Source organism: Ambystoma mexicanum, chromosome 10 (assembly GCF_040938575.1).
Source record: "Ambystoma mexicanum isolate Mex_15411 chromosome 10, UKY_AmexF1_1, whole genome shotgun sequence".
NCBI lineage: Eukaryota > Metazoa > Chordata > Amphibia > Caudata > Ambystomatidae > Ambystoma > Ambystoma mexicanum.
The window spans coordinates 1,151,646,727-1,151,718,815 of record NC_090932.1 but is presented as its reverse complement, the minus strand read 5'-3'; positions in this window follow the sequence as shown (position 1 = coordinate 1,151,718,815).

The following is a 72,089-nucleotide window of genomic DNA, read 5'->3' as shown; positions in this document are numbered from 1 at the left end:
GCGGCCACGTTCTGCTGATAGGATAGGTTCCGGGTCTGGCGGGGCCCCCGTTATCTGACAGGATAGGCACGTGCTAACGAGTGTCTCGACCCGCTCCTCGATCTGGGGAAACCATACTCGGTGCCGAATACGGGCTTTTGTCCTTACCAGTCCTTGGTGTCCTTCATGCGCTAGGGCCACTATCCTGTCTTGTATTTTGAGAGGGATTACGATGCGGTTTCCTCGTAGTATCAGTCCACCTTCCGTGATTGACAAGTCTTGCCGTACTGTGAATATGCCGGACAAAAACCCTTTTGCTTCCGCTGTTCTGTTGTGCGTGTGTCTCATGAAGGTCTTCCAGTCACCGGAGAGGATGGCATCCTTCACTAAGTCACAACACGGGTCCTTGAGCGTTTCCACCTCGATTTCCTCGATGCTCACCGCCTTGGGTCTCATTGCGTGCACCACTTGACATATGTGTTCCTCCGTCTCTGCAGCTACTTGGATCTCTTGTTGGGTGGCCTCTCGCGGATGCCTGGAGAGAAAATCCGCCGGGTTTCCGCTGCCCGGTTGGTAGATGAGATCAAAGTCATATTGCTGGAGGTGTAATAACCACTTGGTGATTCGTGCCGGAGGGTGTGCTGACGTCCCCATGAAAATGGGTAGTAGGGGCTTGTGGTCCGTGATCGTCGTGAACCGACGCCCATATAAGTAGAGGTGAAAATGCCGGCACCCCCACAGCACAGCGATGGCCTCCTTTTCGATGTGTGAGTACCTTTGTTCGGTCTCTGTGAGGGCTCTCGATGCATATGCTATCGGTCTCTTTTCCCCTTCCTTCGTGACTTGCATTAGGATGGCTCCGAGCCCCACAGGGCTTGCATCCACGAACAGTTCTGTGGGCAGCTCGGTGCTATAGTAGGCCATCTTGGTGTCGGCGGAGAGGGAGTCCTTGATGCTTTCGAACGAGTCCTGGCATGTCTGCCCCCACTCCCACTTGACGTTGGCCTTGGTGAGTTCCCGCAACGGCTCAGATAGTGTGGCCAGGTTTCGGATGAACCTCCCGCAGTAGGTGGCCATGCCTAAGAAACTGCGCACTTCTGTGGGGGTCATCGGTGGGCTTGCCGCCTGAATGTCTGCGACCTTCTGCGGGTCAGGGGAGATGCCTGTGCTGCCAAACTTGTACCCGAAAAAGGTGATCTCCGATTTGAGGAACTCACACTTCTCCCGGTGTATTGTGAGCCCAGCATCTTGTAGTCTGCCCAGTAAAGCGTGAAGCCTCTTGATATGTGTTTCTTTGTCGGGGGCGTGAATCAGAATATCATCGCTCACGTTGAGGACGCCAGGGATGCCTCGGATGACCTCCTGGATGGTTTGCTGGAATACCTCAGCAGCAGACGATATTCCGAAACTTAGGCGTTTGTATCTCCGCAGCCCCAAGTGCGTTGAGAACGTTGTAATGTAGCGAGAGTCTCTATGGAGTTTGAGTTGATGATACCCCGCCTTGAGATCAATCTTTGAGAATATACACGACCCTGTGAGGTCAGCCACGATCTCGTCGATCGTTGGGGTTATGTGGCGTTCTCTTTTAATGGCAGTGTTAGGGAGACGCATGTCTATGCAGATCCGCACCTTTCCAGGCTGCTTAGGCTTTCGTGTCACCACCATTGGAGAGACCCACGGTGTGGGCCCTGTGACCTCCTCAATGATGCCCGCTTCTTCCAGTGCCTTGAGTTCCTGCTCCACTTGTTCTCTCATGTGGAATGGCGTTCTCCGGTGCCCAACGGCTTTCGGCTGCACTGTTTCATCAATATGAAGTTTGATGGTTTTGCCTTTTAAACAGCCTATTCCCTCTTGCAAGTCAGGGTATTGGTTCAGCATCTGCTCCACCTCCTTCTCTTCGTTGACATGGCAGATGAATTGGACCACTCCCAGGTCCTCCGCTGCGTCCCCACTCAGGAGGCTCTCAACACCTGCCTTCACGACATAGATCTTGGACCATAGTCTGTTTTTTCCGTGTTCCAGCGTAGTGCGGAACCTGCCAATCACCGGCAAGGGCTTTCGACTGCCGTATGCATACAACAGAGTGTCTGTGCTTTTCAGCTCTTGTGGAGGACTTAGAGTCAGGAAGATGCTTTCGGGCATGACGTTCACCGAGGCGCCTGTGTCGATGGTCATGAGAATGCACTGGTTTTGGATGGTGACCATGCATTTGCGCCTTCGGACGGCTTTTCTTCGTGGTCCCCGACCTTGGCACAGTGCAGACACCAGGTATACCTTCCTCCCTTTTCTCTCGATGTCCTTGGTGGGGTCCTGCTGCATCGCCGAGACATCATCCCCTTCATCCTCCGTGGAAGAACTGGCCACTGCGACCCTTCTGGCGCTGGCTTGCTTCTTTTTCTTGGTCGCGTTCTTCTCCGGCGGGTTTTGCGGGGGCTGTATGGGGGTGTCCGCTGATCGGCATACCTTTGCGTAGTGATCCTTCCGGCCACATGCTCCACATGTGGTGCCTTGAGCAGGACAGTTGCGACGGCCATGTCGTGGGCCACCGCACCAGCCGCACTCTGTGGGCCCCGGAATGCGCGGTTGCCACCTGTTTTGGCCGTAACCTCCACCGTTGTCGTCTCTCGAGGATTGTCTGTTGGTGATCCGGGCCACCATAGCTGTGTTGAGAGCAGGTTGCAGCCTGTGTAGCGTGGCCTCCATGTTGGCCGCTCTGGTGTGGGCCAGTTCCCTCTGACGTCCTAGTTCAAGGATCCGCTGTAGGGGAATACCCTTTTCGCTAAGTATCAGGCGCCTTAACTTTTCCGAGTGTATCCCGTTGATGATTTGCCTCCTGATCTCCCTCTCCACGTTCGTGAACTCGCAGGACATGGCTAGCTTTCTCAGACGGGTGTGGTATGCATCAAGGGTTTCCTCCGATGCCTGTAAGGTGGTGCAGAAGAGAAACGTCTCATAGTCTGGGTTTAGTTGAGGGAGAAAATGATCCGTGAGGGCATCTTTCGCGCTTCGGTATGCATCCTGGCCATCATCAACGTTCAGGGAGTTGAACATGCGCAGTACCTCGTCACCCACGCTGAGTAGTAGGTGTGCCTTCAGTTTCCTGGGCGCCGTAATCTCTTTGCACTCCATCGCCATCTCAAATTTCTGAATCCACAGCTGCCATCTGGGTCCGCTTGATGATGGATCCGTGAATGGGTCAAACGGCTGGACCAGTGTCGACGAAACCCCGTGTGTGCGAGGTGGAGGTGACGTCATGGGTAGGTTCGCCGCAATTATGGACGGCGTGGTGGGCCCAGGCGTGGATGTGCCGGCCGCCATGTTGGCGTGGATCTGATTAGTGTTGTCGTGAGTTCTTCCGACGGCTACCAGCGCCGCGACGTCGGGCCTACCTTGGAGGTGCTGCCGTTCCCAGGCGCTGTGTTACAGTTCAGGGCCTGGCGCTCCCGTCACACTGTGTTGCTGCCTTCTGGTGTTGGATGCCAGATGCCACCGGGTTCTCCAGTGCCCAGAGGAAGAGCTTTGGTCATGGTGGATGTGGCGAAAAACGGAGTGGCAGAGAGAAGGAATTGAGGAAGAGAAAAAAAAAAAATTTTTTTTTTTTTTTTTTTGGGGGTGGGGGGTCACGTGTGTGATTCCACCCCCACCGGGTGTCCAAAAATTTCGCCGCGATGGCTGTATGGCGTTAGGGTGCCTTCAAAGCACCGAGCGTGTAGTGGAGTTCATCTCGCCTCGTCGCCATTGTTAAGTTGTCAGCCCTCGGCCTGCGCGCGCGGGGGCTGGCAGAATGCTGGTAGGCCGCACGGCCTGTTGCGCAGCTCCGGCGGGAGCCGAAGGATTACACACCCACACCGGTTGCTGGTCGGCCCCGGAACTGCCTCCCGAACGCGGGGGCGGGGCTGACAACTTAACAATGGCGACGAGGCGAGATGAACTCCACTACACGCTCGGTGCTTTGAAGGCACCCTAACGCCATACAGCCATCGCGGCGAAATTTTTGGACAGCGGGACGCAGGGCGGAACTTAACACCCCCCTAGGTGAGGTTTCAGTACCTGTATCACAAATCAGTAAAAGCCTGTATGTTCATGTCGCATAGTGACAAAGTGCCCGACTAATGGTTTATCTAGGACTTTGTTTTTGATACAGGAGCAATGTTCGCAAATACGTTGGCGTACCTCGCATACAGTCTTCCTTAGATGAAGCAACTTAAAGGGGCATTGAATTCCATATATCGCCCATTTAGGCCCTCATTACAACCCTGGCGTTAAGGGGTTAACGGCGCCGTAAAAGGTGGCGGCGCCGTTAACCCCTTAACGCCTGATTATGAGGTCCCTTTGCGGGTTGGAGATTTTAACAAACCAACCCGCAAAGGGACCTTGGTGCTAAGTACGGTGCCGCAATTTGCGGCACCGTACTTAGCGCCTTCCCCATTCCCATTGAGCCCTATGGGGCAAAAATGGGAAGGGGGAAGGGCCATGGCGGCATGGGGAATTACCGCCCCTCCAACCTCGGAATGGGGCGGTAATTCCCCATTCCGCCATGGGGGAGTCGGTAAGTTACCGGCATGGACCATGGTGCTATTAGCACCATGGTCCAACGCCAGGGTCGTAATGAGGGCCTTAGTCTTACAGTTATTGTGGGCGCAGTTCCCAGTTAAGTCCATACAAGTCTACTGATTTAATGTTCGTCACACACAAAGCAATTACCAAATCTAAAGTGGCCAGTCACCAGAGGAAGACACCATAAGTCGGTGATGGTGGGGGTCTCTGTGGTTCACTCTTTCATATGTATGGACCAGTCGTTGTCTGATGTTTGTAGGCCGATTGATGCCAACCATGTTTTTTAAGGTATGAAATCTGGAGTAAAAAGAGTATGCCAATGTTTTAGAATGGTTTTGCTTAGTTTATCACTCACTGGGCTATAGGTTTTGACACATGTGACTTGATTGCTGGGAGTGCAAGCCTTTTTTAAGAGGAGCTGGGCTCTACTGGAATGGTTAGCTCTTTTTTGGCCTGCCCTTTTTTAGCCATTTGATTGTCTACCAGGGAGGCCTGTCTAGTGCGGGTGGTAGGAGGGGATTCCAGGCACAAGGCATCAGGTTCCGGAGTTGGGGTAGGTGACTGCCAAGGGCGAGGATCAATGGAGTCCGGGTCTACCCTCCAATCCTCAGTGGGGTCTAAATGGACCTCCTCAGAGTCTATAAAGGGATCTTCATTTTGAGCCTCCTCCTCAGTGAGGTCATAAATGTATTCTTCCTCTTCCTCATCTTGAGTAGGGTGTAGACTTCTCAGAGAGTTCCACAAATCCCTTTAGCCTGTCCATATATGCTGAAATGTTTTCTCTGGTCCAAACAGATGAACCAGAGTGGTCCAGGGGTGGAAAGGGCTCATCTAGCGGATCCTCCGTTTGTAAACATCGAGATATTTTCTTCAAAGCCAAAGAAATGCCTATAGGAGCTTCTGAAAAGTCTTTTCGGGGTTCCGACGGTTGATGCGTGTCTTCTTGACTGTCTATAGGCCTTTCCGTAGGTTCTAGTGAATTTTTCGGCCTATCCTTGGGCTTCGACGAATCCTTGTGCTTGTCCTTGGGTTTCGACGAATCCTTGGACCTTTGTTTGTGGGAATCCGCTGAAATGATTCTGGCGATGCTCTCTGTAATTATTTCCTCATCGGGAAGTTCTTAAGTACGGGCCTCTGGTTGCGCGACTACTTTCGGCAGAGTGAGAATGCTCTGCCGAAAGATCAATCGCCTCCGAATCGGAGGCTAGTTCGACACTCAACCCCTCGTCACAATCGCGCGTTGTGGCAACGGCAGAACCAGACCCGGCCTGCGACTTCCGTAGGCCATCCACCGCTTAACACGGCGCTGCTTGAAAGTTTTCGGGTGCAGGAGCTTGCAAGCAGCACAAACCGACTAGTCGTGAGTGAGGGGTAAACACTGGTTACACTTACAGTGCTTATCAGGACAAAACCTAAATGGAGTCCTCTCCATAACTGAGGAAATAAACGGTGACAAATAGACCCAGGGATAAATGATAGTGGAAAGGGAAAGGCATTCTCAGAAAGGGAAATGTCCACCCCCGACTCCACTCTCCCTACTGTGCAGGCTGGCCAGAAGGCCCAGCCACGTGGGATCCGTCCATCGAAGATCTGTGGACCGTCTTCGGCGGGGAACTGGAACAGCCATCGATGGAAGGGACAGTAGGGTAATATCAATATCCTTACATTATATTACGACCAAAGGTCGACGAGGACAAGCAATTTCTCTGGATGAGCTCCACATAAGGCGACCAGTATGCTGGGTGGAAAAAGAAAATCTGAGGGACCTCGACGCGTGAGGGATTTTGGGTACACTACACATCACGTTAGGAATAGTGTTACAGGCACGCCCATGTCGACGTCCCCTTTCGATTCTCGAAATACAAGATGCAATACTCCGCAGTGACCATTGGATGGCGGACTATGTGCACAGCATGTGAATCTAAACAGATACAATCATCAGAAATGCTTTTATGGTAAGTAATGCATGTCATTTTTATCGGTTGGTTTTCTGTACAAAGAAGTGTCAAATGTTTCTATTTTCATTTTTAGGGAGCCGCATATCCAGAAACGGTAATGTCCCTTGGTCAGTGATCATAGTGAAAAATAAATGGTTATCTTGTTCATTTAGCTATATATGGAAATCAACTAAACATTCTCTTGTGCCGGTCCAGATCATGATAACATCATCTATAAACCTATACCAGCATGCAATCAATGAATTAAAAGGGTTGTTTTCAAAGTAGATGGATAAAGTCTTGAAATTGTCCACACATAGATTTGCTATGTTGGGGGCAAAAGTTGCCCTCATACTGGTACCTAGCACTTCTTTATACCAACGATCTTCGAAAATTAAAAAGATGTTCCTTTAGTGCTCTACGGGTACAATCAAGGATGAATTCCATTGGCACTTCTCTGATGGTATTGGAACGTGCGTCCAAATATTGTTGGATGACTGCAAAACTACTTTCTTGAGAAATGCCTGTATAATGAGCTTCCACATCTAAGGTGACCAACCAATCTGTTTCTGCAATTGTAATATTAGATATGCTGCCTCATCACGAGTTTGGCGGTAACCCTTAAATGCAGCGGTTGTAGGGCCGAAAATTCCCCATTGGGCCCAATGGGGAATGGGGAATTCACGAATGGGCTCAATGGGGAATGCGGACTTACTGTTCCGCCAAACCAGTGACCTGGCGCTAATAGCGCTGGGGGGTTTGGCGATAACGCTAATAGCCCCGGCGGTAATACCGCCTGGTAATACTGCCTGGGATACCGTCCAACTCGTGATGAGGCCCATAATGTTAATGATGTCTGGATTGTCGCTGATGTATGACTTCAAGGGTTTGAGAAAAAAGTCAGCTTACATGGATAATGGTGTTGTGAGTATCCAGATTCAGCTCTGTCCAGGGGGGCCACGTACAAGTTACCCATGTGTCATGGTGACGTAAAAGTGACATGGTGGGTGACATCGGGAGTGGTGACGTCATTGAATGCGGTGCAGGTACTATAGATATAGGTTGTGAAAACACAGGGGCTGGCGCAACGCAGGAAGTCACACGGGAAATAGATAGGAGGGTGTGTAACTTGATTAGTAATGGGGTAGCAAGTATAGAACAGGCATAGGGGTGGAGGTGCGAGGTCCCTTATGGGGTATTCTGGTAGGGGGCTTTGAGTAATATGTGAACAGTAGACAAACCATTTTTTGTAAGCCCATGTTAGGAAAGCTTTTTTGTAGACAATTCATAATAAAGGGCTGTAGGCTTTTTGTGACAGCAATGTTCATTTTTGTGAATATTTAGCTGAAACAGTGCTCAGTAATGTTGCAAGACTGAAGTTTCACAGGAGAACGCAGTCCTAGCAGAGTCTGTCCATGAGATACTTTTTAGGCCACAGAGCTTGGCACCTGGGTGTCCAAGAGGAATTGGCAGGGAAAAATAAATTAAATACAGTTAAACTATATTCACAGTGTCGTATACGTTTTGAGAAACATGCCTGGCATCGAGGTGCCTAAGGTGGGGCTTACAGCACATCCATTTTTCTGCTGCCTCAGTAGTCTTGTTCTCGAATGCCAGGATCTCTGGTGACATAGACGATGAGTGTGATAGAAGGTGGACGGGGGCTTAAATCCTATAGTACTTCTTTCCCGTTCCTAAGGTGGTTCTCTAATGAAATATTGTAACTGAGTAATACAGAAAAACATCTTTAGCTCAATTTCAGTTTGCAGTTTATCAGTTTTAGCAGTAGGAACAGAGCTAAGGCCGTTGCGTAAAATGCTTGTCCCTTCCAAAGTTAGTACATAGTCTGTCAGGTTGAAAATAGGGGTCAGAGAGTCTGTTGTGTGCTCTCATGGCGGTTGTTCCAGTGCTGTGTTTGCACACCATACTCCCTCTCCCCGTAGCGTTGTTGCATCCTATCACCAGGCTCCCGAAAAAACTGTTGGGGTTGAAATATCTGAAACAGTATACACACGTTTTAGATCAACGGTGGGCTGTCCTTTTTGACACATGCTATTGGTCTATTTTTCCCTAGTTTATAGATAGATATGGGTCCTGTGACTATTTGCATTTGAGATCAGTACTGGCATACATATTTCTTGGCACGTCACAGCGAGTGTTGTTCCCGCCGGTTGTTATAAACCCCATTTGTTGGGATGTTTTTTTAATGTCCAGTATCAGTGGCTGTTTAAATGGATGGTATAATTGTATGAATCTTAAATATGTATCATGCTAGCATTGTTTGACGACTTTGTATTTACATCAGGTGCCCATACTTCAAGATGGAACATGCAATCGCAGCCACTTCAATTTGAAGACTTACCGTTTACGTTAGTTGCCTATACTTCAAGATGGCGCACGCGATCGTGGCAACATCAACCGCTTCAATCCATGACCGAGCATTCTGGTTGTTGTTAAGAGCACCACAACGTTTATTTACTCCACCAAATGACACACCCACGATACAAATGAATAGCGGCATTATTGAGTTGAGGCAGGTGAATGTGGACACCGTATCGAAAGCTTCTGAGGACTGAGCACTCAGCGAATTGGTATGTAGGCAAGAGTTTTGTGGGCACGCATAGTATGCGAATGGCATTCTGAGAGAGGGCGCCTGCATTTATATGCTCTATGCTAACTTCAATCTTAGGTTAAGGGGCTTTTTTCAGCAACCATATTTGTAAATACCGCATGCCTCTTCTAATTTAGCAGAAGCAAAATGTTTCTGAAATTCTTTTTGGATAGTGCAGCACGAATAACGGCTCGGTATGAGGTTTTGACCGTGCATTTTATTCATAGGTTGCCCCTTGGAAGAGATGATTCGTCCATCTGGGGACTCTGTTACAAATTCATCCATCTGAGGATTTTGCTGCTAAGTTTGTCTGCTGTGTGTGAAAAAAAAATACACACTCATGTTAGTCTGCAATTTGTACACAGGCCAAAGTGCTACCCTTTATGGCTATTTTTAGAGTGGAGCAAATTGGATAACTTGTGTCATGTTTTTGTGCTAGGTGTTAAGTGACCAGCATTCGGCTGATCAAGGATGTACCTGTATATATCATACATTTAAATTGAGCAAATGTATTATTCACAGGCTCAGCTTCGACTTTAATGGCAGCATAGCACTAAAGGACAAGCATGCTGCCTGCTGGGTGAAATGATTAGATCCGTGTCTGTCAAGCATCTATAGCACTCATTCGGGTCAGCCCTATTTTTTGGGATGTTCACATGCGTAGTTCATTTATGGAATGGGTAAAGTAAAACTAGTTTTTGTTTGGTCATAGACTGCTGGTGATTGGAGTCAATAGAAGGGTGCTTAAGACACGTGTTCCTTCAACAATATTCTTCGTCCTGATGAAAACCCTGAAATAGCGCCCTCGAGACATTTAGAGTGGGTGTACCCTTGGCAATTGAGGCTGATACACTGTGTTGATATCTTGTTTGAGATTTACTGTGATTTATTGACAGTTATTAGCATCCAAGAAGGTGACCGGTATGCCTTAGGGGAAAGGTTTTTGCCACAAGTCCAGATGAGATGCTGAGTGGCATTTAATGCAATCACTTACCCCACTAGCTAGCCAAGGAAGGCTATGTGTGTATAATACACAGATGTCAATTCTCTAGTGGGAGTTATTTATTTCTCTTCCCCTTTCTTGGAAATACTGTTGATATGAAGTGTGATTTAAATAAGTTCATTGAACTTTCTGGTTACTAACCCCATCCAAGTGTGGATTTTGAAATGTTTATTAATGCACTGATTTATGTTCATCGTCCACAATATGGTTTTTAATAGTTTGCAATGATTTTGTGTCTTTTGTATATCCATAAATGTATGTATGCTCCTTGAAATACCTTTTTTACTGTGGGGGTAAAGTGTGAATTTAGGATTTACTCCATATGAAATAATTATTTATAGGACATTGTGCTATGGAGTATGTACATGATATGGTTGCCTACATGAGATAGTGCTAGGGAGATGTGATTGAGCCAATCTCTGAGCCACCTAGTGGCTGTAGAAAACCTTAGGGAGCTTTAAGGGCGTATTTCAGAAGATGAGGAATCTGTGGGAGGAATTATTGTATCTATCAGAAAGAACACCACTAAAGGTAAGAGCGTGTTAATTCTTCCATCGGTCTGCATTTGTTTCTATATGTATGCCCCACTGTCTCTCGTCCATTACCTTTATTACATTACCCAAGTGTTTGTGTTCTTCTGCATATTTCTCTGCTACATTGGTGTATGTCTTCTGTAGATGTCGGCCTGACACACTCTGTATTTGCTTGGATCTTCCAATTTGTTGGACTCCCTGGTTTTCTTCTCCGGAATGCCCTTCTCCCTTAGCTCATGTCACTACCTCCTGCATCTGTATCTTTCTATATGAGGTGCTTGGACTGGTGTTTCAGACTTTTAGTCGTTCTTTGCTGAGCTTTCTCCCTCTGTTGGCAACTGCTTTGCTCATTGTCCTTCTTTGCATGCATGGCTACATCTAACGTTCTTCTGGTGTAGCAGACAGTATTTTATTTGCAATGAGCCTCAGATATACATGAGCCATGGACCGAGCATAACCGCAGCCATAACTCAGAGAAAACGTGATGACCGGAGTCATGGCGCAGTGAGGGATTTTATTGTCAAACACAAGAGAGCCACATCTTCACATCTTTCTTTCTATGTTTAGCTGCCTGAGGACTGGAATGAGGGTCACGTGGGCACTTAGTGAATGATTAGGTCTTACTAGGTATAATGGAAATGTCTGTCGGAGGTGGTGGTCTGTGTCACGTGGCACAGCTGAGTGGAATTGTACAAGTCTCAATCGATGTTTTAAAACCATGCCCTCCAAGGTCAGAGGATGTTGTGTTAGAAGATTTATTGTTGATATAACCCACAAAATGAAAAAATGAATCCTACTGACTCATTCTGCTCATTGTGTAAGACACTATAAAAATCCTGAGGTTTCTGTGCTTGGGGACGCATATTTTTGGACTGGGATACTATGCCACTTTCCATGTTGACTGATTCGCAACTGTCCAAAAAATGTATCCTTTCTTCACCTTTGCTGCCTTGGTTGCTTATTGGATTCTAAAGTGATGAATTTGGGCTTTGATAATCCCAACCTCAGTCTTTCTGTGTCTGCTTACGTCTATATGTATGTCTTTCTCAGTCTGTCTGTCTGCATATGTCTGCATGTCTGTATTGTTATTCCTCTTTCTATCTTTCTGTATATGTTTGTGTGCCAGTTGCAGCTTTTACTGCATATTTTGGACCCCTTTGTCTCTGGAAGAAACTCTCATTTGTTTTTGTCAGGGTGGGAATATGGTGTTGGCCTCTCACCGGGAGCTATGCCCAAGTCTTGGTCTGCTGCAGAAAAGACTTATCACACACACCGGCGTCGCCACTGGGTCAGGAAACGCGGCAGGATCAACAGCGAGACAAGCCACGACACCCGAACTACTTCCTTTCTCAACCTGGTAAGTCTATGTGTGTCCTGTTGCTACCATAGGTACTTCCCACAAGACTTTTACTGATGTGCTTGTTGGAAACTCAGAGCGACAGCAAACCCAAGCCTTCTCATAGTAAGTTAAGCATGAATGCAATCCTTTATATCATCTGTTGGGAATCAAGTCTCCTTGAACTTGATAACCTGTGTAGTCTGGGAACATTTTAGGCTTCTGTAAATTCTGATCTTGGCATCCCCGTACATTCTCAAGAAGTTAATGATATTTAGGACTTTTAGTGGGCAGGGACAGGCCTGGGTTCGGTGCCAGCAGTGTTCAAAAAGTGCCCTTGAGCCAAGGTTCCCCGATACGATTTCCTCTGTGCTGAAGTGTCAGTACTGCTCTTGACCACAAACTTTGTTCAGAATCACATCATCAGTTTCAGACTTTAGGAAGTGGATTATGCATTTTGCAATACTCAGAAGGGAAAATAAAGAGAACATTGGGCCACGTTACAATTATCGTGGTGTGCTCAGCCATGCTACGAGTCTGGAGGTGATGTGGAGGAAAAATCTCAAACACTTAGCTTGTGGTATTTCCACCAGATTACATCCACAAAAATGAGGATTTTCCTCAGGCAGAATTAGAGCCTGTTGTAAATGCTCCTAATCCCAGATGGGACTCCAAAATGGGGACTAACACTACCACCCATAATTTGGCAGATTAGCCACCAGTGAATGGTGGTAATGATAATCGAGAAGGAATACTCCCAAACTCGTAATGATGCTCATTGTTTTTAATTCATGCAACATCTTTTTATATTGAAGACTTGTCATTAAACAAATTTGATACAATTTATGCATAAGAAACAAGCATTTTCTCAAAAGGGCTGAGGGATTGGAACCTGCATTGACCTATTTTAATTTATATTGATTTTTATATTTGAATATTTGAAATTCTAGTCTGTTTTGTGACTGCTGATTAATTATATTGTATGTAGCACACATTTTAGATTTTACTCCTTTTCATGTCATGTAGAAAAACCTAACCATGTCCGATAGGTGTGGCAACAAGGATCCCTGTTACTACAACAAAACACCATAAAGTCCATCTTATGTTCTTAATGCAGGAGAATGACTCCCTTCCTGGATGTGAAGCGTCCAAACACCTCTCAGGTTTTTCAAAGCAAAAGTTCCACATAAGGTCTGAGTTCTCCGTAACCCAACAGAAAGTCAATTATTTACATAAAGTTCTTGTGGGGCTAGGAGAATGACTACCTTCACCTAGCTGGTTCCCCAATATCTTTCTCAATTCTTAATACGGTTTGTAGCTCCTTTAGGGAGGTTTTCACAGTCTCTAGGTTTTGTACAATTCTTGATGCACCCCACTAGGATGACAAAGCTCTTCCTGGAGTTCCTCTCGACTCCCCAGTACCACCCTCCTGTGGGACTGGCCAGGAAACTGTATCACAAAAATGGTTTACTATCTTCTCAGTTTCTTTATGTTTCATATACTCAAAGGGTTCTTGATTTTTCTGGTTTTTCAAACACACAGAAAATAGCAACGGTAAGGGTTTTTTTCATATCTTGAAGAAGGAAATGTTACGGCATGAGCTGAAAAAGACAAGACTCTTTGCAGGATCTGGTGTTGACAAATCATCAATGTGTGACAGACTGGCGACAAAAGACGATTGGGGTTAAGCTCTACGGTCCTGCCCTTGACGATTCTGGGGTGTGTACATTGATTCTCTCCTTTGGCAGGGGCTTCCCCAGCTATTCAGTGTTCGAATAGAGAAGGAGAGCGTAAACTATCCCAGGGCCTCCACCCCTTTTAAGCCCCTCTGTTGGACTTTCCAGGGTCAATAAGATAACCTCCTTGCATGGTGTAATAGAGAGTTGGGATTTCGAAGTCACGGACAACCTGTCTTCTCAATCGCTGAGGTAGGTGCTCTCAGTTTATACTATTCACTGTTCTCCCTTGTTGCCTTAAGTTTCATGGAACGTCTAAGGAGTTTCTTAAACCGCTCATCCGCTCCCTTACGGGTGTTCGTTAACTCCCGTTACTTGTATTGAGGTCGGGATGCTTCACCGGGTCAGTAGGATTTCAGAAGATGGTCAATTGCCTTCACCCGCTCTCATCAGGGTTCACTTCTTGGGCCCTGTACAGCTGGCTGTCGGGAAGCAGACCAGGGACTCTGCCTTTCTTCCCTGTATAGAACGTCCAGCCACCAAATCTCTGGATACTGTTGAGGTCTGTGTAGGTAGCTATGTGAACGGATAGGGTTAGCGATTTCAGTGCAATTATTGGACTGCCTGGTCCACCCACTAAAGGTCACACCACCGCAACACAATCTCCGTCCTCTGTAGGGCCGACTCTCGGCCAACTGGTATGATGCTTTCTCTGTATCTTACAAACAATGTACTTCTGGTCAACCGGGATGTTCTGACAACCTTTCTCTTGTTCAGCTTGCTTCTCACCCACCACACACCAGTTTTCAGTTGTATACCATTTGGCATTCTGCCTCCCTGCGCGATGCCTAGTCCCTTCTTCGTTTCAGATTTCTCCATGGCCAACACCTCATCGGTCTGTGAGATGCCCTTGTGCATTCCCCTGAACCACACACTCCACGTATCTTGCATGAGCTTCTCGGGCCTGCCTTCGGGTGTTCTCTCGGCTTCAGTCTCTCTCTGGTTTTTGATTTCTCTCTCCACCTGGACTGCGCTCTCCGTTTCTCTCTCTAGTACCTTCTCTGGTGTCCTTCCCGGTACCCTTCTGCCTTCATTTGTCTCTGATGCACTGATATAGTAGGGTCCGCCCTGACGTAACGTCCATTCCAATGACTATAGCTGTTCTGCCATTTTTCCTGCTCACTTGTAGCATTCTCAGGAGCTACTTTGTCTCAGTACCTAAACCATCAGGGTAGTTTGATGTTTCACAGTAACACATGGTTTCAGACTTGAGTTTAAACCCATGAGGTTCAGGTCCTACCGTTAACCTACCAGGCTGGGGTTTAAAGGCGCTGTGCCTCCCAATCGCGTCCTTATCCCCAGGAGAGGAGTTTCTCTCCATGAGATCCTCCCGCATGTTACCACCTGTAGGGGGACTATTGGTTAGCAGCCTCACCTCCCTAGCCTCATGGAGAGGGTTTCCACCCTGGGGAGAGGTGACGCCATCTAAGCGATCGTCACATAGGCCAGTCCTTAAGTCCTTAGTTACACTGGCCACATGTCTTTTAAGGCTGTCTTAGCTACTTGCGATTCTTAGGCAATGCCAGAATCTTAGGCTGGCCCCCAAAGTTTACTTCACAATACCTCTATTTCTTTTCCCACTTAAAACATTGACTGTTACCCAACATTTCATATTAGATTTGGGGCTGCGCTACCATATGTTGCTAGTGGCCTTTGCATTCTGATATCTAACACAGACAATATGTAACAATTTCAACCAGTAGATAGAGGATGACAGGGTTATCTCACTCAACTTGTTATTAAAACAATTTTATTTATCAAAATACAAAAATATATGTTTAAAAATTTGTATATCATTGCTAATCTCTGATCTATATAAAGCAATGAACTTATCATATGATAACAATTTGAATGTACTGGTTCCCATTGTTACATATTGGGCCTCATCACGACTTGGGCGGTAACGGCAACGCTATTAGCGCGGGTATTAGCCCTACCGCCGAACTCCCTGGCGCTAATAGCGCCGGATCACGAGTTCGGCGGTAATGTAAGTCCCCATTCCCCACTGAGCCCATTCGGGAATGCCCCATTCCCCATTGGGCTCAATGGGGAATCTTCGCGCTAATACCACCGGCGGATTTCCCGCCGGCGGTAATAGCGCGAATTTTCGGCTCAGAGCTGGGGCGAAATCCGCCGAAGCCCTGATTCGGCGGACCCTTAAATCCGGCGGTAATAGCGCTACCGCCAGATTTAAGGGTTACCGCCGAAGTCGTGATGAGACCTTAGGAACCAGGGATTAAATATAGGTAACGCCTATATTTTTGATATTGCTATCTAACACAGGCAGAAAAAAACTGGTTGGACCCAGTGTTGATGATTCCTTAGGTGCTAAATAAAATACCATGCATTTTTACAGCAGAGATGTCACTCCAGTGGTATGCCGCAGGGAAGCCCCTACTCATGTGTCCATAATCAGCACTGCAGCTCAGACACGATTGTAGCATCTCATGGTTGCCCACAAGAGAAATTTCTATAGTTGCCACACCAATTATTCTTGAATCAGTTAATGACTTGTATGAAGCTTGAGGAATCATCTAGAAAGTCTTAGGGTGCGGGGGAGAAAATTGCAGCTCTGGCACAAGAAGCTGCTACAATGACAAATATCGGACACTCCCGTCCCTTGCACACCATAAATAGTGGCCAATGTCAGTCAGTATTTAATGAACTGATCAATATATTATGACTGTTTCATAAAATACATTTAAAGAGCAGATAACCGAGTATCCATGTATGCATGTATTTTAATTGACAACAACAAATAATAATATAATGAGCTCTACGCGTTTCGGGATCAACCCTTCATCAGGGGCAATTATTTTTAAGGAAATATGTGTGTCTTCAAACTTCATGAATCATCTAAAGGATAAAGTTAACAATTTTTTATATATATATATATATATATATATATATATATATATATATATATATATATATATATATATATATAAGATCAGTGATGCACATTATCTCAAAATATCTATTTTAATGAACTATGAGCTAGTCTCTATCATGCTCAAATTGCATTCACCTGGCTGACTTCACAGGGATCAGTGTCCATAAGCTGTCTTCTCTTATGCCATAAATGATTTGTTCCTTAATATTCTTGATGGATCTCACCACCTACTAGAAGGATTCCACAAATGGTAATATGTAGCTCTAAAATCACTTAAACAAAAGTATATCTCCAACTATTCAAGTTTAAAAAAAGACTGTATGGGCTTACCTCTAGAATTGAGGACGACTAAAATCCATTCTGGAGTATTTCACCGGTCACTGAGGATCCAGTGCATAGACATAGAAATGAATGCCGGACCTCCCGAGAGCCAAGCTTATTATCCTGACATGCTATAAACGTTGAAGGGGCAAAGGATTTGTCGGCTCCTTGATTGGCAAGATGGCTGTTCCATTGGAGGTGTCCTCTGCATGCACTCTGCACACGTTTGCCATAAATTCCTCAGGTGTAATAGCATCTACCTCTGACAGCTTGGAAATTTGTGGCTGCCCTTCCTATTGCAATGCTGGAGGGCTCTAAGGGGGACAAGTTCTATGTGGAATGGATGTGAGCTGCATGGTCAGTGGCTCCTAGGAAAGGATAGCCGTGCAGGTTAATCTGTGCCTTCTATGCACATTGCGACTGGGTGGCTGGTACTTGCAGTGTAGGAAAGCGGTATTACACAGTTGGACTGTGGCGTGAGCTCAAAGGCTGGGGGTCCTGATGCGCCTGGGCCTGTGTCCCAGTGGGGGTGCCAATCATGCTACATCTGGGCCCTTGCAAGCGCTCCAAACACAGCGTTGTTGCTCCTGTGGCTTTTATCTATGGCCCGACTCATGCGCAGTGGACCGTGATTTTAACTGAAACATACTTCTAGGCTGTTTCTCAAGCTTCTGACAACCTGAGGTGACGGGGCAGTGGCACCTGCTTTTGTATCTTCCACCACCCCAATTTGTTACAGCGCCTGCGTGAGTTCCAGTGGCAACCTCCCATATTGTATGATTTTGCGTGATAAAGGCTTGTGATCGTCTGGAGGTGGCTGTGGTGTAGGTATGCTGCTGCCCTCTGTGTGCCACATGTGGTGAGTGGGCCACGCCTCACAGTCAGTGGTCCTCCAGGAGCTTTATATAAGAGTGTGAGGACTAGAGCTATCAATAGGGGACGAATCCTGCCAAGGTGCTCCTTCACAAGGTCCACGCTTGGATCCACCTGTCCACGCTGGCCATGATGGCCAAAACATCAAAGCCAGGCAAGCAAGGGGATTTCAATGGATTGCTTTTCTCCTGCAGATTCCTCATCTGCTAGATATCCTCATCCAGCTCTGCTGCTTGGAAAACTTCGACAGGGGTCAAAGTGTACCTCGACTCGGCCATCGATTGTCGATCCGTATTGCTCGGTGCTCGATCGACGGCTCCGGGCGTGACATCAGGCATCATATATATACTGTGTCACTACACCCCATACCTCCGTTCCTTTTTTACATGCTCTCAACACGCTGCTGTGAGGAAAACCAACTGAGCCTTCTTTTCTTGATGAAATTCATTAAATTCTTCTAAAAAACCTCCACCGCAATGTCCGCTATCCGGATTTCAGGCTTCAAAAGGTGCACCGACTACCATTCTAAAATGTCGATAACCGACTCCCACAACATTTGTCTGTGGTGTCTGGGGAAGGATCACGACACAGATGGATGTGCCTGGTGCTCCAAAATGCATTCAAAGTGCTTGCGTGAGTGGGGTGCCAAAATTGCTTTTGGCTGACTGTCTCGGAAATCCCCAGCGCATTGATCGTCCGGTCCTCTGAGGCTTGGACTGAAGAGCCCACCCCCAAAAAAGGAGAAGGAAGAGCATCAACGGAAGGCCAAGAAGCGGTCACACCCGAGGAGCCACTCTTCCTTGTCTTATTTGCATAAGAAGAAGCGCCACCGTCGTCGACACAAGTCTAGCTCATCATCGAAGAAGGGTAAGAGGAGTGGGAAGATTTCAAGAACCAGATGCTGGCTATGTTTTAAAACGCAGGCTGATGCAGGTGCGGGTGCGCCCCCTGAATAGCAAGCCTTGGCAGTGGAAGTGGTGCTCGGTACTCCCGACCCCTCACTCGCCAAAACGTTGACTCTATTGACGTTGGAGAAGTCTTCGGCTTGATGCGGAAAAAGGTACAGAAGTACTCGACACCTGGTCCTTCCCGAGGTCATCGAGATGCTGATGTTCCTGACATCACGGTGATACCCAAGCCATTATTGATGACAGCAACTATGTAGTCAGCGCCGACTCTCAGTGAGCAGTCCTTTGTCCCCCTCTCCAGGTCTGGATTCTTCGAGTCCATGGCGTTGGTCTTTAGCGCCGACCAGGGCAATGATCAACGGGACTCTCAAAGCCGCTTTGATATCCCCTCCCACAACTTGCCGGTTGGTGGACGGTTGGCAGAGCATTGGCCCCAGTGGCAGGAGATTACCTCTGATACCTGGGCTCTACAGCTCGTTCAGTTGGGTTATTGTCTGCCCTTCTTAAGAAAACCTCCGGCCAGACCCTGCCTCTGCCAATCCAACCTAGACAGGAGCTCTAGGAAACTCTGAGAGCCCTATTGTTGAAGGGTGCCGTGGAAGAGGTACCTCCCGAGCAAAGAGGATCGGGTTGGTATTCCTGTTATTTCCTGGTGCCCAAGAAGGGAGGAGGTCTGTGTCCTATTCTGGACTTCAGGGCCTTGAACAAGTTCCTGAGGAAGGACAAATTCAGGATGGTGACACTAAGAGAAATTGCTAGTGTCAATAGATCTGCAGGACGCTTATTTCCATGTGCCGATAACATCAAAAGCATTGGAAGTTCCTGAGGTTCCTCAAAGGGGAAAAGCCAGTGGTCGAAGTTTACGAAATGAAGTTATGGTTCTATGTTCCCTGCTGGCCCTCCCTGTTCTCCACAAACCCCATTGCATTGGCCCTCACACACACAATCCAAAGCCCCAAACAAAAACACCTGCTATTTAAGAGAATGTTCAGTGCAGTGCAATGAAGTGCAAGCTTCAACTCCTTCCTACACTTTTTTTATTTTAAAACGAAACCATTCCAGAACCATTCCAGAACAGTGTCTTTTTAAAATAAAAGTATAGGAACAGTGAAACTTTTTTAAAAAAAGTATAGGAGCACCGTTCCCGACCGCTCCTGCCCACTTCGACCTCTGAGAAAAGCACCATCAGTTCAAGGTGCTTCCCTTTGAGTTGACATCCGCACCAAGGGTCTTCACCAAGCTCATGGTGGTAGTCGCGGCTAACCTTAGGAGATCTGGCATCCATGTATTCCCATACTTGGACGACTAGCTGATCTGAGGGAAGTCGGCGGGACAGGTCTTGTCTCATCTAGCTCCTGCACAAGCTGGGCTTCTCCCTGAATTTGAAGGAGTTGCAAGTTACACCAGTCCAAAGGCTCCAGTTCATCAGAGCACTCCAGAGGAGAGAGCCAACAGCATAGCACAGATGGTGGAATTGTTTCGGAACCATGCCACATTACCAGCGGTTTCCTTCCTCCACCTTTTAGGTCTCATGGCCTCCTGTATTTTTCTAGTGCAAGAGGCCAGGTTGCGCATGAGATCCCTTCAGTGGCTCCTGAGAAGTCAGTGGTCTCAGTACCTCGCAGCCCTCACAGATCCCCTAAGGGTGTCTAGGTCAGTAGTTGATGACCTCACCTGGTGGACGACTGCAGTAATCTCATGAAGGGGGGACCCTTCTTGCCTCTGCGGCCTCAGGCCCGAGTGGTCACGGATGCGTCTTTGAAGGGTTGGGGAATGGAATCCAGGTGGCACAGCAGCAGACTGGAGTTATTAACCAATCAGGTAAGCCCTGAGGGCTTTCGTCCTGTCGCTCAAGGGGAAGCATATCATGATTCTGACAGACAATACAGTGGCCATGTACTACCTGACCAAGCAGGGTGGAGTGCACTCTCTTCTCCTCTGCAGAGTGGCAATGCAGCTGTGGTTCTGGTTGCTGGAGAACCAAATCTCAGTCTGAGCAGTTCTCCTGGCGGGGACAGAGAGCGGCTTTGCGGATGCTCTGAGCAGGCAGAGCACAGTCTCACATGAGTGGGAGGTGTGCCAGGAGGTCCTAGAGAAGGTCTTCTCTTGCTGGGGGATTCCATCAATGGATCTGTTTGCAACAGAGTCTAACAGAAAGTGCAAACAGTTTTGCTCGTGGGAATTCCCAGCGAGGGCGCACTGGGGGACACGTTTTTGGTGGATTGAACCATCCTTCTCCACTATGCCTTCCCTCCAGTTCCCGTCATCATATGGTTTCTGAGGAGGTTGAACCGGACTGAGCGAGGAGAACTTGGTACTGCGTCCTCTTGGATCTGACCATCTGTCCACCTCACTGGTTGCCTCTGCACCTGGATCTCCTGACCCAGTCGTAAAGTTGGGTGCTTCACCCAAACCCAGAGTCCCTCAAACTACATGCGTGGCTCTTCAGAGGATGAGGTATGATGACTGGGACTTCTCTGACGAAGTACTTGAGGGGTTGCTGGCTGCACGCAGACCATCTTCCAGGTCAATGTATGCGTGTAGGTGAAGAAGATTTGAGGCATGGTGTAGGGAAAGCGAGATTGGCCCCATCTCTTGCCCCACCACTGCAGTGATGGAGTTCCTTCTGGCACTGGATTTAGCAGGCCTTCAGGTCACCACAGTCAAAGGATATTTGGCGGCTTTGTGTTTAAAAGGTCCCCAGATCAAGGTTGCTTCTTCACAATCCAGGTTACAGCCCAATTCCTGAAGGGCCTTGTAAATAGATTTCCACCAACTCCCTTTGTTGTCCCAGACTGGGATTTGAATCTGGTTCTAACATTCCTGATGGCTGCTCCAATTGAGCCCCTGCATTCCTGTTCATTACAGCTGCTATCCTCGAAGACAGCCTTTCTGGTTGCGATTACATCAGCCGGGAGAGTTAGCAAACTTCAGGCCTTGTGTTGCAAGCCCCCGTTCCTACGATTCTTTCGGGAAAAGGTTTCCCTTAAAGTAAGACCTGGCTTTCTTCCTAAAGTGGTACATTAATTCTACCTTTCTCAGCCCATAGACCTACCAGTGTTCTACCCTCCACCACATCCATTGCTTAGACCCCAAAAGAGCCTTGAGCTTTTGGGGCCGATTCATGGAACAAACGTGCGCTGAAAATCTTCGCGCAAGCAGGCGCAAGCAGGCGCAAGCGGAAAAAAACAGGCGATTCATGGAAGTCCCTGCGCGTGTTCACCTCGGGATGTGCGCCAAACCCGTGCATGGCGCACAAGTCACTGCAACATCCCGAAAGGCGTCCGCGACGCGCACAGTGAAAGCGCACAACCTCGGTGCATACACCAGAAAGTGGGCGGGACACGGGGCGTAACGCGCGGAATGGGGAACAACGCGCGAAAATAAGGGCGTAACTGGGGATGTACTGCAGGGAAGCAGACGGAACGCCCACACGCACTCGAACCACAAGTATTCATGTAATTGAATATGGCTAAACCACGCACATCCAAAGACACGCAAAAGCTGAAACACGTCCGCCACACGTCGGCAGGCGGTAGAGTCCCAGCGCATCACAAAAGTGGCAACATACAGCAATTGGGCCTGTGCGAGCGGGGCACGTGTATTGCCGGGGTGCGCGGGAAGAAACACACGCGATCGAGCGGGGTACGTGTATTTCGGGGGCGCGCGGGAAGTTACACACGTGATTGAGCGGGGTACGTGTATTTCGGGGGTGCGCGGGAAGTTACACACGCGATTGAGCGAGGTATGTGTATTTCGGGGGTGCGCAGGAAGTTACACACGCGATTGAGCGGGGTACGTGTATTTCGGGGGTGCGCGGGAAGTTACACACGCGATTGAGCGGGGTACGTGTATTTCGCAGGTGCGCGGGAAGTTGCACACGCGATTGAGCAGGGTACATGTATTTTGGGGGTGCGCGGGAAGTTACACACGCGATTGAGCGGGGTACGTGTATTTCTGGGATGCGCGGGAAGTCACACACGCGATCTCATCAGTGTACGTGTATTTCAGGGTGCGGGGGAAGTATCCCACACAACATCAGCAGGGTACGTGTATTCCAGGGGTGCGCGGGAAGTTCCACACGCAATTCCATCAGGGTACGTGTATTACAGGGGTGCGCGGGAAGTTCCACACGCAATCTCATCAGGGTATGTGTATTACAGGGGTGCGCGGGGAGCAGCACACGTGAATTGCACGTGTGGGTCCTCCCAGGTGTTCCCTCTACACCCTCCACGGCCCCTGCAGGTGGCTCACACCACAGGGGCCTACCCAGCACATGTCCTGCAGGCACCCCATCCACCATGGCCATGCCCACCAGCCAACCCACATGTCAACTTGCACTACTGCCCACCAACGCATGTCCCCCTGCTCCCCCAGCCACCAGGGGCACCCTCCACCAGGCCCCCACCCATGTCTCCCACCACCCCCACCCCCCAGCAGTGCAGGGCCACCCACCACCAGGCCCCAACCCATGTCTCCCAGCACCCCCAGCCACCAGGGGCAGCCTCCACCAGGCCCCCACTCATGTCTCCCAGCACCCCACCCCCCAGTCACCAGGGGCAGCCTCCACCAGGCCCCCACCCATGTCTCCCACCCCCCAGCCACCAGTGGCACCCACCACCAGGCCCACAACCATGTCTCCCAGCACCCCCACCCCCCAGCCACCAGGGGCAGCCTCCACCAGGCCCCCACCCATGCCTCCCAGCACCCCCACCCCCCAGTCACCAGGGGCAGCCTCCACCAGGCCCCCACCCATGTCTCCCACCACCCCCTACCCCCCAGCAGTGCAGGGGCACCCACCACCAGGCCCCCACCCATGTCTCCCAGCACCCCCACCCCCCAGCCACCAGGGGCAGCCTCCACCAGGCCCCCACCCATGTCTCCCAGCACCCCCACCCCCCAGTCACCAGGGGCAGCCTCCACCAGGCCCCCACCCATGTCTCCCACCACCCCCACCCCCCAGCCACCAGGGCCACCCACCACCAGGCCCCCACCCATGTCTCCCAGCACCCCCACCCCCCAGCCACCAGGGGCAGCCTCCACCAGGCCCCCACCCATGTCTCCCAGCACCCCCACTCACCAGGGGCAGCCTCCACCAGGCCCCCACCCATGTCTCCCACCACCCCCACCCCCCAGCCACCAGGGGCAGCCTCCACCAGGCCCCCACCCATGTCTCCCACCACCCCCACCCCCCAGCACTGTGGGGCACCTGCCAGCAGGCCCCCACCCATGTCCAACTCATGTTCCCCCACCACCCCCACCCCCCAGCCACCAGGGGCAGCCTCCACCAGGCCCCCACCCATGTCTCCCACCACCCCCACCCCCCAGCACTGTGGGGCAGCCTCCACCAGGCCCCCACACATGTCTCCCACCACCCCCACCCCCCAGCACTGTGGGGCACCTGCCAGCAGGCCCCCACCCATGTCCAACTCATGTTCCCCACCACCCCCACCCCCCAGCCACCAGGGGCAGCCTCCACCAGGCCCCCACCCATGTCTCCCACCACCCCCACCCCCCAGCAGTGCAGGAGCAGCCTCCACCAGGCCCCCGCCCATGTCTCCCAGCACCCCCACCCCCCAGCCACCAGGGACACCCACCACCAGGCCCCCACCCATGTCTCCCACCACCCCCACCCCCCAGCAGTGCAGGGGAAGCCTCCACCAGGCCCCCACCCATGTCTCCCACCACCCCCACCCCCCAGTCACCAGGGGCAGCCTCCACCAGGCCCCCACCCATGTCTCCCAGCACCCCCAGCCACCAGGGGCAGCCACCACCAGGCCCCCACCCATGTCTCCCACCACCCCTACCCCCCAGCACAGTGGGGCACCTGCCAGCAGGCCCCCATCCATGTCCAGCTCATGTTCCCCACCACCCCCACCCCCCAGCCACCAGGGGCAGCCTCCACCAGGCCCCCACCCATGTCTCCCACCACCCCCACCCCCACCCCCCAGCAGTGCAGGAGCAGCCTCCACCAGGCCCCCACCCATGTCTCCCAGCACCCCCACCCCCCAGCCACCAGGGGCACCCACCACCAGGCCCCCACCTATGTCTCCCACCACCCCCACCCCCCAGCAGTGCAGGGGCAGCCTCCACCAGGCCCCCACCCATGTCTCCCACCACCCCCACCCCCCAGTCACCAGGGGCAGCCTCCACCAGGCCCCCACCCATGTCTCCCAGCACCCCCACCCCCCAGCCACCAGGGGCAGCCTCCACCGGGCCCCCACCCATGTCTCCCACCCCCCCACCCCCCAGGGGCAGCCTCCACCAGGCCCCCACCCATGTCTCCCAGCACCCCCACCCCCCAGCAGTGCAGGGGCAGCCTCCACCAGGCCCCCACCCATGTCTCCCACCACCCCCACCCCCCAGCCACCAGGGGCAGCCTCCACCAGGCCCCCACCCATGTCTATCACCCCCCCTCATCCCCCAGCTGTGCAGGGGCACCCACCACCAGGCCCCCACCCATGTCTCCCAGCACCCCCACCCCCCAGCCACCAGGGGCACCCACCACCAGGCCCCCACCCATGTCTCCCAGCACCCCCACCCCCCAGCCACCAGGGGCAGCCTCCACCAGGCCCCCACCCATGTCTCCCACCACCCCCACCCCCAGCAGTGCAGGGGCAGCCTCCACCAGGCCTCCACCCATGTCTCCCAGCACCCCCACCCTCCAGGGGCAGCCTCCACCAGGCCCCCACCCATGTCTCCCACCACCCCCACCCCCCAGCACTGTGGGGCAGCCTCCACCAGGCCCCCACACATGTCTCCCACCACCCCCACCCCCCAGCACTGTGGGGCACCTGCCAGCAGGCCCCCACCCATGTCCAACTCATGTTCCCCACCACCCCTAGCCACCAGGGGCAGCCTCCAACAGGCCCCCACCCATGTCTCCCACCACCCCCACCCCCCAGCAGTGCAGGAGCAGCCTCCACCAGGCCCCCACCCATGTCTCCCACCACCCCCACCCCCCAGCACTGTGGGGAAGCCTCCACCAGGCCCCCACACATGTCTCCCACCACCCCCGCCCCCCAGCAGTGCAGGGGAAGCCTCCACCAGGCCCCACCCATGTCTCCCAGCACCCCCACCCCCAGCCACCAGGGGCAGCCTCCACCAGGCCCCCACCCATGTCTCCCACCACCCCCACCCCCCAGCACTGTGGGGCACCTGCCAGCAGGCCCCCACCCATGTCCAACTCATGTTCCCCACCACCCCCGCCCCCCAGTCACCAGGGGCAGCCTCCACCAGGCCCCCACCCATGTCTCCCACCACCCCCACCCCCCAGCCACCAGGGGCAGCCTCCACCAGGCCCCCACCCATGTCTCCCACCACCCCCACCCCCCAGCAGTGCAGGGGCAGCCTCCACCAGGCCCCAACCCATGTCTCCCAGCACCCCCACCCCCCACCCCCCAGGGGCAGCCTCCACTAGGCCCCACCCATGTCTCCCACCACCCCCACCCCCCCACGTACCCAGGCCAATCGCGTGTACACTCACTCCCCTCCGATCACACGCGATGACACTCGGACCTACAGTCTTACCACGTATCCGAATACGGGAAACCCGCACACGGCAAAAGACGTGCACAGGCGTCAACGCGTCCGCCCACACGAAGGCAGGCGGAGGCGTCCCCGCGCACAGCATAAAAGTGCGCGCAAACAACAAACGCGTATATACAGCTATGATGAATGCCCATTTGTCGCTGCACTGATCGTGGGACACCGCAGGAGGAGGAGAATAGCCAGGGCACGCATTTTCGCACCACGGACAAGCCTTTTTGGGATGCCTGACGACCAGGTCTACAGCAGGTATAGGTTTCCACCCCATATCATCCTAGACCTGGTCAGGGAGTGGGAAGATGACCTCACATCCCCCACCCTTTGCTCCCAAGCATTGAGCCCCTTGGAGAAGCTGCTCAATGTCCTGCATTTTTTGGCCACTGGGTCATTTCAGCGGACCACTGCCATAGTGGGGGGGGTCTCACAGGCCACGCAGTCACGCTGCCTACACCAGGTACTGGTAATCATGACAGCGCGCCCCTCAGTCCGCAGGCACATATACATGCCCAGAACACCCGCAGAAAGGCAGGCCGTTGTCCTGGATTTTTTCAGGGTTGCACACTTCCCCAAAGTGCTCGGTGCCATAGATTGCACCCATGTGGCCCTACGTCCACCTAGGGCCATTGAGCACATCTACCGAAACCGCAAGCACTGGCATTCCATCAATGTACAGGTGGTATGTGATGCAAAGGGAATCATCACCTCTGTCTATGCAAACTACCCTGGCTCCACCCATGACAGTTTCATATACAGAATGTCCGCCCTGAGCCGGGCCCTGGAAGCTGGGCAGCATGGCGACACATGGCTCCTAGGTCAGTACAAATGCCCTTGCACATGCATGCAAGTCACACACAGACAAATATCCAAACCGTAATAATCTCAACTATTATCACCTCCCCAGGGGACAGTGCCTACCCTCTGAGCAACCACATGATGACGCCAATCCGGAACCCCACCCCACCACACCACCCCAGGTAAGATACAACCCCGCCCATATTGCAACCAGGGGCATAGTGGAGCGCACATTCGGAGTGCTCAAGTCACATTTCCGCTCCCTTGACCGCTCTGGTGGGCAACTACTCTATGCACCACCAGTAGTGTGCAGGATCATTGTGGCGGCATGTGTCCTGCACAATGTTGCAACACGGCAGGGCGTCCCGGTGGACATGGTGGTGCCCCCACATCCCCAACCACAGGCACAGGCGCTGCCCATGGGAGGGGACAGAACATGTGGCGAGGAAGCCCGGACCCAGCTTGTGGCCCCATTTTTCACCTAAACACCCACCCCTGCGGAGTGCACAGAGGCCTGGCACATACCAGGTGACAATCAATGATGACAAAGAGACAGTCAACTGTCACAACCCTACCACCCTGAGATAGTTGCCATGGAAGTGCCACATCTTCTGCATCCCTAGCTACTTAAACACAAGCTATCCTGTGTGACCAAAAGGCACACATATGACATATGACATGATATGGGCCATACACAAGTATTCCAAGGCGCAATGAGGCAGGGAGGGGGGAACAAGGGAACACAGAGAACGGTACTACTAGGCCAGGTGTCATTGAGAAGTGCAGGGGTAGGGGGAAGGGAAAAGTGCAAGGGGAAGGGTGGGGGGGAGTCCAGTACAGGGGAAGTAGCCCAAAAAAATAATACATAGGTCGCCTGGTGGCAACTGCAAAGGTAAGTGCGGACAAGTGCTGGGAAGGGAGGGCTGTAGGGATAGAGAGAAAGTACTGCAGTGCAGGGGTTGCCAGGGAGGCAGTGCAAGTGGAGAGTGGCTGGGCCAGGGACCGAGGTCAGTGAGAGTGGCCCAGTTGCAGCTCCTGTGCAGTTCCAGTGAAGAATTCTGCAAGGGAGAGGCAGAGAGTAAGCAGAAGCAAAGAGGAAGGTCTTGAGGTGCTTCCAGAACCGGAGATGGTTCCCCTCAAGTTCAAGTCCGGCAGGAAGTCTGTTCCAGGGGGAGGGCCCTGCTGCGGAGAGAAATCTACCCCCAGCTAGTTGCTCTGAGAAGTGGATGACCCGGACATGCAAGGTGTGCATCACACACACCTGCAAAACAGGCCATGGCCATCACTGTCATGTCACTCAAACCCTCCCAAACATCAACATGACATGGCAAGCAATACCCATACACCAACGCAGTAACGATAAGGTACATATTGCCATATCCTAAATGTACAGTGGCATCGGACAATGATGCCTGACCTGGAATCAGATGAAATGACAGACCAACAAAATCTCCCACCCAAAATAAGTCATTTCCAAATGCATTACAACAGTCGTAGACGTAACATCACAATGAACGCCTGTCTACATGCACATTATGCATTGCAAAATCAACACTGCAGCTCATGTGTGCAGTGTCCTACTCCTGCATCACACTGCTCAGCGCACAGCACAGTGAACAGCCATTGTGTGTGATGCACACCCTGAGCATCACATCTAAGTGACAGACCACATCAAACATCAAATTAGGCATGTACTGAATCCATAATCTGTCACAGAACATGTGCTGCCAGGACACAGTGGGCACCAGAAGGCAAACAGTGTACCCATGGATATGCAAGGGTGGGAGTACATGTAGTGCATCCGAGTGCAAGTTTGTGGTTCTGCAAGGACATGCACTCCACATATGCATGTGTACTCAAGTGACCATCAGTGTTCCCTACACATCACATGTGAACATCCACCATGTGTACACCCCAGCATGTCAAACCACAACTATCCCCTCGCACCTGTAAGGAAAACAGAACACATGAACAGGCATTGATCAGCAGAACACAACATGTACATAGGATACCACCATTACTATGTCAGAGTTCCCATCACACTGCAGGGCAAGGCAACTATCAACAACAACCCCCCCCTCCCTCACAAATGACCATGACCCACTGAACAACTGCACCTGGGTCATGGAGCCTCCAAACCTCAATTCCACCTGGCCACAGGATCACCTTTACCCTTCGTCACCATCTCCCACCTTGTGTGTAAAAAGATGCCTGAACACTCAGAATCCACACTCATTTCCAAAATCACAAAATCCAAGGCATAAAAACGAACCCGAACACCCTCCAGTAGATGACTTGACGTAGCAGTACCTCACAAAGGCCAAGTACTACCACAATGATGCAAAAACCAAGGTAGCACAGCAAAACAATGTCACGACAGGATGTGAGACATGTGTGGTACATGACATAGGATGATGCACCATGAATGGATGTGTACTGTCACAGGTCCCCTGTACAGGCGCGGGAGTGTCACGAAACAACCACCCCCACCATGTCCCGGGTGCCTGCAAGGTCAAACTCACACAGGCCCCTGAGACCCTGGTGGGGAATGACGTTCAGGGATATGCAGTCGGGACAGGTGTTGACACACTGGATGACTGGAATGAGTGGCAGGAGAGGGGAGGAGGAATGACACATGAAACTAGGGAATGCACGAAAATGTACAACCTGCATGAACACATACACAATCCAAATAAACTTGGACATCATTGTCATGGCCTTCTGTAGTCCAGGCTCAGGAGTGGTACGAACCAACCACCCCCTCTAGGGTTTTGGCGCCTGCAAGTTCGGGGCTTACACAGGCATCCGCAACCCCAGTAGGGAAAGAGGGTCAGGGAACGTTGCTTGGATAGGCACGGGAAGCAGGAACACCGGGTAGAGGGTACAGGTTTCAAAATTGCATAGGATCACGGGTGATTAGGGAGAAAAAACATACCAAATTGATCCACACATACATCCATGCATCAGTACACTCCCCAGCAAGCCTATGCAGAGCAGTTCGAAAGAAAAACAACAAGACACTTAGCTCTGGTTTTGAGTGCTGGCCTCCTGCCTGCGCACTCTCAGGTCCGGTTACAGGAGCACTGCAATGCTGCAAAGAGAGCCACAGTCAACAACCTGTACGTGCCAATTACACAAAACACAACACCAAACATGCCCCATAGCAACAAACTACTCTACAAACAGACAATCTGTGCTCGATGCTTCGTACCCATATATAACATCACCCCTGTGATGGGTCATACACAGTCAATGCAGTAAGTCAGCCGCTGGTGGGTGCGTGGCAAATGGAACACCAATGTGTCACAATGCACACAACATGCAATGTTCCCTGGGTAAGCAGACAGACCCATATAGCAAGCCATGACTACAGAGCAAGTTGCGTACCACCATGACCGAAACAAAGTTGGCAGTGCATTTATCATGAAGTACGTGGAAAAGACATGCACTGCACCCGAGTATGTCCCTTGCTGTATGTCCCTGTGAGCTGCCCCTTTCCATGTCTCGGAAGGCTACATGGTTGATACAAGTGCCTCAATGAACCTTGGTGTACCGGAGGGTATGTGCCACTGCCCCTGCATGTGTCCCAGACAACCCTACTATCAACAGCCATCAGTCCACAAACACATCTGAGCTGCATTGTGTGCTTCAACACCAATATTAGTCTAAGCTCACCCTCAGTCTTGTGACTCAGCCTGCATGTGCAACTCGCCTGGTGCAAGCTTTGCTGTGTCGTGGCCCCCCTGTGATGCTCACCTTGCCTGGAGTTCCTTGGAACATGTCAGCAGTTCTAGGATGCGGGTCTGCAATCACTGTGCCTCTGCTTGTGCACACATGTGCATGTGGGCACCAACAAACGGGTCAAGAATTCCGTCGTCCAATGGGCCATGTCTGCTGGCAAAGGTGCTCTGGAGGCTCATCCCCCTGCAGAAAGGGCATGAAACACATGATTAATGCTTCAAAGTCATCTGTGTGTGTCTCATCAGGCATCTCATTACTTGACCATGTCAGAGAGTCACAGCATAAATCACCATCAGTCCGTCTTTCACCTACAAAGTGTGGAACACTATCTACAGCATGAATTGCAACAAGCACGTGTACAGGAAAGATATGAAACATACTACACAATGCATAGCAATCAATGTCCACATTAATCATGACACACCCCATCTAGCAAAAGCTGAACAGTGGACAATGACACCTAAATCATCCCCACTAGGGGTGTCAACACAAGTCACACAGCACCAGACATGCCACAGATATGACAGTCCAAAGCCCTTGTGTAATATTCTGTAACACCGAACCATTCTTGCGAGCCCATGGATAAGGGAGGCAGGAGTGGCATATGTGAGTCAAGGACCTCAAGCAGCAAACACATACACAAGACAACCATGAAGGGCTCAGCTGGAACAGACAGTGGATGCCTTCAAAAGCCACAAAGCACCGCACCGTCACATGAAAGCACAATAGACTAGCAATTTTAAACTAACTCAACTATTAACTAATTACACTAACTATGGAAAACCTACATTACCTATTTAAACTAACTATAAAACAGAAACTTAACTAACTAAACTAAAAGAAAAATCAAAAATGGCCACATACGACCCGGGGGGGAGGGGAGGCACCCAGGAGGGGGGAGGTACAGGGTGCTGCTCAACATCCACATGCGATGATGCTGAGCCAAAAAAAAAATCCTCCATGGGCTCAACGCCTGCACAGCACGACCTATGTGCGAGATAGATGGTCGTCCGAGTCTGGCTCATCCTGTAAAGGAGGACGTGGCAGAGTAGCCTGGCCACGCCTAGCTGCAGCTTGCCCCTCGTCGGCAGCAAGTCTGCCGGACGGGTGAGCCTGGTTCTGTGTGGCGATGTTACATAGGTCTGCATGCAGAACCTCACGTGATACACGTGCTTCCTCTAGAAAGGTAGCACGTGTAACACGGAGTTCCTCCTGCAAGGCCTGGCTGGACAACCGCTGCACCTCCCGGCAAGTCTGTAGCTCAGCTGAGATGGTACGCTCAAGCTGTGCAAACCTCTCCTCTGCCTGCTGCCTCTGGGACATCATAAGGACACCCAGAGTGGATCTGAGGGAAGCATATTCCTCCCTCAGGGCAACCATGTGCGCCTCTGCGTGAGCAGCAATTGCTTGACGCAGAGACGACATTTCAGCCTGGCGTGCCCTGTCTGAGGCTGCCATGCCCAGCCTGAGCGAGCGGACCGTGCCGCCTGCTGCTGGAGAAGCACCTGCCTAGCAGGGGGGAGCACAGATCGGGCCACACGCTCCATGCTCTCAGCGATGTTCTCCATTGCTGCCCACTGCCGTTCGGAATTGGCAGTCATGTCTTGCTCCCACTCAGTATACAGTGGTTGCGCACGGCGACTGCGTTGCTGGGCTTGACCCCTGCGGGACCCAAGGACCGGGGGTCCTCGCTGTGTTGGCACCGCCTGCGGCTGCACAACTACATGCCCCCGTCGACGTGATGTGCCAGACACATCAGCGACTGGTGTGGAGGGTGACCCTGCGCCCCGATCCACCACGGGCGGAGGAACCAAGACTGTCTGATCCCTCAGTGCAGGTGTCGCAGACAGAGGAGTGTCCACATCAGAATCACTCACCCCTGACACATGGACTTGATGCTCATCCAACTCAACATGGACGTCAGAGTCGTCATCAAGGCTGGACTCCTAGGCGGCCAGAGACAAGATGGACTGCAGCACTTGGGGGTTTTCGTGGCCTACCACCCCACAACCCCCACTAGTGCCGGGTTGATGTGGTGTTACCAACCCTGTGTCTGGCATGACAACACCATCCTCCGCCTCCATTGCGTCATCACCTGAAAAATAGAGAGAAAAAGGTCACTACACATGTCAGAAGCACACAACACACTCACACACCGACAGCAAAGGCATCCGGCAGACATGTGACACACAACATATGACCTGGCATGCATGCTGGGTCTACTTTGAATAGCTTCTGTGATCAGACCTGTTGAAAGGTGGCAGTTTCGATGGAAGTGGGTCTATGCAGTCCAGAAAATGTGTACGCCACTCACTACCTACATGAACAAGCACTCCATGGTGTGTGCCAGGAAATGTGAAGGCAGTGCAATGTCAAATTCAGACATCACGTGCATTGTGCATTCAATGTGTACCATGTCTAGAAGCCAAGCACCCCTCCACCCCAGTACCAAAGCAGGGATGCCTAGCATGGTATCAAAAGGCTGACCATACACCTGTGTATTGACAGGCAGTGTTGACTGGCATCAACAGCTTAATGTGATACAAATTACAACACTGCAAATGATGCTGGGACAGTGGGCAGGACACATGATGAAAACTCTGGAGGCGGCCCACGTGTGAAGAAGACACAAGAGTTGGACAGAGTCATTGGCCATTGAACAGGCTGAGGCCTGTGAGCCACACAGATTGTCAGGGCCTAAACATGTGTGCAACGCAGGACTGAGCCACAGTTGACATGGGGAGGCCGATGAGATGGCAGGCAATGTATGTAACCAAGGACTCATATTACAGTGATCATCCAGTCAAGGACACATAGGGGCATGCGTGCAATGCACATGGAGCATGAATGGGCACTCATGTCCCTGCGGGACATCTGACCCATGCACAGTACAAGTGAGATACCCTGCATCGAGTACTAAGGCTGTACCACACGGCATATGTCTGGCAGTTTCTACGCTGGAAGTTAGCATCTACACAGGACACATGAACAAGATACTACACATTGGCAAGATTGAAGCAGACCAGTGCAAAGGTGGAACTGGAGTGCAGAGTGGCGGAGGAGGGGCAAGGGAGCATGCCCACATGGAGTCCCGCATGCAGGCAGAGGAGACATGCATGACGGTAGCATTGCATTACTTACACATCAGAACCATGTACGCGTCACATGTAGCAGCAATCATGCACAACACATCCCACAAGTGAAACACACACGTCCTCAACAAACACGCATCAACACTCACTGGACTGGGCATCAAAGTCCAGCATCTCTCCCACTCCTTCGACCAATTCAGGTGGTATGAACTCCGCAACGAGAGCCTCATGCGGAGTGAGTTCTTCCTCCTCTGGTGCAGGCCCACCGCCAGTCACCAGAGTCAAGTTGTAATTTGAGGCACGCTTGGCCTTAGTGCTGCGCTTGATGTCATTCCAACGCTTTTTGCACTCCTGTGCCGTGCGCACCTTATGGCCAAATGAACTGACATGTTCCGCAACATGCTTCCAGTGGGTGTCACGTTGGGCAGCTGTAGTCTGACTATTGGCACCCACTAGCATGTCACGGCTGTGGCCCCGCACGTAGTCCACGAGGAAGTCCAGTTCCTGCTTACAGAAAGGCTTCTTCCTCGACGTGCAGGAGATCGTGGCTGTGTGTGGGGTCCCAGCCTGTGCTGCAGGTGCAACCTTCCTCCTCTTGGACTGTGGCGTAGACCCTGGCTGGCTAATGCCGCCCTGACCAGTATGGCCAGTGGGTTCAATGGATTGAGCCAAGGGAGTGGCAGGTGGAGGGATGACCAAAGGCCTGACTTGTGTCAGTGGCAGCTGGGTGCCCACTAATGGACCCTGCGCAGCAACATCAGCTGTGGCAGGGTCATTGACCGCAACGGTCCTGGTTGGCAGACTCACAACCGGGGTGCTGTTGGGTGCATCTGCGCCTGCACTTGCCAACACCCGGCTGTTCGGGGCAGCAGATGACATGACTGCCCCAGGGACACGTGTCTTGGTCTGAGCAGCCCGGCGTGCCCCTATGGTTTCCCCCCTGGCCTGTTGGAGATCTACCAAGGGCTCTTCAAGTGCCAATGCAGCCTGCGCTGGCAGACCCTGAGCCTGGGTGGCTGTGTCCACAGCTGCACCTGCAGCTACCACTACCCTTGGGCCCGCGGCAGTCGATGGAACGGACTGCCGGGTCATACGGGTGCCAGTGCCAGATGCAGGAGCTGCATCCCCCGGAACCACAGAGGGTGGTGGCATGGCTGCACCGACACATGGCACAACATTGTGCTCAAGTGGCGCACCCCTGCCTCTTCCCCCTCTGTGGCTGCCCTGGACACCCTGGAGTCCCCCTACTCCCTGGTCACCAAGGCCAGGTCCTCGACCACGCCCGCCACGAGGAGTACGCCCAGCCGAGGCACCCCTCACCTTTGGTGGCCTCCCAACCATGGCACAGATGTAGTAGTGCTGGCACAGATGGAGTGGTGCCAATGGGAGGTGTACACCACAATTGACCTGGGCAATTGGGGTGAAGGGGGTGGGAAGCAAGATGTTAACAGCCCCCCTGCACCTGCAAGGCTGTATGTGACCCCGGTGATGTGGTGACGGGTCACGCAACGCTCAGGCACCCCAAAACTGCAGTAAAACCGTGCACGCAACCCTGCAGCCTACGTGCGTGGATTCAACCTCCCGCAGTATGCGGCGGCACCCAGTAACACGAATAACGCGTACGCGTGGGACACGCAGGCTACTATGACATCGAAAATGGGTGCGATACACAGGGGCACCCGCAGTGGGAAAAAGACCGTCTGACTAGCGCGATGCAGAAAAACACGCATAGCCAATACCCCCGCCAAAAGAAGAGATACGTCCTTGATAGCTGTGAAGTTGTGATGGCGCGCGAAACAACAGGAAGCAGCAACACACGTCGGTCTCCACGAAAGGCACGTACAGCAAACTACTGGGCCCGCTTACCTTTAACCCGTGCTGAGGGAAACGCACGCGCGCGTCACGTCACTTACGCGCATGGGCCCTTTCATCGTATTACACGCGGATGTGCAGTTTTCCACGCGCGCTTATGCGCATGGGCCCTTTCCTCGTATTGCACGCGGACGTGCAGTTTTTCACGCGCGCTTACGCGCATGGGCCCTTTCCTCGTATTGCACGCGGACGTGCAGTTTTTCACGCGCGCTTACGCGCATGGGCCCTTTCCTCGTATTGCACGCGGACGTGCAGTTTTCCACGCGCGCTGAAATGCCCATGCACGTCTGTACGCGTCACGTCACAGGGGCGCTTGCGCTTGAGGGGCCTTCTGTCCAATGAAAATGCGTATGCGTGCAGACGCGCTTACGCGCTAAGGGCCTTTCCTCGAATTACACGCTGACGTGCAGATATTTCACGTGCCAAATCACTCCCTATCAAGCTGGCCATGCGTAAGCACACGGAAGACCACGCTCCTGCCCAGAAGGCCGAACTACTGCCCCCCAGAGCCCCGAGCACGCTCCCACCTGCCATCTGCTGCTGCCTGACTGCCTGCTGCCCACGTGCCCTGCCATTTGCTGCCTGCACATCAGCCAGGGGTGCTGTTGCTGTGACCACCCCTGCTGCAACCGAAGACTCCTGACTGGGATTCCATCGCCCCACAGCCCAGGACCCATTTGCCCACCCACTCCTGCCTCTGGGGTTGTCATGTCGGGGCAAAAACCATCTGAGACCACTGACAACCCCCCGGCCAGAGAGGCAGAGGGGCACCAGCTTCAGTGCCACCGAAGTTGGTGTCCTGGTGGAGCAAGTCCTGGGGCAGTATGATGCCCTCTTCGGAAGTTCCCGCGCCGACAAGGAAGGACGGACTCGGATCTGGACTGACATCGTGACTGCCATCAACGCGGAGGGGGTGGCAGTCCGCGACTTACAACATGTCAAGAAGCGCTGGGAGGACTTCAGGTCCAGGACCCTGAACAAGGCCCGGCGCCTCTTGAAGGCAGCGGATGCCAAGGGGCGCCGGGGCCACTTGTCGGAAGAACAGATGAGGGTCCTGGAACGCATATCCCCAGCGCTCCACGTCCAGGTCCTTGAGAGGCAGACCCGTCTGGAGTCGAGCGGTGAGTGTACATGCATCCTGATTGTGAGCAGTGCGTGTGGTGATTATTCAGTAGTGTGCAGGTTGCACATCTGTTTGTATGGGGTCGAGTATGGGTGGGGGTGTACAGGGCCGTGGGGCTAACACATGCGAGGGCTGGAATGTGTGAGACATGGATGGTGCTTGTGTGTGTAGGCTTGCATGCCAAATGCAGTTGTGTGGGCACACATGTTTGGATGAATGTGTATGTAAGTAGACATGTCCGTGATGTCACGCATGTATTTTGTTTTTGGCTGCATGTATCAGCACTGCGTACATGTGCATGTGTGTGTATTTGACAAGGGTGCAACAGTGATGCAACATGGATGCATGTGACAGCGGTATGTGGAAGCCTGATTGGCAGATGTGACATGGATGCCCGTCTGAACACTGCGACACTTGGCAGAGGTGTACACATGCATGCAAGTGTGGTGGTGTTTGTACATGTGTGGTGCACTTCCTGTGTTGCATGTGATGTCTGGCTCACCTTTGGCTGATCATGCTGTTGTATGTGTATGGATGGTGGTGGCAGTTGCGATATGGCTGTGGTATGGCTCATGTGTGCGAGTTGTAATGACATGTGTGTTGGGGATTGTGATGACATGTCTGAGGTTTGCCAATGCCACTCATGTACAACTGTCATGTGTGTATGTGTCCATTGTATAGTGCCCTGATGTCTGTGTTTTGTTTCTCCCTGTCTGCAGCGTCAACTGATGAAGAGGGCGGAGAAGGTGCTGTGGAGCACAGCGGCGGGAATCCCACCGCCAGCCGGAGACGCAAGGCCCGGCTCCCCTCCCATGTTGTGATCTCGTCGGGGAGTGAGGAGTCTGGTGCCGCGTCCCAGGCCGCAGCTGCCGGGGGGAGGTCCAAGAGGCGGAGGTTGGAGTTGGACTCCTCGGCAGCAGAAGGGGCAGCTGGGACCCCACAGGGCCCAACAGGGGAAGATGGCACGGAGTCATCCAGGTTGGTGGGGGGTTTGGTGGAGGAGGAGGCCGTGCAAGCACCAGAGACGGGGTCTGGAGGTGGGGATCCCACTGGTGCTAGTGGTGCAGTGCAGGACCAGGGACAGGAGGCAGCACAGGCCGCCGCGGAGGTGCCTGTGTGCAATCCTGTCCCTGATCCTGTCCCTGCATCATCTTGCACCAGCAGGGATGCCTACGTCCAGACCCGTTTTCAGGCAGGGGATGAGCTCACGTCAACTGGCCTTCCTCTGCCTGCGGACGTGGCTATCCATGTCCTGGTTGAGCCTGTCCTGGCTGGTGTGGCGTTGCGTCAACGGGCCATGCGAGGTGACCTGCAGTCTTTTCATGAAGAGACTGCACGTCATCTTGAATGGCTCGTTGACCACGTCAGCCTGCTGGGACAGGTCACCCAGGCCGGATTCCTCCGTCTGATGGGGCTTGCTATGACCCCCTCCTCAACTGGACCCCCTACGAGCCAGTCGTCCTCCGTGCCATCTTCCCACCCATCAGTCACCTGGGTGCCCTGTGGAGCTGCCTCTGACGGTGCGGCCAGGCTGGTGGAGGAGGCATCCCTGCCACAGTCGGGAGTCGGACGTCCAGCAGGGGTGGCCACATCTACGACTGCACCCCAGCCGGCGGAGGATGTGCAGGCAGCAGGAGGCAGTGCACGGGCCGAGGCACAGCAGCAGCAGCAACGTGGTGGGAGCCATGAAGGCTCGGGGCCTTCAACATCGGAGGGGCAGGCATCGGCCGGAGAGCAGGAGGACCCAGGACAGAGTGTCTTCCGTGTGGCAGCGGTTGGGCCACGCCATAGATGCGGAGCGGCAGCGGGCGGAAGAGGCACGGCTCACAATGGTCAGGGCGGAGAACTCCATGCGGAGGGCCCTGAGGCGGGCCGAGTGCCTCGAGGCAATCCGCAGGGGTTTGGAGGTGGAGACGTCCACAGCCCTGCGGACCCTCGGGGACATGGAGGAGGACCGCCTCCGGGACATTGAGGAGGAGTTCGATGATGCCCTGGCCCGGGACATCCACAAGTGAGCCGTGAAACTAGCCCGCTGCCCTTGTACATAGTTATGTAGGTAGTGTTAGGTTTCATTTTTGTTTTGATTTTATTTGGACCTTTCGGACATTGGCCACATTTTTGTATATAGTTTATTTTATTAGTTAGTGTAGTTAGATAGGTTTCCTTTCTTTTGTTGGGATAATGGACCATGGCTTGTTCCCATGTACATAGTTCACTGTTGGATTGTATTTTTTTTCACTTTTTAACCATGGAGTAATGGCTTTCTTTTTTATTTCCCATTGGATTTTGTTTTGTGGACATTGACTTTGGACAACATTACTTTGGAATTTTATTTTTGGTTTTGCTTTTTTTCACGGACATGCTTCTTTTAATTTTTGTACATTCACATTTCTGTTTCTTCATTTTTTATTCTATTTATGTTTCCTTTAATACATATTTTTTTTGGTGAACTTCAATGTGTGGTATCTCATTGGTTTCATGCATTTCATGATATGTGTTTTGAGATTCACTGACACCCATTGGGTGTATGTGAGGGAGATGTGTTTGTTTCGGAACTTGCAATTGGTGTTCTGTGATGTAATTGCAAATTATGAGTGGGTGGATGCAATACTCGGGTGGGTGTTTTGCATTTGGAGGCTGACCATAGGGACCAGGGATCTAGATTGTGATGACATGGTGGCTGGGGAACATGAGTTGCACATGGGTGGGGGCCTGCTGGCAGGTGCCCCACAGTGCTGGGGGGTGGGGTTGCTGGGGAACATGAGTTGGACATGGGTGGGGGCCTGCTGGCAGGTGCCCCACAGTGCTGGGGGGTGGGGGTGGTGGGGAACATGAGTTGGACATGGGTGGGGGCCTGCTGGCAGGTGCCCCACAGTGCTGGGGGGTGGGGGTGGTGGGAGACATGGGTGGAGGCTGCCCCTGCACTGCTGGGGGGTGGGGGTGCTGGGAGACATGGGTGGGAGCCTGGTGGAGGCTGCCCCTGGTGGCTGGGGGGTGGGGGTGTTGGGAGACATGGGTGGGGGCCTGGTGGAGGCTGCCCCTGCACTGCTGGGGGGGTGGGGGTGGTGGGAGACATGGGTGGGGGCCTGGTGGAGGCTGCCCCTGGTGGCTGGGGGGTGGGGGTGGTGGGAGACATGGGTGGGGGCCTGGTGGAGGCTGCCCCTGCACTGCTAGGGGGTGGGGGTGCTGGGAGACATGGGTGGGGGCCTGGTGGAGGCTGCCCCTGGTGGCTGGGGGTGGGGGTGCTGGGAGACATGGGTGGGGGCCTGGTGGAGGCTGCCCCTTGTGACTGGGGGGTGGGGGTGGTGGGGGACATGGGTGGGGGCCTGGTGGAGGCTGCCCCTGCACTGCTGGGGGGGGGGGGTGGGGGTGCTGGGAGACATGGGTGGGGGCCTGGTGGAGGCTGCCCCTGGTGGTTGGGGGGTGGGGGTGCTGGGAGACATGGGTGGGGGCCTGCTGGCAGGTGCCCCACAGTGCTCGGGGGTGGGGGTGGTGGGGAACATGAGTTGGACATGGGTGGGGGCCTGCTGGCAGGTGCCCCACAGTGCTGGGGGGTGGGGGTGGTGGGAGACATGAATTGGACATGGGTGGGGGCCTGGTGGAGGCTGCCCCTGCACTGCTGGGGGGGTGACAGTGGTGGGAGACATGGGTGGGGGCCTGATGGAGGCTGCCCCTGGTGGCTGGGGGGTGGGGGTGCTGGGAGACATGGGTGGGGGCCTGCTGGCAGGTGCCCCACAGTGCTGGGGGGTGGGGGTGGTGGGGAACATGAGTTGGACATGGGTGGGGGCCTGCTGGCAGGTGCCCCACAGTGCTGGGGGGTGGGGGTGGTGGGGAACATGAGTTGGACATGGGTGGGGGCCTGCTGGCAGGTGCCCCACAGTGCTGGGGGGTGGGGGTGCTGGGGAACATGAGTTGGACATGGGTGGGGGCCTGGTGGTGGGTGCCCCACAGTGCTGGGGGGTGGGGGTGGTGGGAGACATGGGTGGGGGCCTGGTGGAGGCTGCCCCTGGTGGCTGGGGGGTGGGGGTGCTGGGAGACATGGGTGGGGGCCTGGTGGAGGCTGCCCCTGCACTGCTGGGGGGTGGGGGTGGTGGGAGACATGGGTGGGGGCCTGGTGGTGGGTGCCCCTGGTGGCTGGTGGGTGGGGGCGGTGGGAGACATGGGTGGGGGCCTGGTGGTGGGTGCCCCTGCACTGCTGGGGGGTGGGGGTGGTGGGGAACATGAGTTGGACCTGGGTGGGGGCCTGCTGGCAGGTGCCCCACAGTGCTGGGGGGTGGGGGTGCTGGGGAACATGAGTTGGACATGGGTGGGGGCCTGCTGGCAGGTGCCCCACAGTGCTGGGGGGTGGGGGTGCTGGGGAACATGAGTTGGACATGGGTGGGGGCCTGCTGGCAGGTGCCCCACAGTGCTGGGGGGTGGGGGTGGTGGGGAACATGAGTTGGACATGGGTGGGGGCCTGCTGGCAGGTGCCCCACAGTGCTGGGGGGTGGGGGTGGTGGGAGACATGAGTTGGACATGGGTGGGGGCCTGGTGGAGGCTGCCCTGCACTGCTGGGGGTGGGGGTGGTGGGGACATGAGTTGGACCTGGGTGGGGGCCTGCTGGCAGGTGCCCCACAGTGCTGGGGGGTGGGGGTGCTGGGGAACATGAGTTGGACATGGGTGGGGGCCTGCTGGCAGGTGCCCCACAGTGCTGGGGGTGGGGGTGCTGGGGAACATGAGTTGGACATGGGTGGGGGCCTGCTGGCAGGTGCCCCACAGTGCTGGGGGGTGGGGGTGGTGGGGAACATGAGTTGGACATGGGTGGGGGCCTGCTGGCAGGTGCCCCACAGTGCTGGGGGGTGGGGGTGGTGGGAGACATGAGTTGGACATGGGTGGGGGCCTGGTAGAGGCTGCCCCTGCACTGCTGGGGGGGTGGGGGTGGTGGGAGACATGGGTGGGGGCCTGGTGGAGGCTGCCCCTGTTGGCTGGGGGGTGGGGGTGCTGGAAGACATGGGTGGGGGCCTGCTTGCAGGTGCCCCACAGTGCTGGGGGTGGGGGTGGTGGGGAACATGAGTTGGACATGGGTGGGGGCCTGCTGGCAGGTGCCCCACAGTGCTCGGGGGTGAGGGTGGTGGGGAACATGAGTTGGACATGGGTGGGGGCCTGCTGGCAGGTGCCCCACAGTGCTGGGCGGTGGGGGTGCTGGGGAACATGAGTTGGACATGGGTGGGGGCCTGATGGTGGGTGCCCCACAGTGCTGGGGGGTGGGGGTGGTGGGAGACATGGGTGGGGGCCTGGTGGAGGCTGCCCCTGGTGGCTGGGGGGTGGGGGTGCTGGGAGACATGGGTGGGAGCCTGGTGGAGGCTGCCCCTGCACTGCTGGGGGGTGGGGGTGGTGCGAGACATGGGTGGGGGCCTGGTGGTGGGTGCCCCTGGTGGCTGGGGGGTGGGGGTGTTGGGAGACATGGGTGAGGGCCTGGTGTTGGGTGCCCCTGCACTGCTGGGGGGTGGGGGTGGTGGGGAACATGAGTTGGACATGGGTGGGGGCCTGCTGGCAGGTGCCCCACAGTGCCGGGGGGTGGGGGTGCTGGGAAACATGAGTTGGACATGGGTGGGGGCCTGCTGGCAGGTGCCCCACAGTGCTGGGGGGTGGGGTGCTGGGGAACATGAGTTGGACATGGGTGGGGTCCTGGTGGTGGGTGCCCCACAGTGCTGGGGGGTGGGGGTGGTGGGAGACATGGGTGGGGGCCTGGTGGAGGCTGCCCCTGGTGGCTGGGGGGTGGGGGTGCTGGGAGACATGGGTGGGGGCCTGGTGGAGGCTGCCCCTGCACTGCTGGGAGGTGGGGGTGGTGGGAGACATGGGTGGGGGCCTGGTGGTGGGTACCCATGGTGGCTGGGGGTGGGGGTGGTGGGAGACATGGATGGGGGCCTGGTGGTGGGTGCCCCTGCACTGCTGGGGGGTGGGGGTGGTGAGGAACATGAGTTGGACATGGGTGGGGGCCTGCTGGCAGGTGCCCCACAGTGCTGGGGGGTGGGGGTGGTGGGGAACATGAGTTGGACATGGGTGGGGGCCTGCTGGCAGGTGCCCCACAGTGCTGGGGGGTGGGGGTGGTGGGGAACATGAGTTGGACATGGGTGGGGGCCTGCTGGCAGGTGCCCCACAATGCTGGGGGGTGGGGGTGGTGGGAGACATGGGTGGGGGCCTGGTGGGGGCTGCCCCTGCGCTGCTGGGGGGGTGGGGGTGGTGGGAGACATGGGTGGGGGCTGGTGGAGGCTTCCCCTGGTGGCTGGGGGGTGGGGGTGGTGGGAGACATGGGTGGGGGCATGGTGGAGGCTGCCCCTGCACTGCTGGGGTGTGGGGGTGCTGGGAGACATGGGTGGGGGCCTGGTGGAGGCTGCCCCTGGTGGCTGGGGGTGGGGGTGCTGGGAGACATGGGTGGGGGCCTGGTGGAGGCTGCCCCTGATGACTGGGCGGGTGGGGGTGGTGGGAGACATGGGTGGGGGCCTGGTGGAGGCTGCCCCTGCACTGCTCTGGGGGTGGGGGTGCTGGGAGACATGGGTGAGGGCCTGGTGGCAGGTGCCCCACAGTGCTGGGGGGTGGGGGTGGTGGGGAACATGAGTTGGACATGGGTGGGGGCCTGCTGGCAGGTGCCCCACAGTGCTGGGGGGTGGGGGTGGTGGGAGACATGAGTTGGACATGGGTGGGGGCCTGGTGGAGGCTGCCCCTGCACTGCTGGGGGGGTGGGGGTGGTGGGAGACATGGGTGGGGGCCTGGTGGAGGCTGCGCCTGGTGGCTGGGGGGTGGGGGTGCTGGGAGACATGGGTGGGGGCCTGCTGGCAGGCCCTCACCCATGTCCAACTCATGTTCCCCACCCCCCCCCGCCCCCCAGCACTGTGGGGCACATGAGTTGGACATGGGTGGGGGCCTGCTGGCAGGTGCCCCACATTGCTGGGGGGTGTGGGTGGGGGTGGTGGGGAACATGAGTTGGACATGGGTGGGGGCCTGCTGGCAGGTGCCCCACAGTGCTGGGGGGTGGGGTGCTGGAGAACATGAGTTGAACATGGGTGGGGGCCTGGTGGTGGGTGCCCCACAGTGCTGGGGGGTGGGGGTGGTGGGAGACATGGGTGGGGGCCTGGTGGAGGCTGCCCCTGGTGGCTGTGGGTGGGGGTGCTGGGAGACATGGGTGGGGGCCTGGTGGAGGCTGCCCCTGCACTGCTGGGGGGTGGGGGTGGTGGGAGACATGGGTGGGGGCCTGGTGGTGGGTGCCCCTGGTGGCTGGGGGGTGGGGGTGATGGGAGACATGGGTGGGGGCCTGGTGGTGGGTGCCCCTGCACTGCTGGGGGGTGGGGGGGGTGGGGAACATGAGTTGGACATGGGTGGGGGCCTGCTGGCAGGTGCCCCACAGTGCTGGGGGAGGGGGTGCTGGGGAACATGAGTTGGACATGGGTGGGGGCCTGCTGGCAGGTGCCCCACAGTGCTGGGGGTGGGGGTGGTGGGGAACATGAGTTGGACATGGGTGGGGGCCTGCTGGCAAGTGCCCCACAGTGCTGGGGGGGGATGGGGGTGGTGGGAGACATGGGTGGAGGCCTGGTGGAGGCTGCCCCTGCACTGCTGGGGGGGTGGGGGTGGTGGGAGACATGGGTGGGGGCCTGGTGGAGGCTGCCCCTGGTGGCTGGCGGGTGGGGGTGGTGGGAGACATGGGTGGGGGCCTGGTGGAGGCTGCCCCTGCACTGCTGGGGGGTGGGGGTGCTGGGAGACATGGGTGGGGGCCTGGTGGAGGCTGCCCCTGGTGGCTGGGGGTGGGGGTGCTGGGAGACATGGGTGGGGGCCTGGTGGAGGCTGCCCCTGGTAACTGGGGGGGTGGGAGTGGTGGGAGACAGGGGTGGGGGCCTGGTGGAGGCTGCCCCTGCACTGCTGGGGGGTGGGGGTGCTGGGAGACATGGGTGGGGGCCTGGTGGAGGCTGCCCCTGGTGGCTGGGGGGTGAGGGTGCTGGGAGACATGGGTGGGGGCCTGCTGGCAGGTGCCCCACAGTGCTGGGGGATGGGGGTGGTGGGGAACATGAGTTGGACATGGGTGGGGGCCTGCTGGCAGGTGCCCCACAGTGCTGGGGGTGGGTGTGGTGGGAGACATGAGTTGGACATGGGTGGGGGCCTGGTGGAGGCTGCCCCTGGTGGCTGGGGGGTGGGGGTGCTGGGAGACATGGGTGGGGGCCTGCTGGCAGGTGCCCCACAGTGCTGGAGGGTGGGGGTGGTGGGGAACATGAGATGGTCATGGGTGGGGGCCTGGTGGTGGGTGCCCCACAGTGCTGGGGGTGGGGGTGGTGGGAGACATGGGTGGGGCCCTGGTGGAGGCTGCCCCTGGTGGCTGGGGGGTGGGGGTGCTGGGAGACATGGGTGGGGGCCTGGTGCAGGCTGCCCCTGCACTGCTGGGGAGTGGCGGTGGTGGGAGACATGTGTGGGGGCCTGGTGGTGGGTGCCCCTGGTGGCTGGGGGGTGGGGGTGGTGGGAGACATGGGTGGGGGCCTGGTGGTGGGTGCCCCTGCACTGCTGGGGGGTGGGGGTGGTGGGGAACATGAGTTGGACATGGGTGGGGGCCTGCTGGCAGGTGCCCCACAGTGCTGGGGGGTGGGGGTGCTGGGGAACATGAGTTGGACATGGGTGGGGGCCTGCTGGCAGGTGCCCCACAGTGCTGGAGGGTGGGGGTGGTGGGAGACATGGGTGGGGGCCTGGTGGAGGCTGCCCCTGGTGGCTGGGGGTGCAGGGGGACATGCGTTGGTGGGCAGTAGTGCAAGTTGACATGTGGGTTGGCTGGGGGTCATGGCCATGGTGGATGGTGTGCCTGCAGGACATGTGCAGGGTAGGCCCCTGTGGTGTGAGCCACCTGCAGGGGCCGTGGAGGGTGTAGAGGGAACACCTGGGAGGACCCACACGTGCAATTCACGTGTGGTGCTCCCCGCGCACCCCTGTAATGCACGTACCCTGATGGAATCGCGTGTGGAACTTCCCGCGCACCCCTGAAATGTACGTACCATGCTCGCACGGGCCCAATCGCGTGTGGAACTTCCCGCGCACCCCTGGAATACACGTACCCTGATGGAATCGCGTGTGGAACTTCCCGCGCACCCCTGGAATACACGTACCCTGCTGATGTCGCGTGTGAAACTTCCCCCGCACCACGAAATACACGTACCCTGATGAGATTGCGTGTGGAACTTCCCGCGCACCCCTGAAATACACGTGCCCTGCTGATGTCGCGTGTGAAACTTCCCCCGCACTCCAAAATACACGTACCATGATGAAATCGCGTGTGGAATTTCCTGCGCACCCCTGAAATACACGTACCCTGCTGAAATCTCTTGTGGCACTTCCCGCGCACCCCTGAGATACGCGTACCCCCAATCGTGTGTGGAAATTCCCGCGCACCCCTGAAATACACGTACCCTGCTGAAATTGCATGTGGCACTTCCCGCGCACCCCTGAGATATGCGTTGCCCTGCTCGCACGGGCCCAATCGCGTTTGGAAATTCACGCGCACCCCTGAAATACAGGTACCCTGCTGAAATCGCGTGTGGCACTTCCCGCGCATCCCTGAGATACGCGTACCCTGCGGAAATCGCGTGTGGAACCTCCCGCGCACCCCTGAAATACGCATACCCTGCTCGCACGGGGACAATCGCGTGAGGTACTTCCCGCGCACCCCAGTGATACATGTAGCCCGCTTGCCGTGCTGGTACAGGGTTAGTGCAGCCCTTTGCGCTGGATTGGGTATATTGATGACTTTTCCCTGCGCGAGAGGCGTTCTTGGGGGCGTAACTGGCGCTGCTGCAGGGTCGCTGCGCCACTGTGCGCCACAGCTGGTTTTGGTGGCTGGAATCCATGAATACGCTGTGCGCGGAAATGTATTTTAGCGCACGCGGCTGGCTCAGGGATTCGCACGCGCACACTGTGCGCCAGCCGCGTGCGCCACTTGCGCGCTGAATTCTATGAATTACCCCCTTTATGTCGCTAGGACATCCAAGTTCTGGAAATCTGACGTGCTGTTCATGGTCCATTCTTTGTCTCGCAAAGGTCTGCCGGTAACAAAGCAGACTTTATTGCGGTGGATCATCCTTTGCATCGCTGAGTGCTACGAATCTGCAGACAAAGAGCTTCCTTCACGAATCAGGACATACTTGAGGAGAGGAGTATCGGCCTCTACAGCCTTACAGAGTGATGTTCCCATTAGGGACATTTGTCGTGTAGCCACATGGTCATCCTTGCACACATTTACTAGACACAATTCTCTGGATGCTGCACGCAAGGCTGACGCACGTAGTGAGGTGGTAACAGCCCAGGACCATGGGGGTGACCCGCTTCTAGCTATGCTCACACAAATGTCCACCAAATCAGATCTGCAAGAACTTCTGGTGGTAATTTGCAAGGAAATCCACAAAAGCACAGAGGAACTCTCACACAAGATCATGGCACTAGATAAGAGGGTCTCTGAGGCTGAGCAGCGGGTCTCTAATGTGGAGGACACATTATGTGAACAATCCTATGAGGTGGGAGAGTGTTCTAATAGAGTGGAGGCTTTGGAGGTGTGCTGTGATGCCCTGGAAGATAAGCAGAAGGATGGGCAGAATCGCTAATGTATAAATAACATTCAAATCCATGGCATCTCTTCGGGGGTAAGGGACGATGAAGTCCCTGACTTCGTGGCGGTCCTCTTTCGTTTCATTCTGAAGCTGCCTGATGACTCAGCTATCGAACTGGATTGAATGCATCGCACCAGGCCCAGGACTTCCTCAGCACAGGATAGGCTCCCGGATGTACTCTCTTATGTCTACTTATTCGAGATGAAGGAACGCATAATGACGTTGGCCTGACCCTTGTCGGCCGTTTCTTCCGTAACATGTCACTTTCCTTGTATCAGGACCTGGCCTCCATGACACTGGTGAAGCGGAGGCTGCAACAGAGAAGTGCCCTACAGCTGGGGCTTTCGTACCGAGCTCTGTTTCGCTTACCAGGGGAGGGGATGGATTATTCGGACGCTAAAGGATGCTGAGGGCTTGATGAACGCTGAGGAGACAGGTGTGGCAAGCCTTTGTTGGAGGTGCTGAGTCTGAGTTCTGGTCTAGAAACATCACAAAAATGGATGAAGATGGGCCGGAGAAGGAAGGTGATGAAGCCGATCAGGAAGACCTGAGCAATCCTACAGTGGTTTTGGGAGTGCTGGAAAATGAATCTGTGTGTAGGTGGTTATTTTCAGTTGGTGGTGGGTCATCGTGTCCCCAGGCTAAAGTTGGGCGATGAGTATTGGGTTAATGCGGGTGGGGAGCAGGGGCGGGGGTACACTGTTGGAGTGTTAGATGGCCTTTCAAGTCGGATTCTCCTGTGGAGTTAGAGATGCCTAATTTAATTTTTGCTTCTGTTTCTGCACCGTTAACTGTTGGGTAAAGGAGGGAAGACTGGGGGTGGGTAGGGTGGCTTTTTGATTTACAAATGATTACTGTGGGATTGGCATTGGATTACATTTCTTATTTCGCAGAGTATCGAGAGGTGGTGCGGCGCTGGTATGGCCGGATTGTATGAGGTGTTCTGGATAAGGTAGCAGCTATCCCAGGTGTGGAGGACCTTTTTGTGATGGGCACATATAATGTGCAAGAGTTAAACTCCCTGATGTAAAGGAAATCTATTTTGTGTAAACAGGGGGATATGTTTCTTTCAATAGCGTTCTTGCAAGAGACACACCTGCTGTTAGGAAAGATTCCCATTTATGTGCGATTTTCCCTCCAGTTATTTACCCCCTAACTTTTTGCTGATGTTAAACACCATAGTCTGACTTTACCAGAGGAGCCCAGCCTTCTGCTGCACTCCTCTGGGCTTTTCGCTCACTTTTTATGGGGAAACTGACATGCCCGTAAGACAGTCAGTACTGGGAGACTTTGTTTCCCTTAGTCCTTTTCAATATTGCAACTTTTCTGCAACATGTAAAAAGTGTACAATGTACCTTCCAGTACAGTGCACTTGAGTCTATTAGTCATTTCCAAAGGCCCTAGATACACTCAAAGGATTTTTAGGAGAAGTGCAGAAGTGCCTTGGACAGGGCTGGTGGCAGCTTATCATTTAGTGTATTTTTAACCCTTTCTTGCCAGGTAAACCGCGATTACCGCGTTTGGCACGAACAGGTGGCCTGGCTCCAAAATGGCCATGCTATGAGGTTCTTTGTCCTATCCTTTGGCCATCTTGCCCCTTCACCTTCCCCAGGTCGACTCGGGTGAGTCCTTATTTCGGCATGTGTTCTCCCACGAAACGCCAAGTTTTCGTGGCCTTCTGCATCTCTTGTGTGTGTGCCTCCAGGATGTGGGCTGGGATGTCTGTTCCCAATACACATCCTGGGTGCCAGAGAGTCTGGAGTGCTGTGAATGCCTGGGACCACCGTGGTCTGTGATTGGTCCACACATGGTATGCCTGTATGTGAGCAGATCTCCCATTGGGTCCTCTTTGTTTTGGCGCAAAGGATTCTGCATAAAGAAGGCCCCAAACACCCATACCATGTCGATCTCTGGAGTTCTCACTGAACAAAGAATAGGATCCAAGTATCCTGAAACTAAGAAGCCGAGTCGAGGAACCGCTGGTGACCCGCTGGAAGGTTTGGCACCATGAGCCCGCTGTCGTCCCGTGGGACCTCTCTGCATCTGGTCATCATAGAAGGTCTGCGCAGACGCTTCAACCCATTGAAATAGTGGGACCAAGTATTCTCGGCACCTTCATCAAACCCTGCAAGTAAGCCTTCTCAAAGTGTCACTGCCAACCAGTATGCTGACCAGTTTATGCAGACTCTTTGCCCTGATACCACCGCTGTTTTGAGGAGGCCCTCGAAACTTGGTACGTCGCTAGCTCTGTGTTCACGGCACTCTCACACTGAATTTTGTACATTTGTCGTTCCCAGGTCTGGACTAAAGTGAGTGCGCTTGAACCGGAGAATATGCGGTTACCGTGTCGCCCAGCCGTGGTGACAAACTTTGCAGGTGCGCTGCATTTGTACCCCTCTTGCCCCTGAAGCTTGCTGCAGTGAAACTTGCCTGATCCATCCACCAGGAGTGGAGAAATTGCCACTGTCCCGTTTGGGAATCATCGCTGTATCTTCGTCGCTGAAAGCCACAGAGCTGCCAAATTGCTGCACTTGAACCTGCAATCGAAGTGGACTCGACTGCCGAAGTGTCCGGAGTGCGCCCAGGGTCAGTGAGTAATCACAACCCTAGCCGGTGGCCCCTAGCGCCTCTATCCAGTTTACGCACAAGTGGCCCCTGAGGGCTCCTCTCCTTTCCACTGCTAGTGCGAACTAGCAAATTATTCCCAACTCTTGGAATCGACTCTGCCCTTAAGTGGATGCCCTCCTCGAATAGTGGGAACTAATTCTTCATCACCTCACCCACCTTCCTGAGCTGCTACAGACCCTTGAAGAGACCCAGTTTTGCCCATCTGCATTACCGCGTCAGCCAGCATTGCAAGTACGTTTGAGCAATAGGATCCACTCTTCTTAGGGATTGGACTGCCTCTTAGTTAGGAGTGTGTTGGTTGCGGAAGGGACTAAAGACTGCTTGCACTGCCTCTTTCCTTCCCCTTTTAGGTTGTGGACCCATTTTGTGCATTAACCCTTTAGACCCCATTGGTCTTGTATATATGTATTTGAATAGGATTGTGTTGGCTTAATCGTATTACTGTGATTTGATGTGTGTGTTGAAACTCAAAGGCCTTGAAATAAATGTATTTGTATTTTTAATATATATACACCTGACTGGGAGTGATTTGTAAGTGTCCTTTACTCTGTGTGCTCTGGCTTGTCTAGAAGGTTACCCTGTTCCAAGAAACTAGGCTTGTCTTCTGAACCTCTGGCCACCAGGTCAGAGTTCAGAAATCTGTCTTAACACTCACGCAAGATGAAAAGCAATTGCGTACTAGAGCGTTCCTGTGACAGTTTTTTGCCGCTGGAGGCGAGAAGAAGTGGTAGTGGTGACATTGATTGGTGAGCAGACCCCGATATCCAAGATTAAGGACCTGCGAGAATGCCAGGGGAGATTTGTGTGTGTGAGGTGTTTGCTTGGGGAGCATCTCTTCACTTTGGTTTCCCTGTACACCCCTAATGCTGAGCAAGATGGTGTCCTGGAAAATGTTCTCCTACATGTGCTTCCCTTTGCAGAGGGACAGGTTTTGATAGGGGGTGACTTCAACCTGGTACCCGGTCGTTGGGTGGACAAAACCTTGCCTGCTACCAGACTGGATTTTAAGCATGCGCTAGCCTTTGGGTCTCTTCTCCGAGAGTTGGGGGTGGTGGATGCCTGGAGACTGTTTCATGGCGAGGAGAAAGATTATTCATTTCATTCTCATGTGTATGGGAGTTTCTCAAGATTGGATCTTCTGCCGGTTCCCAGTGAATTGTACCCCTGTGTTTGTGGGGCAGACATTGGCACCCGGACGTTGTCAGACCATGCCCCAGTGTCAATCACTATGTCCATTGTGGGTAGGCCAGAGAGACTGCGGCACCCCTGGAGGCTGTACGATCTGGTGCTGAGGGACCCGGTAGCATGTTGCGACGTTAGTGAGGTAATCAGTAATTATTTTCAGGAAAACAGGAATTCCGGTCCCTGCCCGGTATTGTATGGGACGCCAAGAAGGCAGTGGTTTGGGGAGAACTAATTAGTAAATCGGTGGAATATACTAAAGAACAGCAGTTAATCTGACTGGGCCTTGAGAGGGGGGTCGAACTTGCTGAGCAACAATATAACAGAACGGGGTCACGAAGGGCTTGGGATAGAAATTAGTATATCCCACCCCCCTCAGCGCTTTCAGGTGACGCAAACGCCATACGAAGTAATTTAGTGCTTAAGGGGGGGAGACAACCGCAACGTAAAACACAATATGGAAGCAATGTAGCGCCAATAGTAGGTGTGCGGCACTAGAACATACATAGAACTGAAGTCCATTTTGGAGTAGGCCAAAAAGCACAGGCTTGTATAATCGCGCTGAACGCACCAACGTCCATTAACCCAATTCGCTAGGAGTCCTTGCAGCCAGTTCTCACAGATGTTCACTTCCCTCTTTGTTCCTTCATTGTTGCAAACCTTTAGTATCCTTCCAAGGGATGCACCTGAGGGAGCGTGAGACAAACTCCAGGTGCCGGAGCATGCCCATCCATCTCCACTAAACTGCCAATAGGCCCTAACCCCCACCCAAAGCTGGTCCCACACTATTGACTCGACCCCCACACCTCTGCATTCCTTGATAAGCAAGCAACCCTACTGTCGTAACACAAATCATATGTCCATAAAAGATACAAGCATGCACAACTGTATATCTCGCAGCATAAAATACAGCCTTTGTAACACAAGGTACAGGGAGGGATAAATGAAAGATCAAAACCAGGGTGGAGATCTTGAGTGCGGTAAGTGCAGGATCAATGAAGCACTGAATGTGTGGGTCAGCCCGACTGTGTTTTATCCTCCCTTTCCCCCAGGCACCATTTCCCCTGCCGCACAGGTGCATGCCACAGTGATGGAATAGGGAGTTTAGCGTGTTAGTTCAAATGAAACTGTAGTATACGAGTAGCCTGACCTTCACCCAAGACTTTGTGAGCCCAGCTGACCCACATGGGGACTGATGGACGGCAACAGAACTTACCAATTGCAGCCTGGCATCCCCTATGGAGCAGGCCCATGTGTATAATATTTGTCAAACAGAAGAAACGCTTATTTGTACTGTATGTAATGACACCACATAGCCTTTTTAAGCGTATGCTATTCCTTTAATTAACTACAGTGCTCTCGAGCAGCAGAGCCCTTTGCTGATATTTGTATTCAGTACAATTAAACCTGGCTATCCTACAGGGACTTGCCTTCAGGCTTTACGTATACTGAGGCTGGCACGTAAGAAGCTTGAGGAGCATCTTGCTGATAGGACGGCCCAGGCCATGTTAAATTCTAAACAATTTTATTATGCAAATGGGATCATCTGCTAGTAGCTAACTAAAGAAGCTTGAGAATCGAAATGCAGTGTTGGCCTTGCAGGACAGGCAAGCAGTTCTGCAGCGAGGCGACAAGGAGAAGCTGAGTATATTTGACACTCATTTCCGGGAGGTGTTTCAAGGGGTTGAAGGTCAGACTGTAGTGCAGTCCTACCAAAGCTAACAGCGGAGGAGTGCGAGACTTTGGAGGCTCCAATTGAGTCTGGGGAGGTGCAGTGGTATATTAAAATATTGAAGAATAAACCCCTTTTGCCCTTTAATGGTTCCCCCTCTGGTGGAGATCATCATCTCATTTATGGTGTCTCGAAGGGTGGCCCCCTCTATGGTTGCCTCCATGACTGTGTTGATCCCCAAACCAGGGAAAGACCTGATGCTGTGCAATTCCCATCGCACTATCACCCTGGCCTGCCGTATGATGAAGGTTATCCCCAGAGTTATAGATGGTGATCAGACAGGGTTCATTGCAGGTTGCAGTACCCGTGACAATGTGAGGCGGGTCCTTGACCTGCTAGAGGTGGGAAAGCGTTCAGGGGCTGAAATGGGGATAATTGCGTTGGACGATCATAAGGCTTTTGACAGGATGGGCTGGGGTTATCTCTGGGGGGTTTTAGAACAATTTGGGTTTGGCCTAGGGTTTATTAAATGGGTTATGGCCATTTATCAGAACCAATCAACCTCCCTGTGCATTAATGGGCAACTGTTTGCCAGTCTGCCAATAACCAGGGCCACTAGGCAGAGTTGCTCATTGTCCCTGCTGATATTTGCATTGAGTATGGAGCCGCTGACCTGTCCTATCAGAGCCAACGCAGGCATAGAGGGGATTGGACTGGGGGGGGGGGGTTAACCTACAAGGTCTCACTCTACGCAAATGACATCCGGCTTACGCTGCGAAACCCCTGCACCTCCTTGGCTCAGCTATTACGGGAACTGGTAGATTTTGGTTGGGTCTTCGGCTTTAAAATTTATTTCGACAAGTCGCATGGGTTGGACTTTTCCTTGGGGGCCCAGGACAGAGCCCCGATTGAAGCGCTGGCAACGATACAGTGGTCTAGGGATTCTATCCCTTACCTAGGTGTAAGTATCCTCAGTAGGGTTTCTGAGGTTTTTCGCTGTAACTTTCCACTGCTGTTCCAGGAGATGTCTGATGATTTAAATGGTAATACCTGAAAATACTGAAGAAAATGCTGAATGCGCTTTTACAGCGCATTCGGCATGGACAAAAATTTAGAATCCCATAATGCTGAACAAGGGGAGCAGGGCTTGCAAGGGTGTCCCCCGCTCCTCTTGTACAGCATTATGGGTTCGGGGGTGCAGTGGTGTCCCCCGCTTCCATAAAATGGGAAGCCGGGGAAAAAGAAAGTTAAAAAAAAGTACAAAAACTGACCCTGCAGCGGAAGTTCCACCCCACAATGGAGAGGGGGGACTCACGTCGCAGGGAAACAGCTGCAGGAAAGGAAATAAGTGCACTGCTGCTGCTGCAGCGTGTAGTATTTAGGGGTAAAGGGGTGGCGGGTAGGGGGAAACGGGCAAGGGCAATCAACGTGATTACTGTGCACTGCCATTTTCAAATTCTGCTTTTTCCGCAGTAATCACCTAGATCCAATTTAAATATATGGGGTGGGCAGGAAATATCTTGGTTTAGTAGGATAGCAGCGGTGAAAATTGATCTTATGCCTTGCTTATTATACCTTTGTTTAGCGCTACCGGTCAGACTCCCCGATGCAGAGCTTCACACATTTCATATGAGAATTCTTAAATTCATATGGGGAAATAAAGACACAAGAATCTCCGGGAGGGTGTTACTGAGACGCACAAGGGTGGGTGGTCTGGGAGTCCCTTATGTATTTCGCTACAATTTAGCTGCGCAGGTTTCACACATGGTCGCCTGGGGCGATGCCGCTATGCAACCGACACTGAAAGTAATTGAGCAAGCCCAATCGGCAGTGGGGCTGAGTCACCTCCCATATGTTGAGAAGAGATCTCACTCCTGACCACCACTAGGAATACATTGTATCATATGGGGAGGGTGCGCTGCAGGTGGGGCACAAGCCAGAGGGTGCGTCCACTTGCACCCATCTGGAACAACCCAGGTTTTCAACCAAGGTGTGATAGTAAAAGATTTGAGGTGTTGGTGGCCAGTGGGCTGAAACCTCTGCAGCAGTTGTACAGGGGTGGGTGCCCACTGACCTTCCGAGAATGTAAAGAAACCTTTGCCTTGCTAGAAGCTAAACTATTTTGTTATGTGCAACTGAGACACTGGGCTTTTCACCCATCCACGTAAGTGGGGCCAACAGGTCACTGAATGCTCTCAAACTGGTTGTTCAAGGGGGTTTCCAAGGGCAAGGTCTAACAACTATATAGGCTATTGGATATTGAGGAGCCAGTGGTGCGCTTGCCATACTTGAGTAAGTGGGAAGATGATTTGGGTGGCTCAGTAGAGGATGAAGCATGGTTGCGGATATGGGCGAGAATGCATAAATCCTCCAGATGTGTCACTGATAGGGAATGTGCTTACACATTTTGTCACAGATGGTACCTTATAACTGAGAGGCTTAACCGTAAATCAGCTGATTACTCAGCGAATTGCTGGCGAGGGAGCAATGCAGCGCGTTCTCACTTTCACATGGTATTGGCATGTGGGAAGGTGGGTCTCTTCTGGAAGGAGGTGATGTCCAAAATTAAGGAAATTACAGGGTTGTCTCTTCCCATGAATCCCTGGATGGTGCTAGTGGGTGATGAGATATTCTCCCTGTCTGGTTGAATGGCTACCTTGATGAGGCACTTCGTCTTGGCAGCTAAACTGACTATCGCTCACAAATGGAAACATGTGGCGGGCCCAGTGGTCCAGATGTGGCGGCAAACAATATGGGACATTCTGGTGGCGTACAAGATTACTGCATTTTGTGAGGGAAGGTATAGTAGATATGTGTCCGTCTGGAAGCCCTTCATTGACTTTGCGGTAAAATACCCAGCGATAATGGGTAAACCCCCACTGATGCAACATTTTTTTTGTTGTAATGAGGCTGGTCGGTTAAGCAATGTTTGGGTTGCATGATTTTACAGTGCTATCGCTGGGTGGGTCTCTGAGGTACTGGATTTCTCCTGTTGCGCAGGATGTATATCACTCTGTACCCTCTGTCGTGGTGTCCTCTTAAAATGAGATCCTTGCATTGTTGTCCTCTTGAAATGTGACCTTTGTAGTCAAGGGCGTTGCTAGGGCGGGGCTAAGGGGGCTATAGCCCCTGATCTTTTGGTTGTAGCCCCGGATAGAATCTCAGGAGCTACAGCCAAAAGACTAGCTTGCCCCCAGTCCCAACAGTTCCCACATCCGCTTAGCCCCGGGTCTTTTCCAGACCTAGCAACTCCCCTGTTTGTAGTCATGCATGCGCCAAAGGTTTTTTGAAGAAAAAAAAAGAAATACATACATAAATGGATGCTCCGTTATCTGCTCTTTAAATGTATCTTATGAAACAGTCATAATGTATTGATCAGTTAATTAAATATTGACTGACATTGATCAGTATTTATGGTGTGCAGGGGACGGGAGTGTCCGATGGTTGCATCACACACAGACACACACACAGTTGGATAGTTACTAGCGGACTGCCTCTAAAACTAAAATGGCTACCGTCACTTTGTTGCAAAACAGCATATGCATGAGCACACTGCTTCACATCCCTCTGTCAATGACATGTTTATAAATGACGTTAAACATGGTCTTGCCTCTTACACACGCTGGACATAGTTTCCAAACTGAAACTGTCTGAAATAGTATAGACTAGTCAGGACCCATGTGGACTCATGTAACAACTGTACGAATGGTAACACCCGCCTCTTCCTTGCGACTTTCTTTGGCATCTGCATTGCTCTTTAAACACGTTTATTCCCGATCATTTCCTACTCTTCGGATGCATTTTACCTCTTCTTGCCTTCTATAGACTTTTTCTTCAGGCCAGTTTGGGATCAGAAGCCTTTTTTCTGCACTAGTCAGCAGACTATTACTTCCGCTGGTGTGGCCCCTTCTGTGAAGTAGGTGTGGAGGAGTTGTTCTGTATGCTCTCAGGAGTCTCATGATCACCTAAATCCCTGACACTCTTTTTGCTTGTGCAATTAGTAATGTTTTTATTAGTGTCATTACTTAGTCTACTTCACTGTTGGACTGCAGCTATTATGGTATGGTCCGACAGTGCTGAAACCCATGTTCTTTGCGTATTCTTGAAATTCCTTACCCTGAAAGGACAGACCATTGTCTTCTTTGCAGACATAGTGGTATATCCATTGTTATGTCCTTTCCTCTCATCCCGGCTGTGTTGTGGTAGGTCATGCAAGGATGAGGAGGCTGGTATTTGCCAGGATATGTGATAGAGGCAGGTTGCAAAATGAGTGCAGAATTTGTTGGAATGAACAAAGCTGCACTTTGTTTATTCATATCCTGTGTAATTATTTTGTGCAAGACTCCAAACAACTGACGATGAGGGAAAACATCCCGATATCCTGCGAGGATACTGCAGCTTTCCCAGTACAGCGATCTACCTACGGGCAATCTTTGCCACACTGTCTCACTCAATGGACAGACCATCCAGGGCACTCCGCCCTACAGGTCCATCCTACGCTGTATCCTAACCTTACCAACCATAGTGTGGTTCATCTGATGGACTCTCCTGCACCTATCACCTTGTCTGTGTTGATGACTGTTAACCCAAGATGGAGCATATGTCCTAGCAATCATTGCTGAATATTCCAGGGTCCCTATAACTCGCATAATCATGCCCACCTGCTACAAGCCATTGATTCAAGCGCTCAATTAAGGTTTCAGTGAATGCAGAATACCGAGATCGATCAAGTCTGATAATGGACCCCCATTCAATGGTCAAGATTCCCATAGGTTTGCAGCACACTTGAGGTTCAGACATCGCAAAATCACACGTGTGGCCACAAGCAAATGGGACGTGAGAACAGTTCATGGCCACAGTCAAAAGAACAGCTCAACATGCTGAATTACAAGTGTCCCTAAAACAGGCGCTATGCAAGGTACTAAACCAATATCGTACCAGGCCACACAAGGCCACAGGAGTTATCACGGCTGACCTGATATTTTTTATTTATATGATATTTTATTTATTCATTCATTCATATTCATGATGACCAAAACAGTAAAGTCACATGTCCCCAAACTCATACCAACTTCCACAGAAGGAATAGGGTCGTATAAAGAAATACAGAGAGACTCCTGGTTCCTGCTGGAGCCACTGCAAGTAATAGCTGTCAAAAGACCAATTGTGCCAGCATCATCAGAATTTAACAAGTAACAAGAAATGCATCCCTATTTAAGAAGTTTCACAGACCAGACGATCCAAAAGAAAATCAAGCAACACAAGGAGGGATCAGAGATGGCACAACAACCAGTTCACATGTGATTGAACTGCCATCTGTGGGTGAGGGTTTTGTCCCTGACGCAACAACCTGATGGAAAGAGAATCATTAGGAAACCGCAAAGACTGACGGAAGAGATGTTGCAGCATCCACTTAAGTGAGGGTGAGGTGGTTTGTCCTTTCCTCTCGTCCCGGCAGTGACGTAGTAGGTCATGCAGGAAGGAGGAGGAAACGAAAGGTGAGGCCAGAAGGCCCACTTGCCAGGAGAAGAGCGAGAGGCATGTCGCAAAATAGAGTGCAACATTTGTTGGGAAGAATAAAGCAACCATTTACACTTTCCTTTGTCTCCTGTGTGGTTTGTGGCGTGAGACGCCAAACAGGACCAAACATCCACTACGGTTATGATTTTTGTCTAGCCCTGATATCACGTGCTCAGATGCGGTTGTCTTGACTTCCTCCACCAGGTAGGGCCTCGCCTGTAAACTTCAGTGATCTGAACTACTATGCATCTACACTCCTGTCTGTGTTGGTTTAGTAATTATTGGTGATGGCCTTCTCTTCAAATGGGTTGCTTCACACAGGCAACCGTGCTCTGCAGTCTGATGCTCTAGGGCACCTATAACTGCAAGCCACACTTTCTCTCTTAAGGCTGGATTGGGTTTCACCATTCCCTGGTGACTTTCATGTGCCACTTTGCATCATGATCATTTCTCCTTGTTCTTGCGCCATAGCCATTAGGGTTGCTCAAAGCTCTGGCGCCCTGTTATGAGCTGTGCATTTTTACCATTGCCATAATTCACTCCTCCTGGTTTCTTGTACAAGCGTTAATTAGTTGTCTGCTTCTGTTTTTATTGTATCTGCTTTTCTATTATTACTTTTTGAAATATATATTTCAAAATGAAGTTTAAATTTGTTATGCGCCTTTGCATCTTGTTCTTCCGGAGTGGCTTGTCTGGGGTGCATTAACAAATATTCGACTTGGTTTTGGGCTCTTTGCCAGTATACCACTTTGTATCTGTAGCGTTGTTGTTGAGGTAATCAGCACTCAATTTGTGCGAGCAATTTTTCTAACTTGTTGAACAGTTATATGGATGGTTTGTGGTCTGTCAACAAATTAACAAATTAGTGTCCCCTTTGGTACAGTCCAAATTGCTTACATCCCCAGTGCCTCTTTCGTTTTTTTTAGTTATCGTCAGCACCCAATTTGCGCAGACCACTGTCACAACAACCCTTTTCTGCTTCACTTTATCTGCTATTAATTCTGTCTTGCCATTTTAAAATATACCAGAGTAGTAAGACCACGTACTACCGCTTTTATACCACTTAAAATAGTAGGCTTTATTTCATGGAAATGTACTCATGAGACCACCGGCCAGCCCATAGAGCCGAGGTTTGCTCCGAAGTACTTTAAGACGAGAAAGCTGCACCTTGAGATGGATGGGGGTACAGATTTATTACTCCAACACCAATCAATAAGGACAACTCAATGGTCTGGCAAAGGGAGTCTGTTTAATGACAAGTACAAAAAACGGGGAGTCATGGCAATCAGCAGTGATGCGATAGTCCGTCTTGCTTCAACTCCAACGAACTTCATATACACAGTGACATTTATACTCAAAACTTGTCATAATTGACGTTTTATACTATTGGCTAGGAAAAGGTAACTTTAAAATAGGTACTATATCTGTATATGGTAACAGAGTGAGGGGATTGGGTAAACACTGTCAGAGCGACGTCTAAGCCCTTCCTTCAAAAATGACTACTGTAGACGTTACTAAAAGTACGACGTGCCATTGGTTTTACTAACTATAGGACCATAGATTATTTGGTCCATTGTGATTGGTTTGGCACCAACCCCATGCATACATTTCCACTTTACTTAGCAGCACGCAGAACAGTTAGCGAGGTGCAGGGTGCCCCCTCAGCTACCCGACCTTTCTCCAATTAAGGTTACAATCAATCATTGCTTCAGCAACTATGTGCCAATTATTTTACTGTGGTTGGTCTCGAAACTGCATCTTCTGTCTGGAAAAGTTCTGATATCTCTGTCTGGGCAGATGCCAAGCATAGGTGTGAAACTGTGCTCCTTCTTGTTCGGCTAGTCACGTGCTACCCACACTGTGAATTTGCCTAGTTTTTCTCAATTTGTGCATTTAATTCTTATTCGGCTTGCCACCTGCCTACGCCTCCTCATCTCGAACCTTTCAAAGACAGGATATTCTGTTCTTAAGTTTCAATTATATGTAGCTACTGTTTGTTCCTTCTATTGGTATGACCTTGGCTCTCCTGGCACGAGTTTCATCTGCTGAGTTTCGATTCAGCCGTCTCTTCTCATTTTGCTAGAATATGAATCTTGTCTTGTTTGGCCTCTAGTAACCTGAGTTGATTCTGCTTTTCGTGCAAAGTGGAATCGCACTTATAACATTGTGCTTCGTTTTGAGGTAGATTATGTATAATGGCGCTTGCCGCTCTATTCTCCTACGTAGCATAGCAAGCCGCACTGTTTTCTTAGCTTTCTTGTGGTTCCAAGCATATGTACAGGCGTTAGCTGTTTGAATATCTTCATCCTGCATACAGCTTAAGCTTCTTTGTGTTTCAACATCGTTCTCTTCCTTTGGGTTCACAATATCTTTATTCATGGTGTTTCGTCTCTGGGTGTCATGTTTTGGTTGTCATTTCTTCCATCTGTCAGTCTGTCCGGGCTCTCGTGACGTCACCAATCGTCTTCCATTAAGGCCTTTTTGGTTTCTTCCGGGACGGTACTTAGGCAATCTTCATTTTGTCTCATTTGTTGGTAGGGTTTTCACAATGGATACCTTACTGTCCTTGGTTGTCTGGGTATTGGTACTTCAATAGGTGTTGCTCTTCTGATGGGCACTGGGCAGATCCCTACTACAGCTCTCTGCTGGTTTATTCGCTTATCATACGTCACATATTTTGGTGTGAACGTTCCTGGTATTTCAAAATGGGCGATTGGAGTGCAGGCTTTATTTGGGACCTCCTCTACAAAAAGTTTCCACCTCCAGCTTTGTCCATCGTCATGCAACTTTCTTCTTTTTTATTTGCCTCAGTAGCTCTGTGATCATTGCTAGGATTATTATGAATCTCCCACACTAATTCTCAAAGCCTAGAAAACTACACATCTTGGTCACGTTCTATGGTGGCAGATATTTTGGAATGTCTATTGCTCTGCAGGACTACAGAGATGAGTAGTGTCTAAAAGGCTTACTCAGCCGTACCTACTATTCAACCAGCAGCAATCCCAATCATAAAAGTGAAACAGTTACAGCACTACAGGTGTGCCTCTTTTGGTGACGTGGGCCGAGGGAAGGATATGCTCTTCAGGAGTGGTGTGAGCTGGTGCAGATGCCATACATATAAAAATAGTTGCATGCTCTTGCTGTTTTGGTTTACGTGCTGTGGAATGAGGCAGTTAGAGAACTCTCCCTTCATCTTCAATTGGGGCGGTGGCTGCTCAGGCAGAAAATGTTACAAATAGGGGTAACGCTGAGAGCAGATTGTGAAGAGCCTCTCCAGGAACACAACTGGTCCGAAATGGAAACAGGACAGACGGTGGACTGTGGAGCGACCTCCAAGGGAAACTAACTGGGGACCAAAACCCTTGGATGCTGGAGTCAGGAAGGAATGGCTGGAACCAGGATTGCAGGCAGGGTGAAGTAAGATGCTGGTCAGGATCAGGATCAGCTGGTAGCAAGAAGTAAGAGTACTGGAGGTGGTTCAGAAGACAGTTATGCGGGAAGGCAGATCAACAAGGACTGAAGGTAGGAGTAGGAGCCAGGAGGAGAATAACAAGGAAGAAAAGGCATGTGCAAGGAAGAAATAGCAGAATGCTAAGCGTGTCTTAACAACTTGAACATTGAAACGCAAAGCGGTGTTCCTGCAGCCCTCTGATATAGTGGTTCGTTCTTGGGCTCGCTGCATCTGTCTCAGACATTCTGATGTAACTCGGTGTACCGAGCTTGGTGCTCATCTTTTGTGAGGCAAGGTGTCCAACCATGGTGGCAATCTTGGATGTGGCAAGGTGTCCATGCATGGCGGCCATCTTGATAGGGGATACACAGATCAATTTCTAAACTGTCTGTGTAACGTGCCTGCATTCGCGCCACAGCTGTCATAGCGACCAAGGTCACATTTAAATCCTGACAGCACGCTCCCTCTCTAAGGGTCGGGGTGTGGGCTTCCAAGGGTGAAGACGTTGAAAATGGCAAACCAAGCTAAGAGCAGGAACGTTGGACACCGGTTCCCAAGACCTATCACGGTGGGCGTACCCCTTCCAATCAACCAAATATTGGACCCCACAATGACACCAAGATTCGCATATCCGAGAAATCTCAAATTCTAGTCCATCCGGGGTAACGATAGGCAAATAAGTATTCTTAGAACGACCATGGAAGCAATCAGGGTGGAACGTTTTAAACTGGGAGACGTGGAAAACTGTGTGGATCGGAAACCAGGAAGGTGGCAACTCCAACACAAATGCCAAGGAAGAGAGGTTCATCAGAATCCGAAAAGGACCAAATAACACAGAGTCAACTTGGAAGGCACCAGCCAGGAAATTAAACACTTAGCCAGTAACCAGACATGAACACCGGCGGTGAGGTCAGGCTCTTGTGTTCGCTTTTGGTCAGCATAGCTCTTGGCCACAGCTTGGCTGTCAATTAGGCTCCGGATGGCATCCCGTTGACCCTTCTGGATATCAGAGACGAGAGCGTCAGCTGTCGGGACCACAGAGGTATGAGGTGTACTGATCGGAAACCAAAGGTGCACATGAAGGGGCTCTGGCCAGTCGAATAGTGAACAGTGTTATTGAGGCAAATTCCGCTGTGGGTAATAATTCTGCCCAGCTGTCATGAGTATCAGAGGTGAAACAGTGCAAATTTTGATTCAGCTGCTCCGTCAGGTCATTGGTCTGTGGGTGGAACCCAGATGAAAGAGCGGCATATCCTAAGAAGTTTACACATATGTTTCCAAAAACAAGCCGTGAATTGGGGGCCACAATCTAAGAGAATGTAAACCATGAATCCTGAAGTTATGCTTTAGAAAACATGCAGGTATTGTGGGAGCAGTAGGCAGTTGAGGAAGAGGGGTAAAATGCGCTAGTTTGGTCAGAAAGTCCACAGTAACCATAATTGTCATACAACCACTGGACACAGGAAGATCGACTATGAAATCGGTGGAAATGTTCTGCAATGAGGAGGGATGAACCTCTGGTTGATGTAATAACCCCCAGGGAGCTCTTTTGAAAATGTTAGTTTGTTGGTAATGTACACATCCGGCCATGTAATCCCAAACATCATTCCACAAGTGAGGCCACAAAACTGTCAGGAGATGAGTTCCTGAGTAGCTTTTCTACCTTCATGGCCTGCTAACATGTTGTCATGACACAAATTAAGAACTTGCATCTGGAGGTCCAGCTTGGGAATAAACAATCTATTGCCAAGAAAAAGGAGGTTCTGACGTCACCTAACTGTGCCGTCAACCAGGAGCTGACAGGGTGCTTCTGACAACATTTGTAACGTGGCCTTCGTAACAAGTTGTAGGAAGTCTGACACCACACAGACAGTACGAACCTGTGGAAGAAGCCTTTCATTCGTAGCATGGAAGGTTTGATCCGCTGTTTTCCACGACAAGGCATCTGCCACAACGTTCACTGAACCAGGTAAATAGGTCATATTGGGCAAAGAAATAGGCCCACCTGGCCTGGCAGCAATTCTTACACTACATGCTCTGTATGACTCGTACATTGAGGTGGTCTATGTGGATTTCTACAGTATGCTTGCTGCCAAGTAGAAGAAGCCTCCATTCCAGACAGGCCTGTTTCATAACCAACAATTCCTGTTCCAGAACTGTAATTACATTCAGATTCCGTGAGTGTCCGTGGCAGGTAGGCCAGTGGATGCTCCTCACCCTCCTCGTACACTTGCTCCAGTACAGTGCGCAGGGTGGAATTGTAGATATCTGTCTCCAGGATAAAAGGTTTATCAATGTCAGGCTGGACCAAGATGGGTGCCGAGGTGTGTCGAATGCGGTCTTCACCGAACGATTCTAAATGAAGTGGGCTCCCTTCTTCAGCAGTCTAGTCAATGGCAGGACATCATTAGAAAGTGTGTGGAGGGAGTGTGTTCCTTTAGCTCTGAGTATAGAAACAGAAACAGAGAGTGCTCGAGTTCCTGTTCCACACACGATTCACCCCTCATTACATTCCTCTTAATAGCCAACAGCTGATTAATGGATAAGTAAATGTAGTGTGAGACATTCAGGATAATTAGGATAACGAGTTGCTATCTATCACTTGATCGTCGACTGTTGACTAATCCTTTGGAGTGTTTTATTACGGAGCAATTGATCTCTGCTAGTGTTGCTTGGGTCTGTGCGATGGTAATTGCTTAAGTGGGTGTGGCTCACTGTTGTTGAATTTGATCTGCTGCTGGTGCACGGCGGTGAAAACCGGACACTGGGGGTGGGTTAGATTGTTTGCTGACAACCCCCTTTGCCGCATGTGAGTGGTGCAGCTAGGTTTTGCTTTGGCTTGACGTTTCTGGCGGCCCTGGTGCTCTGAACGCATTTTGGCTTTTTGATATTTTACCAAGATAGAATCTGGATCGTGGATTTCGATTGAGTGCAAACAGTTGGCTGGTCAAATAATAACCCTTGACCCTTGAATCTGGCACATTCAAAATACCACAAAACTATTATATGACTAAAAATGAAACAGGAGTTAAGTGAGGAACTCACTCCCAAGACTGTAAAGTGAAATAAGAGTCTTCTTATTCACCTAGACCTATTTTGAGGGGTGATTGCGGCCTCTGAGCTTTTGAGCCCTTCTATATTGTTTGTTTTGAAGGGTGACTGCAGGCTTTGAGCCTTTGAGCCCTACCACTCGTTTTACCTCTTTTGGAGGTTGAGAGTGGGCTAGTAGCCTTTGAGACCTCCTAATTTGTTTTGGCGGGTGACGGTGGGCTATGAGCCTTTGAGCCTTACCACTAGACCTACCAGTTTAGAAGGTAACTGTGAGTTGGTAGCCTTTGAGCCCTCCTACTTTGTTTGTTTTTGAGGGTGACTGTGGGCTTTGAGCCTTACAACTAGAATTACCCTTCTTGGAGAGTGACTACGGGTTGGTAGCCTTTGAGCCCTCATATTGAGGATAGTGGATTTTCGCGTTTATTAAATTAAGTTAATCTCATTTTCCTATTGGCCTGTTGTGAATATTGATCAAACTTGGCATCACAAAATAGAATGCGTTTGAGAAGCTATCTTTTGGGGGAGGAGGAGGATAGCGTCGGCACAGATGCTATTTTGCTAACAATAAATGAATCCCTGGCAACAAGGATGTGTGCCCCAAATATTTTGGAAGTGCTGGTTGGGGAAAAAGGGAATCTTTCGGAGTGTTTTAGTGGCCTATTAATTCCATTGGACAATTTGTCACGTTCTAATGCTATAGATGTTTGTGTAAACAGAGACCGTGTCTTTGCCTTTACCTTCGAGACTACCTTTGTACCCAACACCTATTAAAGCTTGAACCAAACTAGTGGGCGATGCGAGCATGTCCACAGCAACCTATATTGATGTCCATAATTTCACAGGCCAACTCTCTACTACTATTACATTAACTTGATTAAAATCAACTGTTTTAAATGGGAAGAAAAATATTACAGCAAGTAGGCCTATGCCAAAGTTCAGTGGAAAAGACACACGGCCTATTCTGGGCCTCTAACTATCCCGGCTTCAACAAAATGAAACAGAGCTGGCAGGTTGTAGTGTTCTGAATCATAGTAAGTCTACGGATATGAAAATAGAGTTACCAAAGGCTGGTTTATCTTTGGACATCGAGAGTGATCAGTGCACGGCCTCTTCAGATCTAATAAACAATTTGCAAACACAGAAGACTGGGGGTCTGGAAGGCCAGTTAGTGAACAGTGAACCTTGTCCAAGGGCAACCTGTCCTATAGTAGGCACAGTAGAAACACAGTAGAAACAAACAGGACTTAAAGTTCTGTCAAAGAGGCCATAGCCCTTAAAGTTATGGTCCACGCTCAAGGACAAAACCCTCTAACCAAGAAGCGTAATTCTATTATTCAAAGCCTGGAAAGCCGGTTGGTGTTAAATAAGGAAATATCAAGAAAAGGACCATGCAGCGTAGCCCACTTGAAAAGAGGCTTGGGTACCAAGAAAAACATTGTATACAGAACAACTGAGTGTAAGTGCACACGTTGAATTGAGGTCACGATAAACCAACAATTCTTGTCAATTAAAGGTAGTCTTGGGTGCAGAGGAGGTGGCACAACCTTGACACGAGGTTGGAAATACAATGTAGACAAGAAAGAGTATCCAAGAGAGTCGGATACTCCCATCCTCTGCACACCTTGGTGTTGTGTCACTGAGGACATATATCGCCTTTTGTAGCCATTTGCTAATTAGCACTGATCTATCTGGAATACTGCCCCCTCTGCTATTTTCTTTAATATAATCATCTATATATCGAACAGATCAAACGCTTGGACTACAATTCCCAATTCCTTTGTGATCATACACGTATATTGCCAAGGGTGGCCATTTTACACAGGTGATCTACCACCTATGTACACATAGCCAGATACCCCTTCATTGTTTGTATATCTTTCTGTTTCGTATTTTCCTCCATAATATATAGTCTCATACAGCCAGATACCCAATCTTCATATGCTCCTCAATAATATGTATTTTCCTCTAGGCTAGCGCTTTAAACTTTCTTGATGGGTTCCCCCTCTCTGAGTCTTTCAATCAAATTTGGACGAGTCTGTCTTTTATTTTTAGTATTTTGAGTGACTTGCTCGCTGTCCTTGAAAGTAAGCACATGTCTCTCAGCTACTGTGAGCATTATGTTTCTAGATCTAGCGCACATAAATAGGTTAAACAAGCACTTCTGTATTTTCAGTTACCAACCTTATGCTGAATTTACAAACGAAAATCGGATCTTGCGTTGGGGGGTCATTATAGTGACCTCCTCATTCCATTTCTACGATCCATGTATCTTGAAGGTAGGCACAGATCTTTCTGCCACTTCAAATACAACATCTGTAGTTCTAGCGCACATAAACAGATTAAACAAGCGCTCCTTCGAACATTTTATTTCGGTTGCCATCTTCTTGCTGAATTTACTAATGAATTCCGATTGCTGTGGGTTGTCATAGTGATTTCCTCACACATCCTATTTCTGCTATCTATGATAAGATACGCTTATGTCTATAGAGATGAGGTAACTTATCTATATTTTTTTGTTGTTTTCTCTTCCAAATTAATTTATACATGCCAAACATAGTTTGCATGAAATTCTTATTTTTTCATTTTATATAAATACAATTAGTGCTCTCTAGATACATGTCCCTGGTGCCGGTATATTTTTGCTAACCAAAATTTTTATTCTGGTGAATCAATACACATATGTATATAATAAAATATAATTTGGATCTTTTTGTTAACCTTGGTGATATAAGAAAGATACTTTCACCTATTGTCTGTTTTAAAAAAATCCGTGTTTAAAATAATTCTTTCTATAAAGAAACGTTTCATCCTATATTCATACACTATACTTACAGATTGTTATGTTTCATTGTGTTGTAGAATTTTGAATTGCACCTGATGAAGGGACACAGAATCCCGAGACGCGCTGTGGAGAAGGCACTGAGTATACTGCTGTGGACTGAATTACTGCTATTTAATCTGCTTGGGGAATTAATGATTGAAATATGTTAAATTTAATTTAATCCAAACCATTTCTAATTATATTGGCTTATGTTTTAGCATAAAATTGTGCAGGGGAAGGGAGTATACGACTCTCTTGGATACTTTTTCTTGTCTACCAAGAAAAATAGTCCAGACTATTTTAAGAAATCAGGCCCAGTGACTAACATTGATGTAAAAAAAATCCACACTTGAGCGGATGATTAAAATTCCTATTATAACGAACTCAATTTCCATTAGTGATGTTAGTCTCTTAGAATTAGCACCCCAAGTAGATATGTTAAAACTACCACCCCTGGACAATGTGACATTTATTACCACCAAACCTCTGGAAATTGGAAGACTTCTCATTTCTAACTGATCATCAGATTGATGCTCTGGAACTAGAACGAGAGTATAAAGGTAACAACTTAGATCCCCCTCAACAGGTACTGCATCATACCTTACAAGAACTTGACAACCAGATTAGACTAACATTGCCTGAGATTTCAGCACTGAATATGGTGCTGCGTTCTTTTTCAACGCTATATTACAGAATACGCTTGGAATTAAATACACATACGCTACAGCTAAGTGATATAAAGATAAATCTGGAAATGCTGCACGACTCATTCAAATTGAATACTGGATTAGTTAATTTACCAGGCAACTTGGAAAATGAAGTCCAAGATTTTCCTAGCATAAATAAGGAGGGAGTTCCAGTCCAAATGGTATTAGAGCAACAGAGCACAAAACAACAAAAAGGAGGAAAAAAGGGAAGAAAAATGGAAAAGCAGACTCCAGAAAATTCCTAAGAAATGTAATTAATCTTGAAGAATCGATGATAGTGATGAGAATAATTAGTCCGGCTAGCAATCAAATGTCTGACTTACTGGGCCAGCAAGTACAGAATAAATCTACTGTATTTCCTGTTGGAGAAGAAAGAGACACATCAGTAGTAGAGTAACTGGCTGTTCTATTGTGGTTTTGGACGAGGACAGGGAATGAAATATAGTTGGCAAAGAAATGGGAGTTGAAGAGAATGTGGCTAATATTGTTCGAAATGAGGAAAAAGATAGCCGTTTACCCAATGATAATTTAAAAAGTTCACTAATTTTACCTGAGACCTTGAACGCTGCAGGATCCCCTGCCAGTAAACAATTGGGAACTAGAAAGGAAAATATGTTCCCTATTTTTCAGTCACTTTCTCAACAATCTGTTGTAAAACCAAATATTATTGTATTATCCGTGGAAAATGGGGTCACAGAAATAGGAAGGACTATTGGTCCTGAAAATGTGCATATTGGGGCTTGCGTGTTCGAATCGGATCAGGGCCTGCAAGAAATTAAAACAGATCCCGACCCAATCTTGAGAATGTTGAGGTCACAGTAACACCCAATGATAAGGTGGTGGGTTTGGACTTGCAGTCTGTTCCATTGAAAGTAAGTTACTTAACCACATGTGATATTGGCGATACAGGGATGATCAATCCGTGTGCCTAATTTGGCTCTATTAATGAAGCATTTCGTCAACCCCTCGATTTCTTCTTTTAGGCCTACATGGAAGTTACCGACCATGGGTACAGATAGTTACATGTCAACAAATCTTCTAAGTAAGAGGGGACAAGCCCTTGACTCACAAGATAATGGGATTTCCAAGGCCCTGGACATAACCTTTCATACTCTTCAGGAGAGACACACTGTTCCTTTGATGTCGACTTAAAAATCAAAAAGAGGAGAGAAGTCTAGCCTCAATTTTCCCCCTCTGATTTCGATTCGAAAGGATTGTGTGAGGCCCATGTGAGGTCACACTGAACAGGTCAATTGTATGAAGATTATTCCACGAGATTCCCCAATTAAGACAATTGTAGTCTAGAGATATAGAAAGAGTGTTTTTTCCTGATTACGAAAGATTAGATAGTGTTATTGGAGTTCAAATCCAATATTGTTATGCAAATTATCCTGAATGAAATTGACATAACACGGGCTATCGGTTATGACCTGAGGAGCTTTGAAGAGGTTCCTGTTGTAGTGACTGAGAGGAAGGAGGAGAGGGGTGTGGGTACTTTCACCCTGGGGTCTCGTCCCTCCTTCAAGATTATTTGTAGGTCTGATGATGTGAATGTGAGGAACGTTGAGTTTGTGCAACCAGCCACGACCAAAGCCAACAAGGAGTCACAAGATTGCTGTGGTTGTCTCAGACTATTGCTAAAAAATTCAGGAAACTTGGGTACCTTGGGACTGGACTCTAGCCCATAAAGAGACATTGGTTAATATCCAGATCCTGAGTTGGAATACCTTGTGTTTTAATAGCTTCCTGGCTAATAAGGTCAGACATGAAATCTTCAAGGAAAATGATATCTTGTTCTTGAAGGAGGTGTGGCTGATGGATCCATTAATTGTTTTTGGCTTTTCTACTCATCAGCAACTGGCATTAAAGGAACAGAGGTGAGACCTTCGGTAGGTCTCACGATTTTGGTACATAACTCTATCTTGGTTGAATCGCAGGTAATATCAGACTCTTTATATGGCCTGCTGGCGATTAGGGTCAATTTAAATGCTGTACTGAAACAAAGACCACTCCTGCTAGTTAATATCTATTGCATTCCTGCCTGAGCAATTTGTTGATTCTAATGGAAATATTGGGTTAGGTTTTGGGAAGTTTTCTGTGGGAGAATAATGGGACCCATAGTTTGATAGCTGGGGACTTAAATACAGACTGCTCGCGACTAATGGGGAGGGACTATAAAAACAGAACCCATGGAGGAGACAACAAGTCACGAGCCAAAGATGGTGGGAAAATATAGGTGGAGTTTTTTGAGATCTGGGACCTAACGATTGTGAAAGCTACTACAAGGTGTGAAAGTCCTGTGAGCCATACCTGGGTGTCGGGGAATAAGTCAGCTTTGTTGGACTATTTTGTTTTGACCTCAAGTTTTAGTTAGATATGCATTTACGGGAGACAGATCTCAGTGACCACTCACAGTTAAGACTGGAAATAAGAGGCACTGTCGCTAAGACTTTAATTTACTTATAAACCAGAATTTCCATTAGCACCGCGGGGCCCGGGCGGGGGAGCCAGCCATTCAGGTGGCTAGGAGCACAGGCTTCAACCGCCGGTGACCGGCTCTTCCCGCCACCATCTTCACCCCACCCCCAGTCCCTGTTTCGTTTTCTTTATTAACCCCATGTCCCCCACTTACCTTATTTCAGCTGCGGCGCCCTTGCCGCCTTAGCCACACCTTCCTCTCACTTCCCACAGTCGCCATGGAAAGGGAAGAAGGGCTTTGTACGGTGATACTCACCGTAGCAGAATTATCTACTCAGGACCTAGTTGAACAGTCCGACCAGACTAAAAATATCTTGGTCAGGAGGGACTGGATCAACACTCCAATGAAGAGACACAGACTATATAATAGCCTGTCCTCCTTAGACAAACCTCTGGGTGTAAACCCTAGATATCTCAGGAAATTTCCCAATGGGTATTGGGCTGGCCAGTTTGTTCTGTACTGGCTCAACCTTCTTCAAATGGGGGAAATTCGTAATTTAAGATCAACAAATGAAAATCATATAAGAGGATGTCCCCTGTGTGAAAACGTTACAGTGACTCAGAATAGAGAGCATATTCTCTTAGACTGTCCTGCTGTGATAAATGAGAGATCCAACTGGTTGAGCAGATTTGTTCACAGCTATGCATTACTTAACCCTGCACTCTTATTTGCAAGTATATCGAGCAGTGATGAAACATCAGTAACTATCGCTGTCATTAAGCTGCCCAAGGTAGAACGGCTGATCAAACTGCGATCTTAATGTGAAATTCTTCTGTTTTATTTTTGAATTATTATGCTATAGTAATAATATCTCATTTGTATTTCATACTGCATTTACTGTTTTTATTCTGTCTTTTATTTTAAGTGTTCTTACTCTTTTTCTTTTTATTGTATGAAAAATCTATTTTGATTTTATTTTTGCTATTATGTAAGGTTGGGCATATACTACGAAATAACAAATAAATAAAAACAAAATAAAAAAAATTAGAAAAGTTATCAATGAACTTCCTGTAAAAACTGGCCAGGCCCAAGAATATGTGGATATCATGTGCACATGAGGGAGTCGACTAATTCAGGATGGCTGTAACCTTTCTGGGGTCCATAAGAATA